The sequence below is a fragment of the Mirounga leonina genome, unplaced genomic scaffold (assembly GCF_011800145.1).
Source record: "Mirounga leonina isolate KUSES-001 unplaced genomic scaffold, KU_Mleo_1.0 Mir_125, whole genome shotgun sequence".
Taxonomy (NCBI): Eukaryota; Metazoa; Chordata; class Mammalia; order Carnivora; family Phocidae; genus Mirounga; species Mirounga leonina.
Window position 1 is genome coordinate 11,115,577 of NW_023270305.1, and position 72,089 is coordinate 11,187,665.

Consider the following 72,089-nt stretch of genomic DNA (forward strand, 5'->3'; position numbering starts at 1 on the left):
ATAATAAGGAAGGTTATGATCCAAGTTAAAACTTTCTAGATTATTTGCATTTTGGGGGACGATGACTGAGCAATTGATCAACTCTGATGTTAGGTAAAGTGTATATGAAATTATGTTTAAAGTGACCATTGGAAAATAGAAAAAGAACATGTAACTTCCAAATAAGTAGCAGGGAAAAGGAATAATAAAGAAAATGCTTTCTATCCCAAGAAGGCAAAAAGGAGAGGAGAAATCAAAGCAAAGAAAAAAATAGAATACATATATCAGTAATCACAAGAAATAAGATGGATGAAACTCAATCTATTAAATCCCAGACTGTTAGATTGGATAAAAAATGAAATACAGTCCTAGGCTATTTATAAGAAACATACTCAAAACAAAAGACAGCTATTGTACGTAAGAAGATGGAAAAATGATATACCAGATACAGATCAACCAAAGGAAGCCTGACAAAATGGAGTTTCAGGGAAAAGCATTATTGGAGACAAAGATATTCACTACCCAATGATAAAAAGAATGATGTCCCAGGAAAAGATCACAGTTCTAACATTGTTCACACCTAAGAATACAATTGCAAAATATATAAAGGTTGTCAAAACTACCATGTGAAGTTGACAAATCAGCAATGACCATGGGAAATTTTAGCACTTTTCTCAATAATTAATACATTAAAGAGAACAAAAATTAGCAAATTATAGAAGATCTGAATAACATAATTCAAAGCTTGATCTAATGAACACCTATAGAGAGAGCTCTCTGGCCACATCCTCTGTCCACACCTCCTCACCTCCCATTCATTCTTCAACCAACTGCTTCCACTCCTAATGCAACAGCCCCAGAAGGCACCTATGACCTCCTAGTTGCCAAATTCTTTTTCTTCTGCTTTTAAAACTATTGGTTCCTCTCTCCTTGAAACTCTCTGATAACCACACTTCAAGACCCTAAGACTCGTTGCTTCTAACTCTATTTCTACTCATTCACCGTTGCCTTTGTGTGCTTAGCTTCATGTGCTGATCTTCCCCAGGGTTCTGTCCTCATCTCTTCTCATTCTATTCCATAAGACCTCCTTAAGAACCTTATTTCATGCCATGGATTTATGTCAGAAATGCAAGTTTAGGAGTCAAGGCTTTAGTTCAGGAGCCAGCAAAGATGCAAGTGCAGCCCACAGGCTCCCTTAGTGAGCACCCTGTTGAATGCCAGGGCTTGGGGATGGACGGGACTAGGAGGCCTGACATGGTGATGGTCTCCCCCCTAAATTCAGAACAGAGTCCATGTGTGTTTTATTCACCTTTACAACTAGCTCAGTGCTGAGCCTATGATCGATATTTAATAAAAGTTACTTGATTCAGCACACACTGAGTTTTGCATTTCTTTAGAGAACTCCAGAAATAGTCTGTTGAGGGCTGGAAATTATCATCAATCTCTGAGCTTCCTCAAGGGCTCTGACTCAGGCCAGGAGCTACAGCCCAAACAATAGCCAAGATTCTGGTCAAGAGGTCAATCGAAGCCATCCCCCAGGGAGGCCACTCCTTGGAACTACTCTTTCTGCTTTGTACAAACCAGAGCACTGCCTTAAATCCATTGTATCCCTGCTATTCCTTCCTGGCCCTCTTTTTCTCCCTCCCTCTTACAGGAACTTCCCTCCCCCCTCCCCCCATCCACACAACTGTGAATATGCCCACAGTCCCTGGGAGAGACAGGACATGGGCACCCTTTGCATCAATGACCGGGGACCAGGGAAAGCAGTCTTCTGGCAAAGCAAAGTGGCCATTTTCACAGACATTTCATAAGCGCAGAAGCCAAACCCCAAGCTGCTGAAAAATCGGTCTCCTGTCCTTTCACATTCCTGCGGCAATAGAAGTTCATTTTCTCATCATATACTGTAAATTACAGGCTGAAAAGGTGGGTCATGTCTGACTTCAGCCTATAAATAGCTGATCTTCCTTTGCTTCCTCGGAGGGGCCATTCTCAACAGTGGCTTAGCTCAATGCATCCCCAGCAGAGGGACAAAAAGGCAGGAACAGAAATCAAATCTCCCTCCAGTGAGCCCAGGGTCAGAACCCAGAGTTTTTCATGCCTCTGAACCAGAGAAGACCCTGCCCAGTGCACACATATTTTTCTATGAGGCAACATCTAGGTAAACCCACTCTCTCTTCATCTCTCTTTCACACCCCTTCTGCAAATAGCTCCCAGCTCTGCCCAGAATCTTATAAAATAAAAAATCAAAGCTAAGCAAATAATTTAAGACTTGTGTTTAAATCCTTCCCAGGTCCCTGAATTCATTGCCTCTTAAAGTGAAAATGACTTTGCCACAGGCTCCCAAAGCCAGTCAAGGGTGACGGCTCCCTTCCACCCCACCAAAGAGGTATTTCACTTAGCATTTAGGGAGCTCCTCACAGGGCACATGGAAGGCAGTTTTTAACCAATCAGCAATAGTATTTATCACCAGCTGCATGCCTGACATGAAATAGAGGCAAAGGTGAATGAAAAACATGAGTTCTGTCCTCAAGGAGCACAGAGTCAAGTTGAATAGACACAACACACTCTATAAAACAACAAAGAACAGAGGAAAATTGGGATGAAGTGTTCAGTCTGGTGGAACAGATGGAAATTTTGACAGATGTGCATGGAGAGCAGTCTGTGAGGACCAAAGGCTCCCTGGTGGACGTGGGGACAGAGCTCAGGTTCTGGAGACAGAGATAAAGGAAGCACCTAGAACCAGGAGAACAGCACGAACAAAGGCAAGAAAGCGAAACAAAAATCATGTTTGAGGAGATATGTCACATGTAGAAAAATGCATCGTTACCACTGTTGGCTGAACTGTGTGTGTCCCCCCTACCGCAAATTCGTATATTGAAATCCTACCGCCAGCACCTCAGAATATTGGCTATATTTGGAGGTAAGGCCTGGAAAAAGGTGATTAAGGTCAAATGAAGTCACATGGGTGGGTTGTAATCCAGTATGACAGATTCTTCATAAGAAGAGATTACAGCCCATAAATAGGCACAGATGGACAACCACGTGAGGACACACAAGGAAGGCAGCCGTCTATGAGACAAGGAGAGAGGCCTCGGAGGGAACCAACTTTGCCAATTCCTTGATCTTAGACTTCCAGCCTCCAGAGAGACCCCAGGCTGCAGTATTTTGTTACGGCGGCCCTAGTAAACTAATATAGTCAGGTTCTCTTGGAAAGAGCTCTCTGAAAGCAGCTGGAGGCTATTCCAAGAGTCCAGGCACAAGACAGAGACTGTGAGAATGGGTGTAAGAGAATCAGAACATAATACAGACCAGTCCTGGCTGCTGGCTGTGTGCAGGGATAAAGGAAGGACTGGAGTTTAGGATGTCTTTGAAACCTGAAGGAAGAGGACTCCAGGGAAGCAGGCTGCCATCTCAGTTGCCACAGTGACCTTCTCCACAGAAGCCTGGTGCCCTCACCTGCCCCTTCCTAACTTCAGTGCCTCTGCAGCAGGAGACACCATTGGGGTACAGAATGTACCCATTGCTGACTTGAGCTTGGAGCATCCCAGGAGGAAAAACCTTAAATCATAACTTAGCACCTGCTCCAGGACTTCCCTGCCCAGCTCTTAGTGGGAGCCAGGTGGATAGTTAGAGGAGAAATCCCTCCTGGGGAACCAGTCATTAAGAGACTCTGGGAAGCAAAGTGTCTGTCTCATCATTCAGTCACCAGGGATCCTGGACTCCTCAATCACTCAGTTCCAAGAAATCGGCTGCAATCACTGACAACTTCAAAGCCCAGACAGCACAGCTCGTGCGGAAAGAGGGGAGTCAGGAAATGTGTACTGTGACTTCTTGAAGGGAGGTGGCGCCTGGGGACATCCCTCACCTCCCAAGACACCTGAGCTTCGACTAACGATGACACATGCTCACTCTGAAGCGCAGACACTAACTGACCTTCAGACATCAATGTAACTAATTATGCAAATGACCTCGTGGTGTGCAAACTGTACCCCCAATGAGTGCCACTCTCCACCCACCAGAAGGGCTACAATGAAAAAGAAAATTGCATGTGTTGATATGGACATGGGGAAGCTGAGAATCTCCCTCACTGCTGGTTGTACAACCTATGCTCGTTGTACAAACTCCAGCATATCGACTAAAGCTGAACATACCTACACCTTATGACCCAGCCATTCCACTCCTGGGTATGTGCCCAACAGAAAGGTGTATGTGTGTGCATCGGAAGACAAGTACCATAGCAGCACTATGGCACTGGAACCTTCTTGTAAGTGGGAATTATTAAATAATTAAATGGAAATGAGTAACTACAATTACATACAACAATATGGAGGAATCTCACAAACATGATGTTGAGGAAAGGACACTAAACACAAAAGACCACCTATCGTATGACTCTATCTGCGTGAAGTTCACAAACAGGCACAACTCATTACCCTATGGAGTTAGAAGTGAGGTTTGTGGTTATCCTTGGGGTGGGGAGTGGTATACCTTCCCCCGACTCTGAGGCATGAGGGAGATTTCTGAGGTGCTGCAGACATTCTGGGTGCTGGTTTTCTGGGTGTGTTCACTCTGAAAATCCAATCAGCCATACACTTATATTTGTGCAATTGTCTATATGTATGTTGAATTTCAATAAAATTTTTTAAAAGCTAAAACCTCATATGGTATGAAAATGACTCTCTGTACTGATGAAGACAAGGCATAGAGGATGCAATCTTCCCAAGGCCAGACGGCCAGCACAGGTCAGAAGCAGGACTTGAACCCAAGCAGTCTGGTTCTTGAGTCTAGACATAACCACTATTCCATGCCTCCTCTTAGGAGAAGAGGGTGTTTTAGCACACGTCCTACATTGACATGTCTTATGCAAACCCTGTAGAACCTTAAGCACAGTGCTTGGTACTTACGGGGTATCCAGTCCAGTGTTGAATAAATGAAAGGGGTTTCCACAAGCCACAGCATGGCCACTCTGGAAGATCCAGACCACAAGGAGAGATGACTAAAAATAACTTCATATCATGATCATGAACATCAGAAATGGTTCTTTAGACCTGGAAGCCATTCCTCACCCCACCCCACTCCTAAAGACCTTGGAGAATGGACAAGTTCAGGCCTGGATTTCCTCTGGGTTGAACACTTTTGTCAACAGTTGATGATGGACTCTCCTTCCAGGGGTTCTGGAAAACCTACTTCATCCTGGCATTTAGAAAGATCTCTCCAGCCCTCAGGGGCCAACTCACAGGTCAAGAGGCTGCTTGAAAGATTCAGAACATAAAATATGAGATGTAAAACCAGTAGAAATCAAGTTGGACAATCTTTTCTCTAGAGAAGGGCTAGTGCCTGACTTCAGTCCACATGCTCACATACTCAATCACTGAACAAGCAAGCAGCTTCATGCCCCAGTATATAAAGGTAAAAAAGACACAGCCCCTGCCTGCCATGGGCTCCTAGTGGTACAGATGAAACAAACATACAAAATAGTGAACCTAACCTCTGTAAGTCTCAGTTCCGACCTCATAGCATGGCTGTGGGAGTTAAATAAGGCAGAAGAGATTGGCATGTAGTAAGCACTTTATGAGCAATTATTATTTACGATAGCATGTTGTAGAAATATTTGTGGGTTTCAGTGAGGATTCAAAGGAGAAAGTGACCAGCTGAACTGATGCAAGGTGACCAGAGAAAGTGTCACAGATGTGGCACTCCAGCAGTCCACTTCTTAGTGGGCATTTCAAGGGGACCTTTTTGCCTTAGGACTTCCCCCCTCCTCCTCTCTACCTGCTCCAGGTCTCACATATACTCATTCCATAGGAAACCAGGGAAACCAGGCCCAGGATATTCAGGACACCCTGTGCAGACAGCCGAGGTTCCAGCCTTAATGTGCAGTTTTGCAGAAGGTGCTGATGCCCCCTGACCTCACTGCCCACCATCAACCTGCTCTTCTCATGTCTCCAACACAGGACCTGCCATGGCCACCCCTCACTCGGCTCATGGATTTCCTCCCCTCCTGGGAGGACTGTGACTTGGATTTCTGCTGAGAGGCTGATGAGACTGACCACCCCATGCCCCAAGAGCCTACCTCTGCCCCCACTTGCTCCCTGCTTGCCCCTTCACAGGAGCTCTGTCCTCATGCCTACGGTTCCCACAGTCTCGGGCCGGCTTCTTGGAAGCTTCCCCGTGACCCCACAAGGCTTCACACATGGACGTCACCCTGAGCCTAAGCAGAGCACCTGAGAAGCCCGTCTCCCCACTCCTGATATCCCAGGGGAGAAAAAAGTAGTGCCTGTCAGAAATGTGATAGAACTGTCAAAAGTACACCAAAACAGCCATATACATTGTGATCTCCAAGTCACAGCTCCATTTGTTCTGTGACAGTGTAAAAATAACAAAATTTCCATCAAGATGGAAAATAAAAACGAAGAAACCACTTCAATGGGACTTGAAAACAATATCAAAACACAAGTCCCTCTTGTCCTCCCTGGCAATCTCTCAGTGGTGGCCTCAGTCACACCTCTCCCCCTCCCGCTGTCTCTCCTTCTCGGCTCAGTCCATTCTTCCTCCTCTACCTGGCCCTTTTCCCACACCTGGCACACACAGCAAGCAAGAGTCCGCAAGCATCTGGATCTGAGGACAGTGCCCCAGAGTTGCCCCCAGCTCAGCTCTGCCAGTGCAAATTCACGAGACACCAATCCAAGAAGACACCCAGACCCTCCAACCATAGGACTGTCACAGTTAGGGTGGCCTCGATGAAGACTGGGGGTGGGAGTACTCTTCCATAAGCCACCAAAAGAAAATTCCCCAGAACTGGGCACTCCATTCTCAGCGCTTGTATATGACACAGCACAGATCATCCCGGGTTGTCCGTTCTCCAATTAAGCCCCAAATTATATGAAGGTGAGAGACCATGATCCTTCACCACTCCATCACCTATATCCAGCCCAATGTCTGGCCCAGAGGAGAAAGGAGCTCAAGAAATATTTTTTGAATGACTGAACAAATGAATAAAGACTGACATGAGTGCATGAGTAAATGATGCCCAGATCACAGGGAAGAGGTGATTATAATATTTGTTTTTAACTAATGCTTACTTGTATCAAAATAATACACACGATTTGAATAAAACTCACACAGAACTAACACTTGAAAGGGAGACAGCAATCTCCTTCTTCATCTCCCCCCATCCACCAGTCCTGATCTCAAGAGACCACACCCCCATCTTTTTTACCTGTTTTTTTCCTGATACATACCTTCGTCTATCTTGATTTACCACTCTGTTAAAGGGAAGGGAAAAGATGCCATGTGACATTTACAGCAAACTCTAACAGGAGAGTCCCAGCATAGTCGCCTGGAGTTCTGGAGCAAGACTGTGCCATCTGCAACAGGGAAGTATACCCCACTCGAAAAGTAGTTTCTGGAGTGACACTGGGCCCTGGCAGAGACAGAAAATCCGCTCCTGTGGCCTCCAGAAGACCACGTGGGCAGATCACCCGCCATGAACTGGTCCTAAGGTCACGTGGGCCCAGCAGCACTCCCCAGTAAGATCTAAGTGGTCCGTCTGGGAAGGGCACAAACAGATCACAAGCACAGGAGGCTGCAGGAGCAGATGGCTCAAGACCCACTGCTCCTGCACTGGCATCTCTCCTTCAGGCACGTCTACAGACGCAAGAGGGGACCCTTATACTCTTCAGACCAAAGCAGAAAAAAACTGAGCTCCGTTAACAGATGGGCCAGCTGCATGTGTGGGTACCAACCCAAAATGGACGGCTTCACTCAAGGTCATCCTCACCCAGAACCCACCTAACCCCCCTCTCTCAGGCTCCACACATGTTTAGAGGGTAGAAAATTAGGGAAATACCTTTTTTAAGTGTGGTAAGATACATATAACATTTACCATTTTAACCATTTTCGAGTGTACACTTCAAAGGGATTGAGGACATTCACATTATTGTGGAATCACCACCACCGGCCATCTCCAGAACTTTCTCATCTTCCCCAACTGAAACCCTATACCCCACTAACACTAACTCTCCATTCCCCCCTCCCACCACCCCGGGCACCCACCATGCTGCTTTCTGTCTGTATGGATTTGACTACTCTTAAGCATCTCATATACTGTATCATAGAGTATTTGTCTTTTTATGACTGGTTTATTTCACTTAGCATAATGTCTTCACAGTTCATCCATGCTATACCCTGTGTCAGAATATCCCTCCTTTTTAAGGCTGAATAACATTGCATTGTGTATAAGCACACATTTTGTTTATCCCTTCAACTGCAATGGATATGTAGGTCACTTCCTCCTCTTAGCTACTGTGAATAATACTGTTATGAACATGGGTGTACAAATATCTGCTCGAGTCCCTGTTTTCATTTCTTTTGTGCCCAAAAGAATATCCCCAGAAGTAGAATTGCTGTATCATGTGGTGATTCTATTTTTAATTTTTTGAGGAACTTTCATACCATTTTCTATAAAGGCTACACCATTTTACATTCCCACCAGCAGTAGATAAGGATTCCAATTTCTCCACATCCTCACCAACACTTGTTGCTTTTGTATATATACATATATATATATATATGTTTTATAACAGCCATCCCAATGTGTGCGACACGGTATCTCATTGTGGTTTTGATTTTCATTTCCCTAATGATTTCCCTAGTGATGTGGTTTTTACATGTGTTTATTGGCTAAATATCCTTTTAGTTACCAGAAGGACTCAGGTTCACCAAGTAATGACCAAATAGCACCATTTCCACTTGAGAGCACTCTGTACAGGCAGTCATGATGCACTCACCTTGGAAAATAAACAGGGATGTATTTAAGGGAAGTGGAGGAAATCTTAACCCCACACATGCTACAGGCAAACCAAGCCCAGCAAACCATTAGAACCTATCTCTACATTCTCATGGCTGTGAGGCCACGACTTGACGGGCTCAAAATGGTGTCAGTGTGTGAAAGACCAATTTCTCACAATGGGAAAAACTAAAACCGGGGTCAGAGGAGAGGCATGAACGAGGGTTCATATGCAACAGACTCTTGTGTCTCCTTCCCACTCCAGTCAAAAGCAGCCCTCTACCTTTCTCTCAGAAGCTCAGCACAAAGTGAGAATTCTCCCATTCCATCATATCCAACATGCAATCACTCCTATGGCCAGTCCATTTGTATGGTCGATTTGTGACATGGACCATCCCCGCTTCATGTCCCTTCGGCCTTGTTCCCTCTCCCCACATCACATTTAGAGGGATGCCATTATGATTCTAAAGCAGAAACCGGCTCAGTGCTCACTAATCTCATTTCCCCTTCCTAGATCCATGGGAAGCCTACATTTTCCAGACTTCCTTGCAGTTGGTGATGTGGGTTGGTGATGTGGGTTATGGGCAGAAATTATATATAAGATTTTCAGTCTTGGCCATTAAACTCCTGAACAATTGTGCATGCCCTCTCCTTCTCCTTCATGGCAGCATGACAAGGAGGAAGAGGTCCAGCTACCTTAGTCACTGCTTGAGACAGAGCTGCCAGAGAAGCCTCTCAACCCACGTCAGACAGTGATGTGAGAAATTACCTTTTCTAGGTCAGCTCACTGAGAGGTGAGGGTAGTGCTCATTGCCATAGCATAGCACAGCCCATCCTGACCAATACAGGTCTCTCCAACTTACCTGGGTAACATGAGTCACTGACAAAAATTGCATCCCAGCAGACTTTGGACATTGGCTGGTTCAACTAAGTGGGACTCCAAAAACATACGAAGTTCTACCATAAAACTAGACTTCACTAAACATCTTCCTGGCCTAACTATAAAATGTGAACACGAAAAGCTGAACTCATAGAAACAGAGAGTAAAACGGTGGTTGCCAGGTATTGGGGGGGTGGAGGAAAAGGGGAGATGTTGGTCAAAGGGTACAAATTTTCACTTATAAGATGACTGAGTTCTGGGGATCTAATGTCCAGTCTGAAGACTATAGTTAATAACACTGTATTGTACATTTGACATTTGTTGAGAAAATAGATCTTAAGTTTCTCACCACACACACACACACACACACACACACGGTAACTAAGCAAGGTGATTGATGTGTTAATTAGCTTAATTGTGGTAATCACTTCACAATGTATATCAAAACATCATGTCGCACACCTCCAATATATACAGCTTACCAAAAAGTGGACCACAATAACCATAAAATATAAACGTTTTATGTTCAGTGGCATTTTATCCATTGAACTGGACATGCTCTAGGTTATTTACCTAGAAAACAATTTTAACACTACTGTGTACTACATGACATAGAAAATGTGTACCACCTGATCTCACTACACCAATGGTGGTTGCAACCTGTCCCCTTAAGCATGTGCCTCCCCTGACTGATGTGAAAATCAAACCATCCCCATGGAAATTCAGCCAGTCAGAACTGGGCCGTCATGAGCTGCCCACACTCAGAGTCTGTCTCCATTCATTTCCAAAATGCAACAGCTTAGCTATAGTGTTAATTAACGACACACTTTGTAAGCAGAAAAGATCAACTGAAAAATTACCCATAATTTGTGACTAATAATCAAATGAAATGCATCACAAAAATGCCAAGAGCGTTTGAAAGACTACAAGGAGCCCCAAAACTTGGGTTCAGACAGAGTGTGGTCTGGAGGGGCCCAAGAGGATGGTGACACAGAGAAGGTGGACTTGGCAGAGCAAGTGATGTACCACAGTAACAAAAATATCAAGGACGTGCTGTCCCCCTAGTGGTGGGGCGGCAGGTGGTAAAGCTCTGGATCCCAGAGGCTGGAAAGATGGAAACCCACACTGTTTAGTGGCAAAACACTCAGGGCTATCACTGCCATTCCTTAGAAGGCAGGCCAAGTGCCTACTAAGCCTATGGCTTAAAGGAAATGGTTGGAAAGAGCCACATTACTGTGCGTGGGTTGCTCCTCCCTGCAAGGGTAACAAAGGGATAAACAAGGGCTAACAAAAAGGTATGAGCTGAGGAAAAACAGCGGCCTGTTTGCAAACAAAAAATGAAAAGGAATAGAAAGAACCCAGAAATCAGGGCCCCCCTGCTACACCCCAAACAGTAAGAGATAAGACTGAAACAAGCTTTAGGTCACAAAGGTCCATTCAGATGTCTCAGTTGGGCAGGAGGCCTCAGTCCTGTGGCAGAGTAAATTAAGGATGCCGTCGCCCCACCCACACCTATTGTTTTGGATGGTCTCAAGGTAGCTGCCCTCATGCTGAGAGACAGAAGCATGAAGGAAAATAAGCAAATAAATAAGGCTGGCTTAACAATTATATCTAGCAAGGAACTTTGGGTGAAGTTATGGGCATATGAAACCATAAATAAGCAAGAAGATCAGAAGCCTGTTAACTTTTTGACAAAATTACATTACCGAGAAAACTATAATCCTGGCCTTAAGAAAAAGCTTGTGATTAATAAGGACTCCTCAAGCCCCCCTCAACTTGCACCAGGAAGAAGCAAGCAAGGAGGGAACACTCCCCAGTGCCCACATCAGCTGTGTTCCAGATAAAGGGTGATGGGCAGAGAGACCTTCCAGAGAATGGAGCGGAGCCATGGGAAGAGTGGACAAGAGAGTCCCTCCCTGAGAGCAGAAGTGGGGCTCATCAAGGAACTTCCCCACAGCTGGCCAGGACTTCCCACAACAGACCAGCGTCTGCTGTGGCTTCCACTCCTCCCTCTTGTGAATGGGAGCGTTTGCTGTGCGTATGCTGTCTCTGCTCCTTACACTGGGTGGGGAGGAAGAGGGGGGAAGATCACCTGTCCTTTGGTTCACTGCTTACTAGGTCACAATGAGCCACACGCAAGCTTAATTGTTCAAATTCCAGGAATCTGGGCTGGATGCACGGGGAGGAGAAGGGAGGGTGGTTAGAGTATGAGAAGGGTGTGCACAGACTTCAGGCATCCCTGGGACAGACTGTGGCAGCAAACACTAGCTGTCCACCAAGTCCTGCTGCCCCTTCTATTGTATGGAGCTGTCACCGGGAGGCAGCTGTCAAGCCAGGGACTGCATTTCCCAGCTCCTCCCTTGCATTTAAATATGCTCCCACTCTTTCCAAAGGAATGTGCATGGGCGAGAAGTATACCACTTTCAGGTTGGGGTTCTTCAGGAGTGGGTATCTCCATCTCCACCCTCCTCTTCCCCTTCTGCTAGCTAGAAGCAGAAGATTCTGAGGTCTTAGGCAATGGTGGAGCCTAAAGATGGCAAATGTCTCATTCCCTGAAGCACCATTTGGAGAAACATCACCTGCCAACTGGGAGCACCCAAAGTGGACTGTAACTTGAGAGAGAAATAAACCTTTACTGTGTTGTTAACCTTTATTGTGTTGAGCCATTACAGTTTGGGACAGTATACGTCAAGGATGAAGTTACCCTAACTCAGGTGTTAACAGACTGTTCGAAGCAGCATTCTCTAATTTTCGCGTTTACAGCATACTTCCAAATGTTAGAATTTTTGCCAGGGCACTTGAAGGGACTACAGTCCCTGCAAGTTGTCACACTACTCATTTCGGCATTGTATCACTGCATGACTAGATCAACTTACCTGCTCCTTTACAAGTAAAGGAAGCAAAGCACTTGCATTTTGCAGCGAACATGTGATCATTCTATGACACACGTGTCCTGATGCTATCTATCACTCTGGCAACAAATTCTACCATCTCTACACTGTGTCACAACACAACATTCCGTTCCTGTCCCACCACAGTGGGTTGTTACAAGTTAATTTTATACCTTATTCACTATTCTGGCTGCTCACCTGTAAGGGTTCACGGCTGTCTCTAGTGTACCAAGGCACACTGATTGAGAACTGCTGGTTCAAAGGCTGGAAATACCCAAGCACAAAATACTCTAGCCCAAGTATCCCTCGTGGGTTTCTCCAAGTTCAGGGAGACAGGGTCTCAATGGGTAATTTCATCTAGAGTACCATACTCTAGCTTTCTCTTGCACAGGGAGGTATTTCTGTGAAGATCAACTTTGAGTTTAAGGCTCAAGGTCAAGAGGGGCTGCAATTCTGTTTCTATTTCAAAGTGTTGAATGTCTCTGGGGTGGGGGAGGGAGAATTCACTGCTATGCTCACAGCTGATATGAAATGGACAGTAGCCTGGCGGCATAAGTACAAAATCAACAAACATCTAAAGATGAGTAAAAATCACTAAATGTAGAAATAACTAAATAACTATACACAGTAAAGTAAAATCAAACCATACACACAATTCACTATCCAGCTTAAGATGACTTCAGTTTTCTAGGACATTCTAACTCAGAAGGTAAAAGTTGTTCAAACCAGGAACTTTCTGGAAGACTCCACTCTTGAATAGAAAGCATCAGTGGCAGTTTATACCCCAAGACCCTTTGAACCCCTCCCCTCAAACTCCTCACCTTGGTGTGCTCACCAATCCTAACCTATTGAATCATGATTCTTACCTAGTCCTAACCGAGCTTCTGCATTAAAAGATCCACCTTAAGCTAGACTTGCAATATTCATTAAATATTCCAACTTTGCTCTTCCCCCAGCGAGATGCGACTAGGCTCTGTGCAGCGGGCACTCTCTTGTGATAAGCAATAAACTCAGCTTTGCTTATCTACAGGTTGTGATGGTGATATTTTGGAATCCAACGCTTGGCAACCCATACATATGTCCATTGTGTCATGTTTCTATAACTAATTCACTGGGTATCTCTGGGCAGGTGTCTTAACCTCTCTGTTCGTTCATAATAAATACAGAGGTACTAAATAAACACATCCCCCTAGTTATTCCAGACAAGGCTAAGCATGATCTACTGTGGCCTGAGGCAAAAAAAAAAAAAAAAACCATCAACAACACTGGCATTTGTATCAGAGATGAATCACTAAGCCCTTTGAGGATTCTTGTAAACATCATTACAAGACAGACACAAGCATTCACCCAGGGCAATTAGGAAACAAAAGTCATTTAAACAGAGAAAGAGTCCAAATCGGGAAGAAGTTTGGAGAAAAGGAAATAAAAAATTAAGAATTATATTAGGATGAGAAATCTAGACTATTAGAACGAGAGCGGAAGAATTTTTTCAACAGCTTTATAAACTGTGCAATCATTTTTCTTCCCCATGGCCAACATACTGAAGCTAATGGTAAAAGCATTAATTTATCATGAGATTTTAAAGATCTCTCTTGTCAGTAATGAAATAAACACGTGATAGGATAGCCAGACAGTTATTGTTTATAGGAAGGTTATTATAATAATTAAGATTAATAGCAATTACTTGTTGTGTTTGTGGATTTTTTTTCCTTGGGAAATAACTATAGCCACATTAAATAACTAATTAGCATATCTCCATGTCAGGCTACGCTTGCATGGATTCACAAGGCCCCCCTTATTCTCCAGTGTGCCACGCTAAATAAATAAATAAATAAATAAGCACTGTACAAAAAACAGCTCCCATTTTGAAAGGAAACTTCAAAACTGAACCAGTCCCTGGATTGTTGTCAGGGTCTGAAATGGAATCGAGGCTTGCTTCTGGTCACCATGCTTTAGAACCTGTTGAGCCCACTGATGGCTGACACAATGTAGATTCTGGACCTCAATGACTTTTTGTGTGTTTCTGTGTATGTATACAAATAAATACATAACTGGAGTGTTATATATTTTATATAATAACTTGAATAATTTTATCTTCACGCAAAATGGGATTTTTTTTATTCAGTCACAGCGCTGTAAGTGAAATGTTAAAGTGTTAAGTATTAAAGCCTTAAAGCTATTTTTATTGAATGTTTTCCAGAGCAGCATGAAAATGGATAGGGAAGTTTCCTCATATTAGAACCTTTTCTTTTTAAGGGGGGGCCCTGGCATTTACACCGCTCAGTGCTGAGGGGGAAGGAGAGGTCCTGGAAGTCACCATCCTTACCTGGAAAATGCAGTCGCTCCCTCCAGGGAACACTTGAGGTCACACCACTGGTGTCTTTATGAGGGACACAAGGAGGAGGGCAGGGCCACGCCTGCGACAGCCGCCTGCCTAGAGCCTGTTGGTAAACAGAAACAAAACGTGCTGGTAAATGAAGATCTGGTGGACATGGGGAGAGGAAGCACCTGCTCCCTCCCAAATGAACCCCTCCTCACAACTGCAGCCTGTCAGCCGGATCAGGATCAGAGGCCAGAAAAGCAGACTCTGGCCAAGGGCTGGGCCGTGCCTGAAGGACAGAGACAAACTGGATGGTGAAGACAGATGGCTGTCATTCACTGTCCGTCCCTGCCTGGCCATTAAACCTGCCCCCTGGCACCTCTTTTCAGGTTTCCCTGCCTCCTACACACCAACACACACACACGTGCATGCTCACACACACATGCACACTCACACACAAGGCACACGGATACATGCTCACACATCAGTACTCACACGCTCACACATCGACACACACACAAACACAGCCATCCACTCCAAAAGTGCACAGACTTCCATTTCTCCCTCCACCCTCACTTGCAAACTGGTCAATTATATTCACCCCACAATAAATGTGTGTTTTGTGGACAGGAGAAGGAGGGGAGGGAGGAAAGATGAGAAGAATATGAAAGGTATTTATTGAGCCAGCTCTGAGAGAGGCTCAGTGCTTGGGCTCTGGGCTCAAATAAGATGACAAAGACACAGCTCCTGATCTTCAAGAAGCCTCATCGATTCTGCTGTAAGGGAATCACCTTTTCAGTAAAACAACACTTAGCCTTTTGCAAGGTCTGCTCTGAGAAGGGATCTTGGGAGGGGGCTGGTGAAGAGACCCGGGCCACCTGCCAACTCTGCCTGCCACGGGGATGCCTCACCCTGCACGCACACACCCCCCCCCCACAAGCCCAGGGGCATCCGGTGTCACCAGAGCAGTAGACACTCCCCGTGGCCTCCCTAAGTTCAGCTGAAATGACTTCTTCACAAAGTCTCTACTGCACGCTGAGAGAACAAAGTGGGTAAACATGGAGGGAGAGTTTGGGAAGTCTGAGGCCACGAAGTTCACACACCCACTCCGGCCAACTCCCTCCCGGGGAATAACGGTCACTCTGAGAGCCACCTAGGGGTCTCATTTGCTCTGAGGGTCTTGCCTCATAGAATCATGATGAGCAGGAGGTATGACCCCCATTTATGGTGAGACCCACCTCTTATATTCAGGGTATTGCCTGGTCCCCTGAAGAGCCACACCGTCACAGAGCCTTAACCCATACCCACCCTGGAAAAATGAGAAGTACATTCTCCCCAACTGAAACTCAGCAAGTGAAAGATCATGGAGATCACAGAGGGGAGCAGCTGACATATGAACCTGTTTGGGGCCCAAGAAGGATTTCTACAGGCAGAGATAAAAGGGAAGGACAGCATGTAAGGGACATAGAAAGACTTTGAACATAGGGATGGGGGTAGAAATGCAAGGGCTGTGAACAAGATTCCAGATCCAAGAAGAAGGGGGAAGTGCAAGCATGCTGGACAGCACACGGGAGGAGCAGGGACCGGCCACCCTCTGAAGCCAGAGGAAGTTTGTCATAGAACTAAGTTCTGAGCCTTCCAGGGTGGTTCACAGGTGCAGACACCACACCTCTGGCTGTTGTGGCTGTGACAGCAGGTAAGGTTGCCAGAGACAAGGTGCAGAGTAAGAAGGCTAGTAACCAGAGGACAGAACCCTAGAACGCTAAGGAGCAGGCTGAGAGTGAAGGAGGAGTCTGGCAGAGGTGGGAAGGAACACAGCACTGGAGGAGCTCAGGGACTAGGGAGGCAGAAAGCTCATGGCAGGAACGTCACCTGGACACGCCTGGTTCCGGGGGGCCCCCCCAACGGATCCTCCAATCTGCTGCCACATTAATCCCGGGAAAGTGCAGTTGTGACCATGCCATCTGCTTGCGCAGAGCGCCTCAAAAGACTCCCCACTTAGACTGGCTTTAGGGTTCTCTGTGAGCGGATCTTGCAAAACGCTCCGCCCTCATCCTGTAATTGCCCCTCTTAACCTTAAAAAAGATAAACCACCACTTAGTCCACAGGCAAAAAAATTATGGGTTTATTCGGGAATAGCAGCGACTCATAACCCGACGTAAGACAACCACCACAAAAACCTCAAGCAGCTATGCCCAACAAAGGCCAGGAGGCCTTTTTTTGTAGCGGCACGGTGGTGGGCGGGCTCTTTATAAACACAAAGCCTATTGGAGTAAACTGGGAGTTCCAAGTATAGTGGCTTTTCATTGGCTGAGCTGTGACAGCCTCTGATTGGCTGAGCTGTTGTTTGGGGGCGGAGGAAGCTTTATTTTTCACCTGCTGTGTTAGTAAAGTAGTAGCTAAAGCAGTACGGACTTGCGAGGTCCTTCTCTTCCGGTTGGATTTGCAATTGAGGTAGAGCGGAAGGGTGTGAGAGTACCCCCGCCAAACCTCCAGGCTCCGCTCCAGTGAGGATTCCCTTTACTAATTTTCACACTCCCGTACAGAAACCCTGTTCTATCGAAATCAGGTTTTCACTACTGCCCCTTTCTTCTCACCTGTACTTTAATCATGCTGGTCCACCTTCTAGAATGCCTTTCCTGCTTTGACTCTCTTGCCTGCCGGAGAAGTTAGTGAACATGCTCCCTAAGCCTAGCGCATAACTCCATTAATTATAATTAACTCCATTAATTATAAATCACCCAGAGGTTAACAGGCGTACCTTAAACCCTGCGGGGGACAGGCATAGCCAGACACACCAGTCGTCCCTCCGGTCACCATGGATGCACATCGGCCCCCTGATCGACAATAGCCAGGACACGCAACAGCACACTCTCCTGGACATCTAGAAATGTGTGTGTGAGAGAGAGAGCGAGAGCTCATGCCTTAGAACTTTGAGAACCTGTGTTCAGCTAAAGCCCCCAAACAGTGTCCCCCAGCAGCTCAAAAATCCCGTTGGTTTTTCTCCCGTTGGTCTTCACTGTCTCTCCGGGGAGGAGAAGGCTAGGTGCCATAGGCTGGCCGGTGGGGCTATCTCCCCGAGAAATCAGAGCACTCCTCTAGAGCTCTTGGAGATCTCCCAAGGTGAGACCCAGCATCAGAATTAATAAAAAGCAAGTACGACTGGGTTGCTCTTGGCTCTGACAACAGGCTGGGAATCCTTATCAAACAAACACCAGCCCGGGAGGAGAGGTCACTGTGGATATTCCAGCGCTAACATTCAAACGTTAATAACTTTACCGCGTAGATTAATTTTAAATGTCAGACCACGTTGCTGTGTAAAGCTAAGGCACTCAGGAAAAACGTACATTCTCAGGCTTCCTGACAGCACCAACACATGCCGTGTTTGATCGCCAGCGGGGTGGGCAGGATCAGAGGAGAAGAGGGTGTTTCTTTAACAGTCGCTGCCCCTGCAATGCAAACAGGACAAATAAACGGCATCTGAGCGTGCCGACCGCCCAGTTTCTCAAGCGGGAAAATGGCCGAACTGACAGTAATGAGATTTCACACAGAACCGCGAGGCAGCGTGAGGGCCGAGACCTCGCCCAGGATGCCGGGTTCCCAGCCCAGACAAATGCGTGCAACTTGGTTAAGAGCCCCTGGAAGATAGCATTTGTAGTAAAGACGGAGGTAATGCATGGCTGCGGGCCCCGCACTGAGGCGGAAGGCAGAGCTGGGTCCGCCGCCGAGGGAAGGTCTGCACTGCCCCGCGAGGAAAATCCAGGGGCAGCCCCAGCCCAGGAAAAGGCTTGAAAGGAAAAGAGAGGGGAGGCAGAGGCTGCAGGAGGAGCACGGAGGAAGGAACAGATGCTGCACACAAAACCCACCCAGGGCTGCCAGGCTTGCAATTAAAAATTCACATATTTTGGACTGAAATTCTCATATTTTAAGAGAACTTGGGCAAAATCCTCCTCCCATCAATATTAGCAATGCAAAACCGGCAGTCAAGACAGACCCAAATTATCATCCATTTTGCAAAAAGGATGAAAATTGTATAGCGCGGAGTCCAAAATTCTTCGGCGAAAACAATCATTAGAGCGCACCTGGCAGCCCTTGGTCCCGCCCCCACCTCTGGGCTCCAGGGGACACAGGACAATGCGCCCACCCTCTCCCTACAGAGCCCCAGGCTGCAGATCTGGGACTGTCACAGCAGCCACCAGTCACCAGGGGCTCTCGGATCCTCTTTCAGTTTGAAAGGGCACCCTTATTTGGATAAATGTGCATACTGAATTCAAGAGGCATTAATACTAGAGCAGGATACAGCAAAAGGGCAAACACAAAGCATACCAGGAATGCCAAACATAAACACTGTCCCAGGCCTGATGCACCTGGTTTGGGCTTCCAGTGTTTAAGCCAACAAATGGGGTGGGAAAGAGGGAAAGAGAAGGCCCTGATAGAAAACGGTAGGCTCCCAGAATCCAAAGTCAAGTGAAATCCTCGACCAGCAAGGTCTGGCACGGGGCTGAGCACACATGACAGTCAATAAGTCTCTGACTAAAATCTTTGAGGTTCTACCTCCAAAATGAATGGCAGACACATCTCCCTGCCTTCTTCTTCATTGCCTCCAAAGTGATGTTCTGCAAACACCGATCTCTCTATGTCACGCAGCCAGCACTGCAAACAGGACCAATTCTTGGCTCCAGCCAGGCTCTCTGGGGCTGGTTGAAGGCAGCGGCCACTGCTGGGCCGGCTAGAATGCAGAAGGTAGGGAGGCAAGAAGCATAACGAGGGGGAACTGGTCTCACCAAAAAATAAATATGTTTCTACATGTAAATATTATCTTTATTAAAGGTCTGTAAATGCAAATATAATGTAAATGGATTCTGAATTCCAGCAGCACATCGCAGGGGCTAGCTGGAGTCCTAATTACAGGACCCAGGATGGGACGTATCTTTCCAACGTTCATGGACCTCATGTAGAAGCAGGAGCTATAGGGTTAGCATTAGGATTTGCAGCAAGTGCTATCTCTCTTACCAGGTTAGCAGGGCTCTCAAAGAGCAGCTGAAGAGGCAGGAGAGTGGAGGGCTTCAGAGGGTGGCTCTAAACTCATACGTCTTAGGTTCAAACCCAGCGTCTGGCTTCATAGCAGTAAGAACTCAAGCGAGTCACATAATCTCTCTGACTCCCAATGTCCTCTCCTTGGTATAATAACAGTATGTACTTCATAGGTTTGTGGGGAGATTTCAATGAGATAATTCACATAATGCATTTAGCCCACTGCCCCATGCCTCCATAAATGTTCTTTATTGTTTTTAGAATTAGGAGACTGGGCGCCTGGGTGGCTCAGTTGGTTAAGCGACTGCCTTCGGCTCAGGTCATGATCCTGGAGTCCCGGGATCGAGTCCTACATCAGGCTCCCTGCTCAGCAGGGAATCTGCTTCTCCCTCTGACCCTTCTCTCTCTCATGCTCTCTGTCTCTCATTCTCTCTCACAAATAAATAAAATCTTTTAAAAAAAAATTTAAAAAAAAAAGAATTAGGAGACTAAGATCAATGAGGAGGAAAATCTCACCCAAGGTCATGTGGTAAGCTGGCAGCAAAGCTAAGAGCCACAGCTCTGGTCCCCAGGTTCCCCATTCTGACTCCTTCCCCCCAGCAGCCTCCTTTCCCTTGCTGCAGTCTGCAGCAGAAACATTACATCAGGAGCCAGAAGATAATAAACCTAATTGGGCCATTAGGACCAGTCACTTCCCTCTACATCGAGCCTTTGGGGATGTTATGGGTGATCAATATAATAAATAATGTTGCATAGTCTGGGGCACCTCTCAAGGGAGCATCCTGGAAACCAAGAGAAGGAGATTGAAATCATAGCAAGAGATTCAGAAAGAAAGCAAAATCTCCCTTGTGTCCTCCCTTGCTTACCTTGCCTTGCTCTGTGCCAGACACAGTGGGGGAAGGAGGGATGGAATGCCAAAGGTGGGCAGGTGACCCAAATGCTTCGAATTTTGTAGTTTGGGTTTTTGTCATTCAAGGTGTATCTCCCAGTCATGCCACCAATGCACAGATGCAGTTCACAGATAATAACGGTAAGGCTTGGGTGATCTCAGCCACAAGCAAAGGCTTCCTTCTTTCTAAGCAGAACCTTAAATGCCTGAGGAAATCTCATGGTGCCCGGCTGCACCTTCAGTGGCAGCCCTCCATCTCAAGAGCATTCACTGGCTCGCTGATTCAGAATCATGCAGACACCTCTGTCCTGTATAAATGTTTCCCTGGCTCCCTAGAATAACTTTGGATTCAAAGGGCATCATTTGGACTTACAGAACCAGTTTGGAGGGAGAAGAATGTCCTCTGGGAATCCCTAGCAAATCATTAGGAGCTAACCAATGTCCCAGAAAACCAGAGATTTCCACACGTTGCCCTGGATTTCACTGCAAGTCGTGGCCCTGACCTAAGGGCACGTAATGAAGGTTCCAAGAAGCTGGGGTCACATATCCACAAGTAACCCCAGTGGACATGCAGTCCAGATATTATTGGAAATAAAATGGTTGAACTGGAACCCTTTGAGTGTTTCATGCTAATGAAGATATCCAGTGGTGTGCACAAGAATTGATACCACGACCATGTCTGCTGGATGAGGAATATATTGTAAGCTTGGACTTCAGTCAGAATGGAGTCATTCATCCAGGGACCACAGAGCCTGCAGGTGTGAGGCATTGCAATATCGAGCCAACGGGCAGTGAAGCCACCATCTGGTACCAAAGAGGGCAGGTCATAGCCATGTGCAGAGGGGACTCAAGGAATGCACAGCCCCTCGGCAATATAACAGCAAAGATTTCATTCATAAAGGACCTCTGAGCAAGTGCAGAAGCAGGAACAGAGAACTTTCTCCAGGTCAGAACTCTAAAATCCAGAGCTGATGGGATGCGAACAGCACAAAAAACCCAGGAGGAATGAAGAATTTATTTTTTATTTTATTTTTATTCTTATGTTAATCCCCATACAGGAATGAAGAATTTTTTTTTATTTTATTTTTATTCTTATGTTAATCCCCATACAGGAATGAAGAATTTTAACTGGATCAGAGCAGAGGTTATTACCTAAGAAAGCAAGAATTAGAAAAATTAGTAACCAAACCCAATATGTCATCACTTGTTGTATCAGTCATGCTTGTATTTCCTGTCTGGTAACCATTTTTCTGGATCTTTTAATTACCCTCATCTCGAGTCCTCTCTGTTAATACCTTCATTGAAAGAACTCCTCCACATACTGCTGTTGACAAACAGGTGGCTTGGGTGAGCCCTGACATCACTTTGGGACACTGTTCCCAGACCGGGCAAAGCCAGGGACGGGGCTTCCTTAGAGAAAGCCACTTAAGCGTGGTGGCTCTCTGTCTGAGAGCTCTCCACCACCCACTCACCAGAGCCTGCTCACACATCCATGAGGGATGACACCCACAGACTGAAGTCCTCTCCCACATCTTATCTTGGCTCCCTGCCCCTCCACAGAGCACCTACTACCCATGCCCACGTGTCTGTGAAATCTCCAGGCCATACTTACTAGAGTAAACATGATGGCCTCCCGGTGAAGGGATGAACCCAGGGAGCCAGGAAAAAAGGCAGATCTTTGAAGTGCTGAGGTTCCTTTATTTCCCAGAATATAAAAAGACTCATTCCTCTGAAATATCATCTCCCAAAAGCATCAGGCAGAGAAGGTCTAGGGCATTTGGTTCCTGTGTCTGAGACAGTCTATGACTGTGTGGGTTTTTATTTGAGGTTTGGTTCGTGCTGTTCTTCCATGACTGTGGGACCTGTCTGTGCACCCTGTCCACGCCCCATTCTGTGCCCTGGTCCTGCCCAGAAGCCTTTCTACTTCACATCTCTGGGTCTGAGCCAAAACTGTCCAAGACTGACCGAATCTGTGATCCTTCCCATGGCTTTCCAGGTCCAGAGATGTGCCTGGGCCTAATTATTGCCTATTCCTAAAATTATGATTGTTTAATTATACCTGTGGTCATTTCTGATTGTTAACTGTCTTGGTCAATGTCTCCTGCCATTGTGATTATACCTGTCTATGGGGGTGATATTCAGAATATTTAACTACTGGTCCAGAAGCAGCCGATGAGAACAGATGCCCACTGTGAACAACCAAGGCATTCCAGCTGGGTCGTCCATAGTTCATCGAGCAATCTCAGTTTGGTGACATAAAACCCTGAAAGTGCTGTATTTTTTTCCACTGCTGCCTTCAACCATGCTCTTTCAGAATCCTTCCCTGTCATTTAATGACATCTCGAGTGGATCCTGCGGGTCTCTGGTCACTCTGTTATTGGAAGTCTCGTCCAGCCCACAGGATATACCTGATTTCAACCCAGAGCAGGCAGGCTGCCTGGATGGGGAGAGAGGGCACTGGCCTATTTCCCTCCTCCTCTCTGCTCTCTTCTGGAAACAGAAGCCAGGGTGGGGGATGAGAGAGATGTCAGGTGTCCTCTGCCATGACTGGTCACCTGTAGCAGTGGGGAGGTGTCCCTGATCTTACCCCGGCTCCATCTGGCTTCATTGGCTATTGGTTGTGGCTTTAACGTGTGTTGGGTGGATGGTGCCTGTGGCTTTCTTGGAGGCTGCTTCCTCCATCACTGAGGACGGCTCCCTTGGGCCCCATCAGCAGTCCACAGCCCAACTTCTCCTCAGGGGGCATCACTGAGCCACAGCAGCAGGCACGTGGGCAGCCCTGGGGCCTCTGGGTTCTAATCCCTGTGCTCCTGCCCAGAGAGTCACAGGAACCTCCTTTCCTGTCCTCAGAGGGCCCCAAGCAACAACCCCCTGTTCTCATCCTCTTCCACCAAGATGCTCCCCTAGCCCCCTCCTTTTAATCCCTGACTTCAGAAATCTCAAGGAGATAGGCAGGCACCAACCCCTATGGCCAGGTAGACCCTGAAACTCCAAGAGTCATGGGTCAAACTCTCCCTAGATCTCTTACTCCCACTGCAGTCCTGACCACGGGGGACCAACACAGCAGCACCAGCCAGCCACCCTCTGGAGACCTCTCTCCTCTCTCAGGGCTCTGGGAGAAGGAGTGGGCAGTAGAAACGAAGCCAGCTCTCCACAAACCCTGCACTGCTGTCAACGTGAACAAGTCCCTTCTCTCCCTAACTGGCTCTTTTTATGGAAAAAGGAAGCTGGAGACGGGGTTAGGGGAGGGTGCTGACTGTCAGGATCACGGTTTGTTGGAGAGATACCTGGCCCCTGTGGTTACCAAACTCCATCTTTAGAATGTGGGGTGCTCAGCACCCCATTCCTCAGCTTTGGGCTGATGTGACAGTTCAGAGGTAACTGAGAAAACCCTGTTCCCCATCCAGTTCCCCACCATTGTCTTTGTCTGCTCCTCGGCCTGTACCAGTTCTCATAGTTGTGTCTCTGGCCTGTTGCTGTTCCAAGCTCTCTGTGATCAGGCATCTGGGATTTCTTCTCCGTCCCCATGCCACGGGTTTATGATGATGTCTGTCTGTCTGATGAGGGACTCTCTTTGTGCCTACAACCATGGCTCAGGGCCCACCTTGGGATATCTGCGACCATGTCTCTGGGACAGTGTTTCTATGCCCAAGCCTGCACCTAGCCCGACTGGGAGGCTAAGATGACTCTATACCAGTGGCCCTGCTCAGTTCAGGCCTTTTGGCGGGGACAGTTCACGTGAACAGGAAGGACAGAGATGGACTATCACACAGAGTATCAGTGACCAGGCCAGGATGGGGGTAAAAGGCAGCCCTCTGGCCCCCCAGCACAGGAGGTGCTGCTTCTCTCCCACTTACCTCTCTTGTCTCTAACTGCATGGACCAAAGGGAAAGCTTTGGAAAAATCATCTCAACAAGTAGATTTCCTCTCCTCTGTCCATGTTCTTCTTCTTTTTTTTTTAAGAACAGGTAGTATGGCCCTTCCCTTCCTTTAGTTTACAAAGATTTTATTCCTAAATGAATTATGAATAATTAAAACTCCACTCCATTTGTTCTCTATTGTTGTTAATTGAAAAAATTAAAGATGCATGGGCTGCAGCCCCTGGGGTGGCCCTGGGAGAAGCTGATGGGCAGCGCAGGGGGGAGATGTGCCAGCACCTCGGCGGCCTGCAGCCAATGCATCCTCTGCGCGGGCACCTGGTCGACCACTGGAAACACTCCCCTGGCCTGTCCTCACCACTTCCAGCAGAACGTGCAGAAGGTATAATGTTATCTCTTTCCTTAATGCACATTTCCCTCTGCCTGTGTAAAGCCAGGGTGCATTTATCATTCAAAAAATGGGGAAAGCTGCACTCATTTCTCTTGACTGGCTCTCAGGTTGATCCAGGCCCCGGGTGCCATGGTGACCTGCTGGTTGTGGGATGTGACATCTTCCAAAGACACCAGGTAAAAACTGAAGTCTGATCAGGCAGGTTGGTGCCTGCTTGTCTCCTGGAGATTTCTGAAGACTAATCACACTGCCCAGCCCTTGCTACGCAGAGCAGATAGGTACAGACCTGGAGCTGAACAAACCAAGGTCAACGTCTTTCACCTGGAACCTGGGCCCGGCATGGGCTCACCCAACTTGGTGGGACTTTGCCCTTATCCTCGTGACCCTCCCCTGTTACTCTGAAGTCCTCTCTACCACAGTTTGCTTGGGCTCATCAGGCCACCCCCACTGCCTGCTTAGCACATGCTTGGTACTCACAAGTGCTTGTTGAATGAAAGAGTCATGTCTATAGTGCTGGGCTAACACTCCTAAGTCTGAAGCAGAGTCAACATTATGTTAGCCATTACACACTAACTAGGGTAACAAACAACCCTGAATTCCAGTGGTTGAACACAATAAGCATTTGATTCTAATGACCTCTTATGCACAGTCTGATGCTCTCCCGAGTGGCTCTCCTGAAACACCAAAACTCAGAGCCCCAGGGCCCTTCCCCTTGCAGCCTACCCTACTGTCTGAGAGCTCCTTGTAATATTCTGCATTCGGTGGTGGATAAAGAGTGGAAAACGCCCTGCCATGCATTATAATCGTTCCTGCCCTCTCCTCCCTCATTGAGACTCCAGAGGCTCTGTCCTCCAGGTCTTCCCCACCTGGTGCATACAGCATGAGCTCTTGCAATGTCTAGTCTCCTTATCCTTAAGAATGACCTCCCATTGCCTCAGGCCCTCTCCAAGGAGGGCTTCCCCAGCACACTCTATCGTTATAAGCTTCCCTTGACACAAGATAAACTACGGGGCTGAAGCAATGCAGCTGGGGGCAGAAACTGGCTGGGGTCCAGGTTGCCCCTCTGGCTGGGGTTCTCACCCCATTAGCAGGTGCACTTTATTTGGTGGGCAAAAGGGCCTTCCCCAGCCTCCCCCCACAAAGGCTAGGCTAAGATGTCACTGCCCAGGGGAACAAGCCCTCCCCAGGCAGGCAGATAACAGGTGAGGCCAGTGACCACGTCTGGTTCCCCGGGACCACTGCCCAATTTGAGCTCTGTTTCCCTTTCCTTTTAGGCAGTCCTGTGAGAGGGATGGAGACTTTGCATCCAGGAACCCAGGGCGAGCCACATTCTAATGAGCGGCTTCCCTCCTTGGGTTGTGAGCAGCGTTTGCTCGAAGGTGTGCCTTGCTGAGAGTTCTGCTTTCTGCATTTCGCTTCCCACTTTTAATGTTCCCCTGATCCAATTTCCTTTGCAATAAATAAAAAAATAAAACAAAATGTTTTCCTTGAATACAAACCTACTCACTGCAAGAGGCCTGGGTGGCACATAAACTAGGAAAGATCCGTTCTCTTCATTAAAGCAGTCAGTCCTTAAGCCCCACACTTTCTTCCTCCCCACCGTCTGCCTTGATCTCATGGAAGTGAAACCACAGCCTCCACTCCCTCGGGAAGCTCACTCCCAGAGGCTCAGATTCTAATAAACCTCAGGCCAAAGGATCCCACAGGCATCACAAGTGTTAGAGCCAGTCCAGAGCCCGGAGAAAAACGGGCAGCAGCAGAACTAGGCGGCAGGACCAGCGGCGGAGGCAGCTTCCCCCCGGAGTTTGGATTTCTGTGTGTCTCAACAGCCCAGGAAGGTACCTTTGAGATGCTCCACAGTGATCATGGTGCCATAGAAGGGGAGCTGGAGGCAAGTACCCTCTAACCACTGATCAGGCCCTCGGCTTCCTGCACCTGCTTCTGATACGAGCCCGCCGGGCCCGGTGGGGCTGCAGTGAGCAAGGCTCTCCACTGACCCTGCCCCCAGCATTACCCCCACAGAGCTCCCTGTGCCTGCCACTCCCACTTCAGGGAGGGGCTGGTTGCATCCCCAAATCCTCCCCTGGCTCTCGGCCTGGCAGCGCCTGATGGCTAACTCATGGATGGATGCCTCAGTTTTGGATGCAGTGCTCTTTCAGACAGTACTTGGAATGTCTCCACCTCCTTCAGGGCACTGAAGCCTACTTTTACACAACTGTTTCTTTTTAAGTAAGCTCTACGCCCAACGTGGGGCTCCAACTCATGACCCTGAGATCAAGAGTCACAAGCTCTTACTGACTGAGCTAGCCAGGCGCCCCTTGAGCTCTACTTTTAGGCCTTTTCAGAGCCATGTAGAGAGAGAAGAGGTGATTTGGGGAATAATCACTGTCCCATTCGGTGCAAACCCACCAGACTTGGTTGGTCAATGTTGAATCTGAACTATTTACAAGTTTTCTTTAATTCAAATACCTACAGAGGAAATGTTTTCTTACTGCTTTGGACTAGTCAACCACCGACTGACGAGCATGTATGGTGCACCCATGCACCCACCCCTGCTAAAACGGTGGGGTGGAGATAGAGATAAAGATGTTGCCCTACCCTCCAAGAGCTTAGTCCAATTGAGTGGATCAGACACACACCTGAAAAATGAGATGAAATCAGAGCAATTTAAGGCCAAACGAGACATTTAAGGGAAGCAGAAAGTAAAATTGTAACAAGAGCTACTATTCCTGGAATGCACACCCACTCTGTGTCTCAAAGATCTTTAATCTTCACAACTACTCCTGAAATAGGTATTATTATTATTAGCCCCGTTCACAATGAGAAAACTCATGCTTAGGGAGAGGAAGTGATTTTCCTGAGGTCACACAGCCAGTAAATAAGGCAACTGAAATTCAAAGTCCACTCTATTGATTCCAAAGCCTGGGCTTCTACCCACCAGGCAGCCTCAGAAGACACGTGCCCATGGAGAGAAGCCTCTGAGGCAGACCTCAATTCAACATGAAGAGACTTGCTAATCGCCTAGTTACGGAATAGGCTGTGTCGAGTAAATGAGTCCCCTCCCACAGAGAGCTTCAGAGGCTGGAAGGTCCTCAAGCAAGTGAAAGAAGAATCCGGGCCTGACAGGAGATTGGGCAAATACATCCTAGGTGGTAAATGCTATCTCATTGCTGAGGAAGTGGGATTTGGAAGGGCTAGAATTTGAGGAGAAAGGTCAGGAAGGTGGCAGATGTGTTGGCCAAGATGCAGACATAGGGATCATAGGTGTGCCAGAGGGTAGTAAGTAAACCTGATGGGCTGAAGCAAAGACTCTGTGTTGGCCAAGTCTCCCCTTGCAATGGGCAAGGCCTAGCAAGGCACTGGGGTTGGGTTAAGAGGGCTGGGTAAGTGGCCAGGAAGATTTGAAGAGGTGGGAAAGGTGGGGAGAAATGAGTGCCACATTCTCAGGAGAGCCATGCCACAAATATAGAAAACTCAATTCTGCCTTCAAGAGCAAGGAGCCAGCCATTTGCATCCAAAAATTGCTCAGTGGCTCAGTCAGTTAGGTGTCCAACTCTCGATTTTGGCTCAGGTCATGATCTCAGGATCATGAGATTGAGCCCCACGTCGGGCTCAGCACTCATGGGGGAGTCTGCTGGAGATTATCTCCCTCTCCCTTTGCCCCTCCCCCTGCTCGTGCTCTCTCTCTCTCTCTCTAATAAATAAATAAATCTTTAAAAAAAAGAGGCCAGCCACCACAGAGTCAGGAACTGGGAAGTAAGAACCAGGCTGGGAGTCCTTGGAAGTGCTTCTGGCTAGAGAGTCAATGTCAGAAGTGCCCTTCCTTGCAGCCATATGGATTAAAGGAGCAGGGGGTTTGGGATCAAACAGGGTTGAGAATGGTGGGCTCACATCTCCCCAGGGGGGCTGACCTCACAGCCACAGGGGGCAGATTTACCCCAGAAGTGTCCCCTACCCATAGCACAGCAAAGCCCTTGGAGGATGAAGAGAAAATCAGACCCTGACACCAGAATGCCCAAACCAGTCCAGAGCACAGTGACATGGCGCCCATCCCAGAACATCCATCTGGGCAGAGATGAGGAAATTGCAGGCCTGAATCTGCTCTTTGCCATTTTCTGGAAATGGCTTCACTGGTTCACTTGTTTAAAAAAAAAAAAAAAGGAAGGAAAGGAAGGAATATGGGCCAATTCTGAGGGCTAATTGCCTTTGCTCTCAACTAGAGCCCATGCTTTTTCCAGCAAACATGCTCTCCTGGTGCTGCGCAGCCAGACCCACTCTCCATTTCCAATCAGCCCTGAAAATAGCCCTTGATAGAGAGAATAGGAAGAACAAAGGGAAATTTAGAGGAGCAGAGAGAGGGAAGAAAAGTCATGCCTAACTGACAGCACAGACGTTGTTTTCATAAAGAGCCCTTCAGTTGGTCCCTGATTTGTCTCCAACAGCAAGGTGTTAAATAAATCCCAAGAAACACACTTGGACCGAGACCAAGGGTTCTTTGACATTTTTAGGTCATAGAATCTGGAAAAACATGGACCCTCTCTCACAAGGAAAATGCACATCAACACATATTCCATATATTAACTCAGGGGCTCATAGACCCCACTGGAAACCCCAACCACAGACCCTGGTTAAGAACCATCATATATAGTCTCTTTTTTAAAGACTTTCCTACTTGTTTCTCTCTCTCTCTCTCTCTCTCTGTGTGTGTGTGTGTGTGTGTGTTTAAGGGAAAGGTTGAACTGAATTTCTTCAGGCATAGTCTAAGGGATTTTTTTAATTTGTTCATTTCGAAATCTTGGAAGCCTTTCTGCAAATAAGTGAGTGTGAGGGTCCAAAGAGGGGGGTCGTTCTGTGTGAGCCATTCTCCACAAAGACAGATGCTAAGGGAGTCAATGCTCAGTCCCGGAATTCTCAGAAGAGCCAGAGACATGAGTCCCTCACCTCCAGGCCTCAGTAAGAACATGGGTACCACCTAAAAAGCTAATAATGGCTACGGGCTATGCAGGGACTATTGGAGCCCTGAGCCTCAGGCCTGTGGAGAATGGTCTATGCCAAGGCATCCCAAACTTTACTGTGGATCCAAATCCCCTGAGGTCTTGTTAAAATTCAGATTCTGATCCAGTAGGTCTGCAATGGGTGTGGAGAGCCTGCGTTTCTAGTAAGCTCCCAGGTAATGCTGATGCTGCTTTAAGTAACAGGAGTCCATGCAATTACCTCCTCCTGGCTGAAGCCCTAGAAAAGACCTTGAATGCATGCTCTGGAAGATGGAGCACTGTTGGGATACCCCAGACATAAATGTCTCCTGAACGGAGTGTGATGTTACTGGAGTTGATGACAAGGGTGCCTACAATACCAAGGGCTGGAACTTCCTCCTGGGCTGTCCAGGGATAGCAAATGGTGGGGTGCCCCTTCCATCCCTGAATCCATCGCCCAACCAGCCCAGGGCCATGAACACAATAGGCATCCTTAAGTGAGTGACTAATTGAGAGCCCCATAAACAGGCATGGTCCATTTTCTAGCAGGGCAGGGGGTGTAGCCTATAGTCTGGGATCTCCAGGAGGCAGAAAATAAGGCTGAGGGACCATTGCACTCAGAGATCTGGTCTACAGTGCCTCATGTGGGCCAGTGAGCCTATAGGTGGCAGGGAGCATCTCTGATATGGCCCAGGAAGGCAGAGAGAGGCCTACCTGGGAGCAACGCTAACTCGGGGCCTCTCCCAGCACATTACAGACTGTCAGCCTAATAGACCTGCACTGAGTGCCTGGGGGAAAGTCAATTCCAATCAGGCCGTGATCTGTGGCCAGCAGACAAACACAGGGCGATGGCAGATCTGGCCTCTGAAGGAAGCAAGTCTGGCCCTCCTGCTCCCTCAAACAAGCTTGCTCCTAAAGAAGAGGGGAAAAATCAGGCCTGGGCTTTCCCCACAGCCAGTGAAGGGGCCTCTCTTCTGCCTTTTTCGTCCAAAAACAACATTAAGAAGATACTGCCGCTCTGGCTCTCTTGAGACCCTGAACTACAGATGCTCGGAGCAGGAGCAAATCCTGAGGCAATGTGGACCAGTCTCAAATCCTGGCCTGTCCCCAGTGCTCGAGGGCCTCAGATCTGTGGTCATAGCCTCTGAGTAAATTGGACAGGTCACTTCTGAAGATAGCTGCCAGCTGATCCCGGGTCACAAACGCCCACCTCGCAGGAATACGTGAGATTTGGCACGCAGCAAGCACGCATGAGGTCATGGGAGAGCTACCACCACCCTCAGAAACACACACATGAGGGCAAGGGTGCAGCCCTAACTAGGGACTTGAATTAATTCCACAAATACCTAAGCACCTACTATGTGTTGCTCTGTGTTCTCTGCCGCTACAGGGCCGAGACAGCTTGCCTGAGCTGGTCTCCTCTCACATGAACTGAAACAGAAGCTTCTCTGTCCCACTTTCTACATCCAAAACACACTGCAGGGATTTGGGGATGATGTGGCTAAATTTAAAAGCAAGTGCCTTCATCAGCCTTTAAAAAAAAATGTGCAAGAAACATTTGGAGCTCTTCGGTTTGTCCTCTCCCCCCTGGAAACTGTCCTCCCCACCTCCTCCGGCTCCCAACTTTGAAGCTATGGAAAAAATCGGCATCCAGCCCACAGTTCACAGAATCAGACCTCTGGGCTCCTGGCTCTGACACGCATGCAGGAGTGACTAATTCCCGTCTGAGTCCTGGAGCAGCGTTCCTCTGGTGTAAATAGTACGTCCTGCTGAGGACATGAGATCACCAGGATAAAGCACTCAGCGCAGGGCTGACACAGAGTGGGCCCTCAATGAATGGCAGCTATTACAACCATGACCCCGATGGAGACAGAGAAGGTGGACACGGATGCCCAGTTTCCCCATCTGTGCTCCCCTCTACGCTTTCCCTCCCCAGGCACAGGAGAGGGTCATGATCAACCCCAACCTGGAGGCCACCCGGTTCCCTTGCTCTGTGCTGAACCAAAGTCACCCTTCTTTCTGGACTCTACCATCCTAAAGATGGCCCACAGAGATGGGATATGTCCATGGGCCATCCCGGGGAGGAGGCCTTGGGACGGGCCCTGAGTGATTTCATCAGGCTGCAGAGGCTGCTGGTGTGCATGGTATGCTCTAGTTGAGTAAAGCACAGCGGAAAATTACTTTGTCAATCACCTCTGAGGGAAGGGGGTCTGGCAGAAGCTTAGGATTTCATTGGTGCCTGCCATGGGAGCCTCATCTTTTGTACAGACTATTTTTAGCATAAATAATGTACACTCTGTTATATTGTCAAAACTGACAGATGAGCATTCTTGTGGCACCCACAGACCACTTATTCACTTGGGAAAATGTTAGAAAATGTTAAATGAGCTTCTCCCAACCATGGCGCAAAAAGCCGTGTACCATGACCTGCATGACAGGGGCTTCTGCCCCCTGACTTCTGTCATAATTGTCCTGGCCTCTGAACCCTGCAGCCGGGATTCAGACTCAACTCCGCGGCAGATGCCATCTTCATCAAAGACTCAGCCAGGGGTAGCTGAGTCCAGGGAGCGCAGTTTGACAGAGCATTTGCAAAACTGTATATTGTAGGGTACGAGGTGATGGGATGAGAACTCCATCATCACTGGGGGCCTAGAAAACCACCTGTGATTCTCTATCATCCTGGCTCACAGCATTGGCCCCCTCCTTGGTCTCACCCCCAGGGGAGCCACTGCTTGGGTCCAGCTAAAGGGACAAGAAATGCAGTATGCCTATCACACAGGGAGACCTCGATCAGCCCATTTCTCAGGTCCTCCTGAGACTAAGGAATTCTTTGTTTTGTGAGTTGGTTTGACGTTTTGTTTTTGCTTTGTTGCCTCCTCCACTGACTAGGCTCTTCTGACCACATCCCTGCATGATAGCGCCCGGCACACTATATGCGGCCCAGCATGCTTTCTCCCTCTCATCACCCAGCTAGTTCTGCTCGCTCTTTAGGTCTCTGCAGGGATGTCACTTCCATAGCCAGGCCATCTCTGGCCACCTGACTTCAGGCAAACCGTCTTATTTCTTTGCTCTCAGAGCACCCTGCATTTTTCCTGCAGAACATCATAACAGTTTGCATGGATTACTGATTTGTCTCCCTCATTTGCTTGCAAGTTCTCCAAGAGTGGGGACATGCCAATTTTGTTTGCCACTATTTACTAGCACCCAGCACAAGGCCTGGCCTGGAGTCCAGCACAGAGTAGGGATTCATTAAGTAATATTCGGAGGCAATTGAATGAATGAACAAATGAATGAATGAGTGGATGGAGGGATGGATGAAGGAAAGGTTAAATGAGTGAATACTAAGAGGGATGCAAGAATAGTCTAGACGGAAAGCCTCCAGAATTCTTTATATTCCTTAATCCACTCCATTCATCCATTAAAGAGGGAGGATCTTTTATCACCTAAAACAAGTGAAATGCATGACTCCTTGTGGGAAAAAAAAAAGAAAAAGAAAACTAAGCAAATGCAATTGTGTGTCCTTTGGGATGACTGAGGAAGGGCTCAGGGGAGGGGAAGACCCAAAAATATCTTTCTGGACACTGAAAAAGGTGCAAGCAGATCTATGCAAAACCACTGTAAGTCTTGCTTCCCTAAAGAAGTAAATATGGTGCCAAATTCTGGGATTCCCAGCCTGCTACAGACAAATGCTGAGGGCTGGATGCATCGAGCCTCCTTCTCCTGGGAAGCCTTTCCTGCCCTCCCCAGCCTGCTAAGCTCTCTGCAGTACTCCCCTTGAACCTCACTGAGTCACTGTGTTTGGCTCCTTGCACTTGCTCCCCTGGCATCCCAAAGAGGTGGACTCTGAGCTCTATGTAGCATGATCATGACCAGACCCATGGCTGGGCATGCTCCCCAAGGCTAGTTGGTCTATTGCTTGATCACAATCATAGGAGTAGTAAATTTCAACAGCAAGAGCAGATTAAGAAAGGTACTATAGCACGACACAGCTTGAAGAATGAAGATGTAGGGTACAAATAGAGAAGAAATAGTGAGAGACAGTGCCACCTGCCTATTAGAGAACAGCTTTGAATCGGGTTCAATTTCAGCTGTTCAGCTGAGCCACTGTGCATCCCCCCTGGATGCTAGACACAGACGTAGGTACCAGGTGGCAGAGGGGGAGGGCCAGATGGGAGTGCACAGAAAAGCAGACCCAGGCCCTGCCCAGCAGAGGCTCCCAGCAGTTGACCCCAAAGACAGGCACTCAAGTTTCTGCCGCCCAAGGCAAACTATGAAGAGCCCAGGGAGGACTGTGGACACGCCTCACCCAAGTTTCTCCAGCAAGTCTGCCCTCCAAGCTGGCAGAGCATTCTTCTCTCCCCGACAGTGGGAAAATTACCCAACGAGAGGTGTTGCCAGACGTGTGGTCAAGTGGACCATGGAGGACTGGATTAGAAGGTGAAGAGGCACCAGGATACACCTGCAGGAGAAAGGGGAGGGCGGCAGTAGAGTGGGAGGGGGCAGAAGTCAAGCCAGAAGCCTCGACATGGATGGGTCCTTGCAGAGCTTGCTAGAACCCAGAGATCTCTCCCCAGGGAGAGAGGGAAAGATAAAACCTGCAGCCATCTCCCCAGGTACAGAGATGCAAAATATCCTAATGGGGGAGGTTCAGGGGAGGCCAGGAGAAAGAGGGAGAAAGAGAGAGAAAGAGAGAGCACAAGAGCTGTCTGAGAAAGTTGCTGTCCAGACTGTTATCAGGCATGGCACTGGCCTCCTATGAGTGGACACAGCCTTGCTCCCAGCCCTGGACAGACACTAGTCTGCTGTGACAAATTCACTAGCAAGAGCTGTGGAGGGTCCCAGGTTGTACCCTGCTTACATGCTAACAAGTTAGCCCATCCCAGTTTCCTGGATGGAGGTAGAAGGCATGAGACTACGAGCCAGAAAAAAAGCACTCTGTTCCTCAGGGTTCAGCAAGCAGCATGAGCATCAGATTTGCTTTGGCTGTTCTTGCCTGCCCAAACTCCAGGGGTAGGGGGTGGTGGGGGGGGGCCCAGGCAGATACTGCACGCAGAGCGGGTTTGCCTCACTGCTGAGGGGATCCAAGCTTAGGAAACCAAACCTTTTAAAATGGGCATAAGCCTGCCTGAATTTTGTCTCCTGGAGGGAGACATTATCTTCACTATACTGGACAGTAAAAATACCTGCTACTGTACTTTACCCACAGAGGGAGACCCGGTCTGTATCTTCCAAGGCTATTTGCTACACAAATATCCCAGAAGATAGAGTCAGAAACAAAGGCCATCCATGCCTCTGCTCCCAAGATGTGCAAAAATGCAAGGAATGGGGGGATAATTGTCCTGCAACACTCAAACACTACAGAGAGATAGAGTCCTACCCTCCCACCAGAGCTCCCGCCTCACCTCTGGATGGAGCACAGGATGATGCAGGCAAGGGATGCTTCGTGAAGGGACAGTCCTTGAGCCTGATCTGGAAGGATGGCAGACACAACCTCACATTACACTCCTCTTTCTGAGGAATGCCTCCTCCAAATTCCACTCTAAAACATGGGGCAACCAGGGTACAGAGAAGCAAGGAACTATGCATGAGCAAACAGAATTCCCTCTGCCCTCCCCGAGGGAAAAAGATGGTGTAGGGATTTTTTAGGATTGCCTAGAACCTGAATCACATTGGAGGCCATTCCCTGGCCACAGAATGAGCATTCCCTATTGACCCCAATCTCTCTTTTCATTTGTCTGTGGCACATCCCACTCCTCCCTCCTGGTAATGGCATTCCCTAAAGTTATCCAAATAAAACCTCAAGGATCCTGCCCCACCCCCACTCACCCCCCACCTCCAGCCCCAGTTCACACTTCAAAACAGCCAGAGGGGAAGGGTGCCTGCAAACACGCCTCCCTCCTCACAGCAGACAAGTGGTGAGAAATTTCAGTCGGGTCAAATCTGGTTTACCTTCTACACTCATTGTGGAGATAACTAATTCACAAATCTTGCACTTAGAAGACAGGTCAGATGGCCATTTCTGTGACTCCTCTGATCATTTTGCTTTTACCTACGGGGGGCAAGAAGGACCACTCAGGGTCACTCTCTGACCTATAAACTGTCAACCATAAGTCACAGCCCTGAAGCCCACCCTGTCCTTTCTCACAGAATTTATAGTAGTGAGAGCCCATGCCATGTACCGGACCCCCATCTGAGCAGCCCTCTCCTCAGGTCTGTCTAGAGGTTTCCATGAACCCCTAATTTTCTCCCCCTCTCCCCAGGATCTCTTAAATAAATGTTACATGATCAATTATCTCATTGCCCTATTTAATTGATTTATATGCACTTTAAAAAGCTTTACACTGAACAGGAAACACATCTATCATAATTCTTGATTGAATTGGAGAAAGGAGAATGGAGAAGGGGAATTAAAATTTATTGAGAACTTACTATGTGCCAGGTAATGCACAAGGTACTTTCCATACATTACTGAGTTTAACCCTCACAGCTGCCATGTGAGGGAGGGATTTTCCCCTCTTTAATGAGGAAACAGACCTACAGAGGTTAGGGGACTTGCCCAATGTACCAAAGCTTCTGGAAGAAGCAGAATTCAACTGTAGCTCTGAATCCTGTACTTCAAGATTTAAATATCAAGTGCTTCTATAAAAATTATGAATAAGGAATATAACCCTTATGGTGGCATTGTCTCATTGAGAAAATCAGAGTCTACTTGCATTCCTTCCTCGTACCATATTGTGTGCTAGAACCAAAAGTGCCCTGTGCACCATCTCACATTAAAGGGTACTAAGGAGTGTGGGGGCAGGTGAGGAAGGGTGCTGGAGGGTAAGGTAAGCATGTTTGGAAAGCCTGAGAGTTTTCTCTCTAAACATTAGCACTTTAAGAAAAAAAAAAAAACTTAGCCATTAAAAAACTCTTCAGCTATTTCTATTCAATACCATTGTGGGAGGGTATAGAGAACATTCATTTATTCCACAGTGTTCATGGGAGACAACTCACTGCGTGTGGGCCAGGCAGGCAGCAAGAAAAGCAAGCTGCTCAGAGTCCCTTGGAGCTTGTATTCTGGAGGTATACAAGTGACACTCAAATCTGCAACTACCCATTAGCCATGACCTTGAGCAGACAGAATAGACATGGGTCCCAGTGCTGGGCAGAGTCCAGTGGAGGGGACGGCTGATCTGAGACTTGTGTGGCAAGGAGGACATAAGCCCTGTACCTTCCCTTGATGACACAGGGTGGGCATTGTCAGTGCAATCACAGGGAGCCCCAAGACCCAAGCAAGGCTTGGCTTGTTAGCCTGGATTCTCCAGACAGAACCAGGATGATAGAAAGAGAGAAAGATAAGGATAGAGACAGAGGTATTACAAGGAATATTAAGGAACTGGCTCATGAAGTTATAGAGGCTAATTCCCAAGATCTGTAAATTGATAAGCTGGGGACCCAGGAGAGCCAATGGTGTAGTTCTACTCCAAGCCCAAAAGCCAGAGAAACAGGAGGGCAGATGGTATAAGTCCCAGTCTGAGTCCAAGTCCAAAGGGAGGAGAAGGTCAATGTCCCAGTTCAAAGCCAGTCAGGAAGAAAAGAGTTCCTCCTTCTTCAAGGGAAGGTCGGGCTTTTTGTCCTATTCGGGCCTTCAACTGATTGGATGAGACCCACCAATGTTGAAGAAGGCAATCTGCTTTACTCAGTCTACTGATCCATATGTTAATCTCGTCCCCAAACCTTCACATGCCCAGAACACATCCAGAATAATGTCTGACCACATACATGAGCACCCCACAGTTCATCAAGTTGACACACAAAATTAACCATCATACTTGGGAAAGTATTTACCCCTTTTCTATATCGAGCCAAACTGCTGGGTTCTGTGGGCTTGTGTCTGTTTTGCAATATTTCTGTCTCTTATTACCAGACAGTCTACTATCATCTCGGGTAGTCACAATCCCTGCCCGTAGAAGGACCTCTCTTCACTTCTAATTCACTCTGGGTTTTAAAACCAGCCTGCTGCTCTTGCCGCAATTTAAGAATCTTGAATGAGTCCAGAGACCTATGGGTAAAATGCCCGAGATGGGGAGCAACCACTGTGACATCTCTTTTATCTTCTCAGGGGAACTTTATGCTTCTCTTCTGATTCTTAGAACAGTGATCCAGACAAGGAAGTTGCTAGATAATACAAAGACTCTCTGGATCAGGATGAATCAAAAACAAAATGGAAATAATTATGTGAGGGCAAGTCCTAGATCCCATAACCTCAGGAGGTCATTTGGTATTCAGGAATTACAAAACACAACAAATGTGAAAAGGTAGCTAAGCAGAAGTGATGCCCCCAACTTTTTGGTCTCTGTAAAGTAGCCTAGGAAGAAATAATTTCCTCTAAGACCAACAGAATGAGTCTTCACTGTGATTTTCCACAAAATAAGTTAGGTCCCACTAAAGAGTTTCCAAACACAATGGGTTTTTACTTTTAAAAGTGATCAGAACATTCAGTACTTAACACAAAAAAAGTAGCAACCATTCTGCTTGGCACTATTATACCAAGTGTGAGGGTCAAATTTTTTATACCTCAAATTAACAACAAAGAGCTGTAATTTTTGTGTTTGTTTGTTTAAAAGACCAGCAGAGATTTTTCTCTTTGCTGTTTAAGCTTCATTTAATTCAAGCTCCAATCTGCCCTTCTTTGATTGCATTTCCAAATCCTAAATAAAAGTGATAACTCTTTCTGCCAATTGTAACAAACTGCTGGTGCCTGTTATTGCTTTTAGGGGAAAAAAAACAAAAGACAAAAAGAAAAAAAAATCTTTTAATACTTAGCTGACAGCTTTATCCAAAAGCGGGGAGAAAATCCTGGCCTTTCAAAACCACCCAATATATTTGTAACAACCTCTTTACTGAGTTCATGTATCTTCTTTATTGTTCTTCATAAACAGGCTATTGGATCTCTCCAGCTTGCAATGTGAAAAATGAAAGAATTTCCTCCCATCCATGCCTCTCTTATCTCATAATTGTTTTGTTCTGAGAGGTAGGGGAGACCCGTATAAATGTCTCTGCTATTTTATTTGTCTTCTCCAAGCCCATTCATGAGTTTTTGACTCCTGTTCTGTTTCTGCCTGAACCTCTATCTGCTTACAGTTCTCTGCATCAAACCCCACTAAAGTGTTTGAGATTTCATTTCAGAGCATGATGCAAGAGAGATAAGAGTCAAAGGCATTTTAAAAGCCACTTTCAGCGTGTCTGTGCTGGGTATGTTGGAGGTAGAGGCACTTAAGTCGCTGCTCACCTGACATCACGGAGAACAGCCTGGTTTGTGTCTGCGACATCCTCGTGTTGTGTGAGCACTCAGCTGCATGCCTCCTCCGATCTTTCCAGTGGGCCCTGCTGGTGGCTCCTTCTCCTGCTGCTGCAGCTTTAGACACCCCTCTGTCTCTCTGAGCTCCATCCTCTCCATCCTCCCCATAAAGCTGAGGTCCTCCCACAACAGAAATAGCCCTTGTCAGAGACAGGCAGTTCTGAGAGCCTGCAGAGGTGGCTGGTAGAGGAGGACAAGGAGGTGGAATTTTGTAAATGTGGTTAATCGTCCTGTATATGTGGGACATACACACTTGAAGAAGAGGCCAGGGAAAGGAGCCTAAAGGAGGGAGAGAAGTGTTTATGAAGCCCTAGGTCCTCAGTAACATGCCATTGATCAGGCCTCTCAGACCTGAAGCCCTCTGTGAAAAGGCCTGAGGATTGGAGCAGTTCTCTGTAAAGAACACCACAAACACTTGTTAGTCCGGTTTTCTGTGATAATGCTGTGTAACAAATAACCCCCAAATCTCAGTGGCTTACAGCAGACATTTATTGCTTCTCAGTCAAGGGTCTGCAGGTTGGCTGGACTCAACTGCGCTTGGGTCAGGTCTGCTCTCCACATGTCTCTTCATTCTGGAGCTGTGGCTACCCAGGGTACACTCATGTCATGGAGGAGGCAGGAGTGCCAGAGGGCAGTCAGACATTCAAGGCCTTGGCATACTCCCACTTCTGTGCACTGGTTCCATGGCCATGCCCAAGGAGAGTGAGGCAATTAAGTATGTGCCAGCCTATGGAGGAAGCGAGAGAGAAGATCGAGTGAATATTTGTCCAACAAGAATCCAATCCACCACAAATACACACACACACACACACACACACACACACCCTTACAGGGCCAGAAACTACCTCAGGAATCAAGAAGAAATAGGAATAGCCTGTTCTTCTGACCTGCCCCAGGCCAGTTAGAGCAGCCTAACAAAAACATTTCAAAATCATGACAGATATGTGGGCACTTCAGACTAAAAACAACTTTAAATGTCATCTCGTCCTACATGATCACCAAGGGAAGCTTCTAGTAACACCTCCAGTGATGGAGAGATCACTGCCTCCAAGGCAGCCCCCTTGAAGCGCAGAGGATGAGTCCCATCCTTCTAAGTATGGCAATGCCTCGGACACCTGTGGCAAGCTTGCAGGTATCCCTAAGCCTTCCCTTCCCCAGTGAAAGGCTCAGAGTTTATCTTCCTCAAAGCCTAGGGTTCCAAGTCAGAGTCTCTTCCGGGCATGTGCCATTTTTGTTAACATGCTACGTATGCTCTAAACCCAGCACCGCGTTCAGAACTCCAGAACAACAACATTTGAGGAGGCAGAGTGGGGCAGTCCACTCCCTCATTCTGAGCAAGCATCAACCAGAGAATGACAGGTCATATGTCTTACTCAGATTGAGCTTAGAGTCACCTAGAGTCAAGACTTTCTTACATATGTTGCTAAACTGTTCATCAATCAACTATTTATGGCACACTTATTATATGCCTTGCATCCGACTAGGTGCTGGGGACACAGTGATAAACAAAATTGACCTACATGGTCCTGGCTCTCCTGGAAGCTACTTGGAGAGACAGATAGCAAGTGTGCATGGAACCGTGCAGTCCTCTGAGGAGGCAAGGCCTAACTGGAGAACTTCACATTTGTCCCAACTGAGTTTCTCTTCATTAATTTAGGCCCCTTGCCCCAGCCTTTTAGCCAACAAGCCAGCTTTCCCTCGCAGCTCCCTGCCACCAACATGGGCCAAGCCAGGAGGAAACGTGACGATAACGGGGTGGACAACACAGGCCTCAGGCACCTCACCTGAGGTAGAAAAAGCATAGGATCTCACAGAAGAACTTTAAGAGCAGAGCCTTCAGGAGGCATGATTTTCAGGAACAAACAGTTCATCTTCCTACAGAGCCAGCTGAATGGCTGCGAAGAGACCCTGGGTGATGAACAACAGGTGTGCCAAGTCACCTGTTTCCAGGGGGAAATGCCAGGCATGCATCCTAATGGGAGCCTGGAGCCTGTCTGCAATCAGTCAGACACCCCTGGAGTCCCGTCTGACCCGGGAGGAAAAGGTCAGTGCATCCTGCTTCTGTGCTCATGTCACTGTGACCGGCTGCTTGACAGGCTGGCGTTCTGCCGGGAGAGCCCTGCTTCTTCCTTCTCCGAAGCCATCAGCCTGAGCCAATGTGTGGGTCTGGACCATACAGATAGGATGCGTGAGACCAGAGGCCTAGTGCGGAAGTAGAGAGCCCTTCAAGCACAGCCCTGTGGTCAAGGAGCTTTGGGATCCACACCCTCAGAGATAAAGGAGAAGCTGTCAGCACAGATAAGACGGGCAGAGAAAGCACTGTGGACAAGTAGAGACTTAAGAGTTATTGGGACTCTCTCCTGAGCCCACATGCAGGGGCATCCTCAGACAAACGAGGGGACACCTGCTGATTTGCTAGGAATGCAGTAAGCCCTGGGAAGGCTCGCCTGACCAACAAATACACATATATATCTACCCCAACAGAGTCTTTCTTTTTTTTTCAGCGAGTGACCTCCCTCAGGGAGCAAGGAGCTCTGGAGAAGGAAGTCATGACTAAGAAGCACCCTGGGGGCCGGCACAGCTTTTGTGGAGGGTGGTGGTAAGGACTGCACCGTGTCACCGAAGGACATTCTGTCCCACCACTCACTCCCCTTCTTGGGCCTCCTCTCCCACCCAGTCTTCGAGGGACTCTGTCCTTCCTCAGGTCCTGTCCTTCTCCTTCCTTCCTTCAGCCTCGTGACCTGGTCTGAGTAACACAGAGACTTCAGCAGTCAAGTCCAAATTATCAAGAAGGGGGTGTTTCACACTTATCATCCCCATCTCATTTTTCAGAGGGGAAACAAGTTTCACAGCAGTGTATATGGTATAATCCTCTCTTGAAAAAACATATATATTAATACCGGGGGGGAGGGGGGGTTTTCGATGTGCATATATCCGGAGAAGGAAATGTCTGATGGATGCAGTACAGAGAATTTTCAGGGCAGTGAAAATACTCTGATACTCTCATGGTGGATGCATGTCATTATACGTTTGTCCAAATCCACAGAATGTACATCAGCAGAGGGAATGCTACTGGAATCTGTGGGCTTTGGGTGATAATGATGTGTCAGTGGAGGCTCATTGAGGTACAAAGGTGCCACTCTAGTGGGGGATGTTGATAACAGGGGAAGCTGTGCACATGTAGGCGCAGTAGGTATACTGGACCCCTCTGTACCTTCCACTCAATATTGCTGTGAACCTAAAACTTCTCTGAAAAAAAAAATCTTTATTTTTAAAAACTCTGGGAGATATCTATCAGACACTTTACAGTCATCTGAGTTCATTCATTCCCTTAGACACTTGCAGAGACCTTCGATGTTATACACTTTACCAGAACTGAGTATCAGAATTTAATTAATTTAACATAAGTGATTTAATTTTCTTTCTTCGTTCTGGCTCTTTCTTTTTACATATCTATATTTTCTCATTTTTAAAATGAACATATAATGATAATGAACCAAAGAAGAAGAACTTCAAAGCAGGCCTCCTCCACCCACCAATTCCCGCTTCCTTCTCCCCAGCTCACAGCCCAGGCTAGGCACTCTGCTTGAGAACCTTCAAGACTGCTGCTGTAGCAGGTGGACCTGGAGTTCGTGCTCTGCTCCCGGGCCTAATATCCCCTCCGAGCTCAGAGGAAGCCCTGCCTGGCCTGCCCCGGCCCCCAGAAATCCCCAGGGCTAGGACTTGGGCCACTGTGCAGGCCCCACCATCTCACTGAGGTGATACGGTTCTCCGTTCAGGTGGCACTGGAGAGGTAGCAAAGAGGATAAATGGAATTTCTGCTCAATGAGTCTTTGATAATAATAAATAAGGTCTTTTCTCCAAAGACTTGAGTCTCATTTCAATGCACAAAAGTATTCATTTAAAAAATCCTCCCCACGGACTTGGAGTAGGTGGGGATTAGTAACCATTAACCCCGTTTTGCAGATGGGGAAGCAGGACCCAGCAGGAGCCGGCACTCCCAACCACCCGCAGAGCAGGTGACCTGCCTCCCCAGCAGGCGCCCTGGCTGGAGAGCCTGTGAGCACAGCCTCGGGCTGGCACGGGAAGCACAGGCCCAGAGAGTCCCCGCATGATCCTTGAGAGTCTGTGCTGAACTCTCCACCCGTCCCCCTAACTGCTTCCTTCCTCTGACTCTGAGCTCCCCGAGCATCTGTCCTCCTAAGACTGAGCAAACTGAGGACACCTCCTTTGCCTCCCTCCCACCGAATGTGCTCGGGACAGGGCCACCCCCAGAGGCCCCAGTGCTCGGTGATTGATGCTATATGAATCAGCTGAACCCTGGCAATATAACTTCTTTGGTTCAGGCTCTTATATTTGCCAGGAGACTCCTTCCCAGGGAGGCAGACGCAACCATGTGGCTCAGAGCAGGGAGAGGACATCCTTCTCCTGCTCTGCCTTTGACTGTCAGAGCTTCCAGCCTCGGGTAACCATGGTAATCACCAGCATTACCCACAGCACTGACAGGAGCCTCAGCAGGCCAGCTCCCACTGCAGATGGTACACCAGCTTCCTGCAGCACACGGCCCCCCACTTTGTCCTCTTGCACCCCTGCTGCCTATGCCCAGGGACTATCTATGAGACCCAGGAGTCAACGCTGGAGGGAGAAAATGGACTCCAAGCCTCCCGCTCCCTTAGCAGCGCCTGGGTCAGAAGAGGTTTAGGATGCGGTCCAAAAGCTTAGTGACGATGTCAGTGGTGGCCAAGGATGAAGGTTTATGACACCCTGTTCATTCAGTCCTAGCCTGGCCTCTTAAGGTAGCAGCCATCAGCCGGTCACTGCAGGAAGCCAGCCCAGCCTGGACCTATAGGAGTCTCTCATGCCAGGGTTTAGGGGCATCCACAAGCCATCATGTGCTGCCCTTTACCTAAGGGCCATGCCAAGAAAGCCACAGCAGGGCTGTTCTTGCCCAAATTGGGGGTCTAACCACTCCACGGTGCCCATCCGCTCCACTAGTCCCATGTTTGAGATACTGGGAGCCAGCTCTCCTGTCTCCAGGTCTCAGACAGCAGCGACACGTCCTGCCAGCCTGGCCTCACCTCATTCCCCATCCTTTTTCCTCCCACCAGGCACTAAACTACTTTTCCAGGTGGCACAGAGCTGAGCCACTGCCCAGAACCCATGGGCCTCCCCTTTGCAGCTCTGAGGGCCAGACCAGACTCCCTACAGGGAAACTGAACTGAGGCCCCCTGCTTTTCGCAGGTCCTCAAGTGCTGAGAGCAAAGGACAGCTTCTCCTGGGACCAGAATCCCTGCCAAAGCCACCCAAGGTTTGCAAGAGGCCTGAGGCTGCATCCCCAGTTGAAGGGTTCTGCAAACTCCTGCCAAACAATGCTAAGGATTCTTGAGTCCAGCTGCTTTTGAGAAATCTTTAAGAGGAAAAGAGCAAATGAGTTTCCCAGGAACCCCCAAGCCCTGGCAGTCACCCAGGCCGGTTTGCGGCCCTGGGAGCCCAGTGCCAGGGAAGGAAAACGACGTGGCACTCCCTCTAGTGGCAAACGTCCCGCACAGAGCCCGGCAGCTCGCCAGCCAGACTTCCCTGCAGAGCGGACTCTCCCGCTGGACCCGTGGCCATCCCTTGGGAGGGGAGCGGGCACCCGCCCGCTCGGCTGTGGGGAGCAGGGGCATCTCACCGGTGCCTGAGGAAAGACCGTGCTGCAGCCAGGGAGCCCGTCCAGCCTCAAAGCCACTCCCGCCGGGGGTTCACAGCCCCATCCCCTGACCTGCCTCTGTTAGGCCAGTGCCAGTTCAGGGAGGCCGTGTGACCTGCCCCAATCTGAGCTCTCTGCAAAACACCTGCCTCTGAGCTGCTTTGCCAAGCCAAGCAGTCTCATCCTTCCAGCACTCATTAACCGCTCAGGAAGCTCCCCCTGAACAGCCCCCTGGGGGTCTCCCTCGGCCTCCAGCCCTACCCTGCTGCCGGGCCACCAGACTTGGTCCAGACGCCCCACCTACCCCTTGGGGACACTCTCTGATTCATCTCTGTGTCCCCAGCACCGCGCACAGTGACTGTCTGTGAAATTCATACAAGAATGAAGAAATAAGGGGCGCCTCTGTGGCTCCCTGCTCCAGGTCTGCTTCTCCCTCTCCCACTCCCCCTGCTTGTGTTCCCTCTCTTGCTGTGTCTCTGTCAAATAAATAAAATCTTAAAAAAAAAAAATGAAGACATAAAATCGTATTTGCTGCGGCAAAAGGTTTCTCCACACAGAGATGATTTTTCCTGCCAGAATCCCCACAATACCCTCTCTGTGCCCAGTGAGTTATGCTGGGTCTTGACCGTGTGCAACCTTTACATATTCCTTTCCACCCTGCTCTGTTCCCAACAAAACCTAGCTCCTTGAGGATAAAGGCCATGTCCAATTTGTCTCTTGGTCAAGGTCCCCAGAAGAATCCTGAGAAAGTATTTAAGGGCGGGGGGGCGGGGAGGGAGGGAGGGGGAAGGAGAGGGGGAGGAGCTATTATCCGGGTCCAATCAAAGCTGCCGTTTGATAGAAACCCACTCTGATTGGCCTGCTCGGTCATGCGCTCATCAAAGAGCCAGGGGTGCTCTTACAGGAATTTAATCAATCTTAACAGCTTTGTTGACATATAATTCATATACTAGCACAAAGTCTGCTTCTCTCTCTCCCCCTCTCCGTCTCCCCCACCCCCTGCTCAAGCTCTCTCTCTCTCTAAAATAAATAAATAAATCTTTAATAAAAAGATAAGGAGCTCAGATTTTATTCTCAGTGCAACAGGGTTCAGTGAAAAGTTTTGGAGAAGAGGGTAATGGGATCCCACTCAAGTTTTTTAAACAGTGCGGCGTGCACAATGATTGGCGAGCAAGAGAAGAAGCACTAAGCCCTGGTAGGAGGCATCGGTGAACGTCCGGGGAAGGGATGCCTGCCACGGACAGGGTGAGGCAAGTCACACTGGAGAGATGGGAGGAGATTCACTTAAATTCTGGAAGTAGAATCAACCCGCCTCGCTGATGAAAGCATAAAGAGGAGGAATCACAGACGGCTCCCAGATTTGGTTTGTGGAACTAGGTAAATGATAGAGCCATCTTCTGATATGGGGAAGAGTGGAGAAGAAAAAGACTGTGGGGTAACATCAAGAGCTCGGTTAGAGACACCGATGGTTTAACACCCCCCCCCCCCCCCCCCCCGGAGAGGTTGTTGGATAGAGGAGACAGTCCTTCCTAGAGAAGCAAATTAGGGACTGTCACAATAGAGGTGGCATTTAAAGGCACTGGGTATGGATGAGATCACCTGGGGAGATCTCTGAAGCTTCTGAAGCATTTCCTTATCCCTGTGCCTCTGGGTGCCAAAACAATAGGCCAATTCTGCCAGTTTAGAGAAGGAAAAAACTTCGCAGATGTTTCTGGACATTTGGTGCCATGTAAATAAAATGGTTTGACTGAGCAACTTTTTCTCCAGGCAATCATGGATTTGTTTCCACCTGGCACATAGAGAAACACAAACCATTCCTGTCCCCCTGACCAGAGGAGAGCAAAGGGGCAGCCAGCCAGACCCAGGGTAGCAAGTGGGCTAGCCCCCAACATGGGGAAAATGTTCCTACCAAGCGGTCAGGTTGCATGTCGATCAATTACCACTGCAGCAGAAATGGTGTGACAACTCAACCATGACCAACCAGCAAGGCAGACAGGACTGACACTCTCTGGACTTTAGGAAAGTGGGGAGACTGGAGCTCCATGGGTCCATACTGAGTGACAAAGGGAAGGAAGACGCTTGGCCAGTTCTGACCATCCACATTTCACCCCCAACAGCCACCACCACCACCACCATCATCCTCACTCTGTTAATGGGAGACACTGGTTTTGCCCAATAAAAATCTGCAGAAACATTCCCAAGGTTTACTTTTCTAAAAACTCAGCATTGACTAAAGAATTTGCCCATTGAGGAAAGATGGTATATTTCTAGATTTCTGGGGCATAATCACACTGTTTTCATGATTTTACCAGAAAACCTAGGTGAAAAGGGAAAGCTTCTCAAGACTCCCATTCCAGAGGCAAAGATAATTTCAACTTTCACTGTTTACAAACGCAATGACTCAGCCTCTTCTCTCAGCCTTGGGGAAGTGTGGGTGGCAGGCACAGGCTAGAGAGGAGGAATTAGCAGAGTTTGTTCACATGTGGCTTTGTCCAATCATTTCTGAATGATGGGGGTGACGCGGATATAAACAAACTAGTTAGTGTCAGTTGGGGTTTAACTTACGGTGGAAAAGAAAGACACCATCATTACCCAGTTATCATGACTTATCATGACGATGAGCCAAGACCCAAAGTGGACAACACCAGAACCAAAGAGAGGAATAACCAGTCCTCATTTTCAGGGACACCAAAGAGCAAAGAAGGCTACGACTAAGGCAGGTGCAAAGTTGACAGCAAAGCATGCCCACACACATCAAAGGCCAAGTAATTCAGAATCTGACGTTGCTGGGACTCATGGGGAGATGGTGCTGGGAGGGCAAGCCACAGAGGGCAAGCTGAGAGGGTCCTGGAAGATTCAGAAGAGGAACAGATGATACACCACCAGCAGGGAATGGGCCCGAGCAAAACTCCAGCAGGGGCAGTGGGGAGACCAGTGTAGACATGACGTAGAATGCAGGGGTGGGGCTCGGGCAGGCAGAGCAATAAGGTGAGTACCAGGGGGATCCAATCTGACCTGAAGCCATATGTACACATGTTACCACCCTGTGATCCCACCTGAAACCCCTCAATAGGCCCAAGTGAACTCTGTCCTGACTCCACATCCACTCTGCAAACACATGGACAAGCTGGCTTAAAGTTGTAGTGTGTTTTGTTAGAACTCAAACCTCGTCCTCCTTTGCTAAGCTTGGAATCATATAGATATTTTGGGGGAAAGAGAGAGCAGGTTAACAAATTGTGTCATTCTATCCCAAAATAAAGCCCCCCAAACCCCCCTCCCCACTCCAATTTCCCAAGATAACTGACTCTCATAAAGCCATGGCATTTATAGCCCACTATTCATTTTTATTTTAAAAGATTACAAGAGGTGCACAAATTGCAGGGTGCAGACCACCTCTGGCTCTATCTGTTTGGTGAAAGGTTTGCCCCCCAAATAACCAAAATATGTTATTTTACTTAAAAAAAAATATCTGAAGGGTGCATGTTCCAGATTCCCAGTTTGAGCGCATGTAAAAGAGAGACTCAGAAATTTAGTAAATGTGAAACCTTATCCACTTGCCAAAATTCTATTCAGAGTACTCACCAGCCCAATTTTTGGCAGACTTCTGTGTGAGGTGGGCGGGGCCCATAAGGAAAGCTGAGGGTGGAAAAGTGCCCCAAGGCCTGCGGGATGCTCCCAGGGCTGGTGGCCACATGCAGAGGGGAGGAGGCCTGGCTGTGCAGGGCTGGGGCTGTAGGGGCCTGACCCAAAGAAGGTGACCAAATTACTCTGTCCAAGGGGTTCATCAATCCATGTCGACACTGATGTTAAAAAGCACCATGATTTTTTGGAAGTGGCTTCCAATGTGATTTTGTGAATTCAGGTTTTTTTCTTTTCCCTGCATCCCTCCTGCCTGGCTAAACAATGAGGCTTGGTGCCCAGTGAAGGTGGGAAAAGGTCTCAAAGAAGTTCACAGGGGGCGCCTGGGTGGCTCAGTCGTTAAGCGTCTGCCTTTGGCTCAGGTCATGATCTCCAGGTCCTGGGATCGAGCCCCGCATCGGGCTCCCTGCTCGGCGGGGAGTCTGCTTCTCCCTCTCCCTCTGCCTCTCCGCACTGCTCCTACTCTCTCTCTCTCTATCTCTCTGTCTCAAATGAATAAATTAAAAAAAAAAAAAGTTCACAGAGCAGAGAAGCAAGGTACATCATAAAGAAGCTCCCAACTACCTGAAAAATGAAGTAGAACATCCTCCAATGCCAGTGGAGGGGCTGGAAAAGAGAGGGCAAAGTGTGGTGAGGAGGGTAGACATGAATTTCTGGCTCTCTTCAGAGGTTGAAACTTCTGCGGGCAGAAGAGAGACTGGTAGGGTCAGCCTGACAGGGGTGCAGGGAAATCCCCCCGCACACAGCAGCTTACTCCTGACTTCCCAGGGCTGATCTCAGGAAAACCAGTGTGCCCACAGAAAAACTGTCTCTTGCACAAGGTGTTCAGCACGGCACACGGTGGTAAATTAGGTGGTAAATTAGGCTGCGGATGTGTCCAGGTGGCCCAAGATGGCACTCCCTCCTTATCTCCTGTGGTCCAAAGAGTGTTGCGTCAGGAACTGAGAAGCTTCCTCCCGCCAAGCCCCAGGGTCCATGGCCGAGCTCTGCCTGAGCCAACAACACAGGAGACAAGTCCCTCCCCCTCCCCCACCCAGCAGTGGGCACCTCATCGGTGGAGCTGGTGAGGCCAGAGGCTGCCCCCAGGACAAGTGGACAAGCATGTCAACAGGTGGACCAGCAAGCCCATCAAAGCTGGAGAAGTGAAGACATCCTGTGCCTGGGCACCCTCCTAAGAAAGTGGGCAGGAGGAGGAAGGGGAGAAGAGCCCATTGGGGGGGAGTCACAGATCTGAAGGAGAGTATATACTTTAATTGGTTTATTTACTGGGGTGTGGGGAGGGGCACCCTTCAGGCCAGAAGAAATCATGCTACCTTCGGTTGTCAAGGTTAAAGACTGCTCGTGCTGGTGGTAGTGTTTGTGTTTTTGTTACCATTGCTGTTTTTCCTGCCGCCAGAAGGAAAGCAAGATGAGACTAGTTCTGGAAAAATGTTTTACAGCGACATTTTCCTGCACGTGCTCCTATTTGGCAATAGCATTTCAGCGCCTTCGCCACCCACAGTGTCTAAAGGACCTATTACGGATGGGCACGCATGGCAGCAGAAATCTCAGGACTGTGCCACCTGGCAAAGTCCCATCTGTGGCAGCACCTTCGTCCTAGCCTGGGCCCAGCTGTGTTGAAGGAGGACTCTACCAGCAGCCGAGGGCACAAGCACGGAGCCCAGCCCTTCCCAGAGCAGCCTGCAGGGGCCAGGAAGGACGTCCAGCACCAGCCAAGCATTCGGCTCAAGGAGAAGTGGGGTTCCAGGCAGGGAAACTAGAACTGACTCCAGTTTATAATCTGGAGAGACTTGCTAAAGTTTCTGTGGGACAACAGCAACTCAGGGGGTCATTTCCGAGGGGACGTTCACAGCAAGATAACTTCAGCAGTAGCGCCCACCCACTGAGCCAGGCTGGACTCCCAGGAACAGAGGCTGCTGATTCCCCAGAGGTGACAGCCCCCTCTGCTCTCCCCTTCCCCAATCTCCCACTGATGTGATGAGATAACATAATGCATTCAAAAGCACGTCGTCAACTGCAAAGTGCTATACAAAAGCTGGCATAATTATTCATATTAGCCCTGGGTTTTTTTCTTTTTCCAGTATTTGTGCACTGATAAATCATAAAAGACTTCCTGCCTGAGCCTTTTCCCTTCTTTCTTTGCCTGTGAACTCCTCAATCCTACAAAGTGAGTCCTTTTATTGGAGATGTTTTTCGTTAAAATGGACAAACAGCTCCTGCCTGTCTCAGTACTGGGGCCATGGGAGGCCTCTGTCAGTACCTGCCTTGTGGGACGGAACAGGACTGGAAGGAATGCCACCCCATACTGATGTGGAAAAGAGGGGGTGAGCAGTGTGACCACAAGCCAGCATTTAAGGAGGCTACAGCTCATTGTTTGCATGTGAACCTCATCCCTGGAGGGTTTTCAGTCTTCCAGAGGGCAGCAGTCACTTCTTCTGTATCTCTTAAATCTACCGGTGTCCTTCCCAAGGCTCCAGCCTTGTTCAGGAAAAGAGTGCTTGGCTGATGCATTAGTCATTGCTCAATAGCCGAAATGCTCATTAAATCCATAAATCAGTGCCTGGGCTCCAAGCCCAGATCTTGTAGGGGAGACGCTAGAGTAAAGGGCAGGAGGCCTGAGTTCTGGTTCTTAACGGCCACACGTTTCAGGTGGGACTTTGGAAAAGTCCCCTCCCTGTTTGGACTATAGTTTCTTCATCTGTAAACACAAGAAAGTGGATAAAAGAGTTTTTGAGTGTGTGAACCCACATTTTATGATTCCATCTATCCCCCTGCTCTCCTGGACAACACAAACAAGACAAAACTGGATAAAATAATCTCCGACAATTTAGCAAAAGGAATAGCCCTATTCTTAATGAGATTCAAATGAGGTTAAGACTGATTTTTATTAGATTTTGCAGTTATTTAATGCTATTAGAATATTGTTGATAGGATGGTTAAAAATTGTGAGTGAAATGTAAGTAAATGATTCATTTAAATCTGGATCTAAAAATATAATAGAGCCAACAGAAGGACCCAGAGTGTGGTCAAGCAGGGGAGCCAGGGGGTGGCAGGAAAATGGGTCCAGAGCTGCGGAGAGTGCACCGTGAGCTTGCCACATGCAGCCTCAAGAATGAGAACGGGGAGGGGGGTGGGAGGATGGGTTAGCCTGGTGGTGGGTATGGAGGAGGGCACATTCTGCATGGAGCACTGGGTGTTATGCACAAACAATGAATCATGGAACACTTCATCTAAAACTAATGATGTAATGTATGGAGATTAACATAAGAATAAAAAAAAATACCTAAAAAAAAAAAAAGAATGAGAACAAAGAACAAGTGATGAATCCGAGCCCTTGAACTCTGACGATAACCGGTACATGTGTACCTCTAAGTTACATGGAATCAGAATTTTCAAAAACTTGCCACAAAGTTAATACCAAAATCATAATCTGCCTAGCTTAACTTTGAATCTTTGATGATGTGAAATGTTCTGTTTTGACTTTAAATTATTGTGGCACATGCAGATTTACACATACACACACACACACACACACGCACATTCCTGAATAACAAGAGCACAGGACTGAGCTACTTCCCAGACTCTGCCATGAGAAGTCATAGCATAACATTTGGAACATGGTGGGGGGGGGGGTGCTCAGTTCCACAAGCATTAGCAATGATGTGATGATGATGATGATGATGATGATGATGATGTGATGATGATGATGATGATGATGGTGATGATGTGATGATGATGATGATGTGATGATGATGATGATGTAATGATGATGATGATGATGTGATGATGATGATATGATGATGATGATGTGATGATGATGATGATGTGATGATGGTGATGATGATGATGATGTGATGATGATATGATGATGATGATGGCTATGATCACAACAATAACAAGAAAAATACAGAGGCCATGTAACAGGGAGATCTCGCCTGGGCTAGAAGTTAGTAGTCCCTCCTGGAGGGAGTGATGTCTCAGCAAGCAAAGAGGAAAGAAGGACCCCCACTTCCACCTGCAGGCAGACCAGTGTGGCTACCAATTAGCTGCCAGCAGAAACTGCCATGGGTGTGATTCTGTTTGTTGGGTGCTCCTCCCAGCAACTGTCTCTATCCAAGCTTTGGACTTCACCCCATCTTGTAGCATTTCTAGCCTCACCTCACCTCTCCGGACCTGAATCTCAACAATGCTGAATATGTGCTCCCCTAGAAGCTGCTTTTAAAAATAAGTCTTTGAGGTAAGTTTGTCTCTTTCTCTAATAGCAACACATTTAACCATGAGCAGTCCTATGAAGTTAGCAGAATTAGCATCCTCACTGAACATGGAAAGAGGCTGGGGCAGGCAAGAACTGGATACTGCGTGCTCTTTTAAAGAAGAGGAAACTGAGGCATAGGAAGGAAAGTACCTTGCCCGCATTCATATAACCTGAAGCAAGTGGCAGGGCTGTGGTAAATCCAATTCTGTCTGTCCCCTGAGACTATGTGTGACAATAGTGTCTCATTCTCAACACACTTTATTTTGAGGGTTTGAGGCTCGCCCACGAAGCTGTGAGCTCTACAAAGTCAGACACATCACCTGTGTTGTTCACTGCTCTAGGCCTTAGCACAGTACTTGGCGAGGGGATTGAGTAGGGCCTCACCTCACCGTTGACTGAACAAATAAAAGAGCGAATGAATTCTGTCTACTTCAGGAGGTGCTAAAGGAAATGAAGGCGAATGTGTTTCGGTGGTGCTTATATTATACATATAGGAAGGGAAAAGACGTTTGAAGTATGGTTTTTAGCAACTCAGTTAGTTGGGATGTAAACAAGAAACAGCAAGCCCTCCAAGTATGCGTACACAGGGTATTTCATAACACTGAGTGGTGTTCCACGTGACAGAGAGGCTGGGAAGGCAACGGCAGATGGTAAGGTGCCCTAAAGATGAGTGCAACAGGAAACGACTGTCATCCTTCAGCTGGAGGGACAGAGAAGAGCCATGGAATTAGCTGAGCTGGGGGTGGGGGTCACTCAGCAGAGGCTGAGAACCACAGTAAGTCAGTCACTGAGAAGGTGGGGCCATGGAACTTGCAGGCTCTGCCAAGGACTCAGTCAACTCAAGACAAAGGGGAAGGGAGAGAAATGCACTGGCTTCTCCCTTCTTCTTGCCTTCAATCTTCCTCCAGTGCCTCTCTTTGACCAAATGCAAGAAGAGCCCTCTGACAGGGGAGCCTGGAAAAGTAGCCAACATGGGTCAGCATCCCCTGATACAGAGCTGGGCAGGGGAGGGAGGAAACAGGCTCTGGGGCAGCACAGGGACTAATCCTACACGGAAGATGGTAAAACTATCTCTGGGCAAAGGAGGGGTTATTTATTTATTTCTTACAAGATGGAAGATTCAGGAGGAACAGGAGGGAGACATTTGGAACAAGCCTGAGAAACAACCACCTCTCGATGTGGAATTCCTGGCTGAGATAGTTGAATGGTGCAGGTTTTGGGGGCTGGGTGTAGTGGAAGATGTTTGCTTTCATTTGGTCATTCACACAAGGGTGCGGCTCCCTGGGAAGCCAGCTACCCAGGGCCCCAGCTTGTCCATTCAGCCCCCAGGCCCCAGAGAAAATGGCCCCTCAACCAAGAGACTAGCTGACTTAGGAGAGTGAGTTCTATGGTCTAAGGATCCATTGTTCAGATCAGTCTAAGTGTCCGATCATTCCAAAAAGGATTCCCCAATCAAAGCATAGAAGACAGACTGACCACCAGAGCTGCAAGGACCCTATGAGCCTGCCTGGTCCTATGCTACTCCCCACCCCTACCTCATATTCTAAATAAAGTAATTGAGGGCCAGGGATTGAAAGAGGCTTCAACCATGGTCATATTGCAACATAACAACAGAGTCAGAATATCACCTCAGGTCAGGATTTCCAGAGGGGCCAAAGGAGGCATGATGTATAGTGAGTGTGTGTGTGTCTCTGTGTGTGTGTGTGTGTGTGTGTAAGTTTGAAAAGGAATGCCTCACAACAATATAAAATGAAAGATGGTAAACTATTTCATAGAGAATCAGTGTTGAAGTAAACTGAGTGATCTGATTGAGAATGATCATACTTGGCACATTAATCCCAATTTTAAAATACAAAATAGTTTGGGGCACCTGGGTGGTTCAGTTGGTTAAGCGTCCGGCTCTTGATTTTGGCTCAAGTTGTGGTCTCAAGGTCATGAGATCGAGCCTCACTTCAGGCTCCATGCCCACCTTGGGCTCCACACTCAGCTGGGAGTCTGCTGGTCCCTCTCCTTCTGCTCCTCTCTCTCTCTCAAATAAATAAATAAATAAAATCTTTTCAAAAATACAAAATCATTAATACTTACAAATTACATTCAATAGAGTTTAATAATTTGTTGTTGAAGGTGTTGAAGAAACCAAAAGACCTTGCCAGCCCTCAGTTGGGGATGTCTCAAAAAGATGCAGGAGATAGAGCTAAATGTGCAATGGCCCTGGGACATGTCCTGGAAACCACTTTTAAAAATAAATCTCTAGAAGCATTTCCAGCAGAGCTCGGCTGCTGAGAGCCAGGACAGACATGCTGTTCCTGGTCCAGGTTCCTGTCCGGGTCCTGCCCAGGCAGCGACTGCAGTAGAAGGAAGGAGGTGTTGGATGTGCTGGCCCACTGCTGAGAAAATGGCCCCTCAACCAAGAGACTAGCTGACTTAGGAGAGTGAGTTCTCTCCTAAGCCCTATCTCAGCTCAGAATGAACTCTATGCCTGGCACCACCAGCCTCATCGAGGACATTGACAAGAAGCACTTGGTCCTAATTCAAGATGGAAGGACGCTTATCGGTTTTATAAGAAGCATTGATCAATTTGCTAATTTGGTGCTACATCAGACTGTGGAGCCTACTCATGCGGTCAAAAAATACAGTGATATACCTCAAGGGATTTTTGTGGTCAGAGGAGGAAATGTGGTCCTACTAGGGGAGATAGTTTTGGAAAGGAGAGTGACACACCCCACCAGCAAGCATCTGTTGAAGAAATCCTAGAAGAACAAAGGGCAGAACAGCAGACCAAGCTGGAAGTTCAAGCTCTGTAGGATCGGGGTCTCTCCACTCCTCAAGCAGATACCTTTGATGAGGATTAGGTCAATTGCTGAGAGGCCATTGCTCTTGGGGAGCAGGGGTTATCACTGAACGAAAGTGACATCCTGGTCACCTCACACATTTGACTAGAGACTGTAGAGTTTTGAAAAGTCATTTTTATTTTGAATTCTTTCACACGTGCAACATGAAAAATCACGTGTCCTTTTTTTCCCCCTTATTAATGGCAAAATCATTGTTCGGAAAGAACAGTGGCATAGTCTCCTTTCACACATCGCTGTGGAGCCAGCAACTACTTTAGATTGCTCTTCTTGTGCCAAATTAGTGTTTACAGGAGACATTCTTCATTTACTTGTAAATAAAATATGAATCTCAAAACTCAAAAATGAATAAACAAACAAATCAATCTCTGGAGACTTTGGCCAAGAGCAACTATAAAAGCTAAATATGGTACATAAAATAACTGTTAAAAGTCACCAGAGAGTAAAAGCAGCCAGGACTTTAGAGCCCAAGGTTCTGGAGAAAAGGGAAATGCAATGAGTAAAACCCAAATTTCTTTCATGTTTTCCCTTCTAGGCATTTGCCAGTTCTCAGGGGGTATCAATGAGATAGAGGAGAAACATTGGCCTAGAACCGTAGCAGCCTAGGTGGTCTGAGAAGCCAAAAATTGAAGTGCAAATCTACCAAAGCAGCGAGAACATAGGGAACTCTTATCCTGGAGAAAGAGCCTAAATAGATATAAGCCAGGCATTCTGCATTTGATTTCCCCTAAAGGAATTGTTTCATTCCTAAGCTTTCCACATGATAGGCAAACGGCCAAGAAACTAAGCAGTAAACAGCTTCTAAAAGGTTGAAAAACCAGCCAGAGTTTGAGCAGCCTCAAAGTGCTAAGGAGAAAAAATATTGATGTCCAGGGGCCACCAAGGAGGAGAAATTTCAGTAAATAACCTAGGTTCTTATTGAGACAGATGAAGAGGATATTATCCTAAGAGATGAGACAAACCAGGCAAAGACCAGCCCTCACAAAGCCTAAAATCCAACCTCAAAAATCTCAATTTCTGACAGGATTGAGGTGTTCTGTCTGCTAGGAAAAAAAAAAAAAATCCTCTCCAATGGAAGGCAAAATTATTCAGAGCCTCAACAATTCTTCATTCCCAATATCCAGTATTCAATCAAAACTTATGCAGCATGCTAGGAAATAAAAAGAAAAGATAAAAGAAATTTAAAAAGAGAGATAGAGGGAGAGACTATAGAAAAACATATAGATGACCTAGATACTGTAGTTATCAAAGACTATAAACCTAGGATTAATGTTCAAACAAATAGATGGAAAGATAGAAACCTGGAATCTATTCTAAAAGAAGCAAACAAAAATTCTAGGACTGAGAAATATGATAACTAAAATTAAGGATTCAATAAACAGGTAATAGGTAGGTTTAACAGCAAATTAGACACAACAGAAAAGAGGATTAGTAAGTTGGAAAATAGGTCAGTAGAAAAATAATCAAACTGAAAGAGAAGAAAAAAGATTAAACACATGTACACATAAAGAGAGACAGAGAAAGAAAAAGAAACAGGGAAAAGAGCATAAGAGACACAGTGAAAAGAACCAACATATGTGGAATTTGAAACCCAGAAGAGAGGAAACGGACCAGAATCAGTATTCGAAGAGATAAAAAGCAAGAATATACATTCAAGTAGCACCGACAAACTCAAACATATAAAATCAAAGAAAAGTACACAAAGGCACATTATGCTAAAGCTTCAAAAAAAAAAAGATAAAAAGAAAAATCTTAAGGTAGCCAGAGGAGGAAAAAAATTCAAAAGGTGCAATAAAAAGACCCACTCTACACAAACAATAGAAGCTGGAAGCCTATAAAATGACAGAGCTAAAAGGCTGACAGTCTGTCAGTCTAGAATTCTACATCCACTGGAAATACCCTTAAAAACGAGTATGAAAAAAATTTCAAGCAAATAAAAAATTAGAAAATGTATTATCAACAGACACATATTAAAAAACATACTAAAGGAAGTTATTCTGATAACATGATCCTACTTGGGAGAATAGTAATGCAGAAAGCAATAGATAGCACCAGAAATGGTAAATAGAAGAGCAAATCAAAATGAGTATTAACTCTTTAAAACTGTAGATAATGTCTTGTGGGATTTCAAATACATAGAGAAGTAAAATACACGACCAAAATAGCATAAAACGAAGAATGGAACTGGGTAAATGGAATTAAGTTGTTGTAAGGTCCATGTATTGTCTAGGAAGTAGTAAAATTATTAATTGAAGAATAGATTCTGTGAAGGCATATGGTATATCTTTAGCAGAGTTTGGCAAACTATCACCCACATCCAAATCCAGCCTACAGCCTATTTTATACAGCTTGGGAGCTAAGAATTGTTTTGCATTTTTAGAGAATAGTTGAAGGAGGAGGAGGGAGATGAGAGAGGGGGAAGAGGGAGTCAGTATCCCTCTACACCTAAAATATTTACTGTCTGTCTCTCCACAGAAAAAGTATGCCAACCCCTGCCCTAGGGTAACACTAAATAAATAATAATAGAATTTATAACTAACACACTAGTAGAAGAAGGAATTAGAATAATGAAAAGCACTTTATTAAAAGAAGGCAGTGGAAATAAAAGAAGAACAAAAACCAGATCGAGCAAATTTAAAACAAATAAGATGATAAAATTAACAACAAAAAATCAGGAATTTGATAAATGTAAGTGGGATCAATTATCCAATTAAAATTAAAAGACTATCAGACTGGTAAAAACAACACAAAACAGCAAGACCCAACTATATGCTGCTTACATCAGATGGACACATAAATGTTGAAAGTCAATATGCCACAGAAAGACTAACCAAAAGAAAGCTGGCTTATCTATATTGTTATCAGACAAAGCAAGACTTTAAGGCAAGAAGTATTTCCAAAGATAAAGTGGAGCATTTCACAATAACAAAAATTTGATTCAGCAGCAAGATTTAATAATCTGAAATGTGTATGCATCTAAAAACAAAACTTAAAACATGCAGAGCCCAAACAGAACTAAAAGGAAAAACAAGTAAATCCAATAGCATAGTTGAAGATTTCAAATCCATTTTCAGCAACTGATAGACTAATCAGACAATGAATCAGTAACGATAAAGGGGACTTCAACAACATGAGAAACAAATTTGACCTTGCCAGCATAGGTAGAACGCTGAACCCAACAAAAACAGGATGACATTATTTTCAAGTGTGCATGGGATATTTAACAAAATAGACCATATTCCGAATCATAATGCAGATTTCAATAAATTGCAAAGGGTTGAAATTTAAACAGAGTATGTCCTTTTAATCTAATCAAGTGTGAAAAAAAAATCCTAAATATGAAACACTTTAAAAATCCTCAAATGTTTGGAAATTACTAAATAACACTTCTAAATAACCTATGATTCAACAACTAAATCAGAAATTAGAAATTTCCATGGAAATTAGAAAATGCTCTGAACTGGATAATAATGATGAAGCAACACGTCAAAAATTTGTAGCACAGCACTTCAACTAGGCTTAAGGGAACAATTCATATCCTTAAATGTATATTTTAGAAAAAAAAAGAATAGCAGAAAATCAGTGATCTAATGACTACCTCAAGGAGTTAGAAAAGAACACCAAATTTAAGGCAAATAAACTAGAAGGAAAGAAATAATAAAGATATAAGCAACAGATGAAATAGAAAAAATATAGAATAGAGAAAAACCAACTAAGCCCAAAACAGAGTCTTTGAAAAGACTAATAAAATTTACAAATCCCGGGCGCCTGGGTGGCTCAGTCGTTAAGCGTCTGCCTTCGGCTCAGGTCATGATCCCAGGGTCCTGTGATCGAGTCCCACATCGGGCTCCCTGCTCGGCAGGAAGCCTGCTTCTCCCTCTCCCGCTCCCCCTGCTTGTGTTCCTGCTCTCGCTATCTCTCTCTCTGTCAAATAAATAAATAAAAATCTAAAAAAAAAAAAAAAAAAAATTTACAAATCCCTAGAAAGATTGATCAAGGAAAAAATGGAACACATTATTAATACCACTAATGAGAAAAGGTGTCATCACTAGAAATTCATACAAATATCAAAGAGACAATGAGAAGATGTTATGAATAACTTTGTGCCAATAAATTTTATAATTTAGATGAAATGGACAAATTCTGTTTTAAAAAATCATAACCTGAAAGTATTGACTCTAGAAGAATTATAAAGTCTTAATTATCCTATTTACTAAAACCAAACACTGCATTCCCATGACCTAGCAATTCTACTTTAATAGATATGCCTACCTAGATGCATGGAAAGATGTGTGAAAAATGTTCACAGGGACACTTTCCCTAGTAGATAAAAACTAGAAACTACCCAAATGTCCCTCAATAGTAGAAAGGCTAACTATATCATGGTTACAATGGAATATTATATACAAGAGTGTAAAAACTGAATAGGCAACAACATGGATGAATTTCACAGACACTAATGTTGAGTGAAAAAAGTTAGATACAAAAAGATACATACAGTAGTTCTCCTTTATCTGCAGGGGATATGTTCCAAGACCCCCAGTGGATGCCTAAAACCATGGATAGTACCAAACCTACATATAGTATGTTTCTTTTCCTATACATACATAATGAAAAGTTATGTGAATGTGGTCTCTCTCTCTCTCACACACACACACATACACACACGCAATACAAAATAGCTTATTGTATTGTACTCACCCTTCTTCTTGTGATGATTGATATGAGATAATAAAATGATACATAATAAGATGAAGTGAGGTGGGATGCCAGCATTGTGATGCAGCATTCAGCTATTATTGACCTTCTAAGACTATGTCAGAGGGATTATCTGCTTCCAGACCCCAGGTGAGCATGGGCAACTGAAACCACAGAAAGCAAAGCCTCAGAAAGCAAAACCATGGATAAGAGGGTGGGGGGTGGGGCATCTCCTGAACTGTGTCATTCCATTTATATGGCAACACGGATCTATTTTCGATAGAACACAGATGTTGACTACTCTATGGAGATAATGTTGGGCAGGGCATACAGGAGGCTTTAGGAGTGTGTGCAGTGTTCTCTATCTTGATCAGAGTATGTTCACTAGGTAAAAATGTATCAGGAAGCATCCTCCATATTGTGTACTTCTCTGAATGTGTAATGACTTCACTTTTTAAACTTACAAATAAATACTAAGTAAGCCTCTGATGCAATTTTGTTTCTGGGACTTTGTCTCTTTCTAACAAAAAGCAGACAGCAGTATAATATTTAACCCCCAATATACTCTCACAAATAGAACTTGAGAGCATTTTAAGAGCTTCCAACCTAAGATCATGCTTTTCCTATACCTTTATTGGAAGAATGATTTCTCTTCTGCTTGGGAATAAACAATTCTCTATATTTGATGGGTCTACAGCATAACAAGGACAGAATGTAAGATTAGAAGAAAAGGGGTTTACCCTATCCTATAAGTCTATCAGAGGGATCAGCCCATGAAAGGAAAGGCATGCCTAATGGAGGGGCCAGTGACCGATTCTGAACTTTCTAACTATTGGGCTTGCAAAAATGGGTATTTACAATGGAACCATCCAAGCATTCAATATTCAGTGTACTCTTCACCCCTAGAGGATTGGATGACTGAAGGGTGCCTTTCACACCAGAGGGGTGGACAATTTTGCAGAACGATGGGATTCACCAGACAAGTCCTCCCACAAAATAGGGATTTCTGGAGAGGAAAGAAAATCTCACTGGAAACAAATTAAAAAGGTAAAAAGATAAAGCTGTTTTTGCCATGGTAACTAAGGTTTGCCCATACCTAGATTTATTTCCTTGACTGAAGTGGCTTTGTGGGTGTAAGTGATTTTTGAAGAGCAAATTAAAAAGACTTTTTATAAGTCCCAGTAGACAACAACATAGTATTAGCTAATGGCACTTGCCATCTCTAAAATAATTACTTTTGTAATAATCTGTTTATTAATGAGGTGATCTACAAAGTGGATAATAGTTTCTTAAGATTTCAGGCACAGGATTCTTCTTTCCAGTTCATTTTGCTTTTTTTGCAAAAGTACACCATGAAGTAACTCAAAATTTGCTGACAGATTTTAAGTACAATAATTTCAGAAATGCATGTTCAAGCAGGTTGAATAAACCCATATTTCTTGTATTGTGCCCTTAAATTATTCCCTCTGGTGATGGAAATGTTCTAAAATTGCTTGTGGTTGATGGTTGCACATCTCTGTAAATTTACCAAAATTGATTGAATTGCACACTTAAAATGGGTAAATGTTATGGTCTATAAATTATAACTCAATAAAGCTGTTTTGGGGGAAAAAAGCAATTGGACATTTAAAAAATTATTTCCTGTTTCCACTCTTTTGTCAGAGGAATGTTGAGCGTTGAGAAGGGAACATTCTGGGGAAAGATGGCAACTATACAAAAGGTAGATGCAAGACGGAGAAAAGAAGATCCAAGAGTCCTAGTGGCCACAAGCTAAACAAAGAACACAAGTGAGCAGCAGAATGTTACTTTTAAGAAATCAAGCCTCCTATTGGGAAATGTTCTAAAAGCAGCACTTTCTTGTCCTAAGGCCAGAGTTCTGGCAGAAAAACAGGGTCCTGGGTACTCCCAAACGCAGCACTTCTTCACTTGCTACTCCTGCTAATTCCTTTTATCTTTGTTAATTACCACTCTGTTTAGTCCTTGGGTTACTGTTCCTGCTACTTCCTTTTATCTTCATTAATTACCACCTTGTTTATTCCTTATGTTGTCTGGTAAAGCCTAGCACCCACAGGCATGTGGACTGGACCTCTATGAGGGCAGGAACTGTGTTGTATTCCTCCTTGGATCCAGGGTCAGTGAAAACCCCAGCCAGTGCCAGGCACAAAATAGGTATTTAGTAAGAACAGTTTCTGCCTTTCCAGCCCAGTGTACAAACAAGTTGTCCAAAACCTTTCCTTCTAGACTCTAAGGTGCTCAATCAATACCACCCTTATAGTATAAACTTGATGAAAGTTGCCATGGCACTGCCACATGGACGATCTAGAAACAACCTGCCCGGAGGGCCAGCTGGATCCCAGCAGTTGAACTGGAGCTGAACTCCACCGACTGGAGGCCCTTCCCCCCTCTGCAGCCATCCAGCCCCTGCTCAGCATCCCAGTCAGTTCACGGCCTCTGCCCCCAGCCAAGCCTTTCCTGCACCCAGTGGACTCTCTTACTGGAAAACAGTTCCAGGTGTCATTGGGGACCCCCTCCCCAACAGGTGCCCAAGCCTCTCTCCAACGAGGCTGGGCTCAGTTCCCACCCAGGGCCCAGGCCAGCCCAGCTGAGCACAGTGAGAACTGGGCTACAAGTGGAGTTCCTGATGGTCAACAGGGAGCATATGAGAAGGATGACCAGAGAAAGACATCACAGGCTCATTGTCACACTCATTGTCCCAGAGCAGCAGCCAGTCACAGAGCCGGGACGAGAACCCAGGGCCCTCGACTTTGGGCCCAGTCTCTGCCATGGGTTGGTCAGGCTCTGAGCCTCAGGGTCTCATCTGTAAACAGAGCACTGGCTTGTCTCTCTCTCAGTTTTGCCATGGGAGACAAGGCTGTGGATATTCAGATGCTGGAAGAAACATCCCAGCACAGAAGGCCTGCGCAGGAGATGCCTCCAGTGCTCACCTCTGCAGGGCCTGAGCGCCAGTTTCGGGGGCAGCAGATTTCAGCCAAACGCAGCCGCGTTTGCACCTGTCCTGGGACCTAAATGCCTCCGTCGCAGAGGTGCTCCTGATGCCTTGCTGAATCACGAGGTTTCTAACCTGAGTTTTGGGGAATCTCTTTACACTCTCCCTGACAACGCTGTTACTTTGGGTTAAAAACAAACTTTTGCAGCTGTGTAACCTTTAGTCGACAAAGATTGTCAGATCTGAATTCAGAAAATAACACTGTTCCAAACTCCTGTAGCTGAGAAAGCCCAAGGTGACAAAATCCAGGAGGGGGAATTGCTGTGAGCGGGGGATGCTGAAGGGAAAGCAAGGGAAGCTAGTTACATTTCATACTAGCTGGAAATGTCTGACTTCTGTGACATTTTGGAAAAACAAGCTGCAATAATGTCACCACTAAATTAACACCATTAAAGAAAAGTAATTATTAGTGTTGAGAATTATGGGCTCTAAGAATAATACTACATACAGTACAGCATCAGAGTGGTTAAAATCCCAGCTTCTAGAGTCAGCCCCTAGTTCGAATCTCCGCCGCCCTGTTTTACCCTGGCACGGTGTATCACTCAACCTTCCCGCAGTTCTGATTCTCCATCTGTTAAGTGGAAATAATGCCCAAACCATCAAGATAGTGAGGGAACAAATTAAATGAGACCATATACAAAGGGCTTGTAGTCGACAGAATAATAACCCCCCCACACAAGATGTCATTGTTCCATTCCCCCAAACCCATGAATATGGTAGCTTACATGGCAAAAGGAACTCTACAGATGTGATTAAGCTAAGGACCCAGAGATGGGGAGTTGAATTTAGATTATCTGGGTGAGCCCAATATAATATAACCACAAGAGTCCTTCAGAGAGGGAGGTAAGAGGATCAAGATCAGAAGAGATACGTTACCAGAAGCAGAGAGAAAGATAGATAGAAGAGTAGACAGAGATTTGCAGATTCTACACTAACTTTAAAGATGCAGGAAGGGGCCAAAAGCCGAGCAAGCCAGATGGGCTCCTGAAGCCAACAAAGGCAAGAGAAAGGATCCTCCCCTAGAGCCTCCAGAAGGAATGCAGCCCAACAGACAACTTGATTCTGGACTTCTGACCTCCAGAACTGAGAGATAATACATTTGTATTGTTTTAAGCCTCTAATTTTGTAGTAATTTGTTACGTCAGCAAAAGGGACCTAACACAAGGCTTTTGAGCCCACTTAGCACTGGGCCTGGCACATTTTAAGTTCTCAAAAAATGACAGCTGGTAATAGTAGTTATTAATATGTGGAGGGACTTCATGATTTTTCTGTGGCGAAACACCTTTCATCCCTCCCATGATGTCCCACTGAGGGACTTTCTCTCTCCACTCGGTCATGGTCTATCGACAGGCACTCCTACCTCCCAAGCAGCCCATCCCTTGGGGCTGCTCTGAGATGGCTGTAGGGAGTTCCTTCTCACACGGACCTGAAATCTGCGCATCAGACCCCTATGAAATCTGCCTGGGCCTCTCTGCTCCTGACACCCTTCAGATAACCACAGACAGGTCTCAGCTAAGCCCACAGGCCTCATGGCTAAACTCTGAGTCCATTCTGGGCTGTGCTGCTTGGTGCCATGTTCCTGTATCTTTCTCTCAAACTGCAGCTACTGCATCTATTAGCCCCGAACTTGTGCAGGGGACTGTTTGAACCCACATGCTCAATCCTACCATTGGTCTGGTTCATCTCCTATCTGGGTACTCAAGCCCATTTTTGGGCCTTGTTGGGCCAAATATATTCCCTACATGTCATCTAAAGATTGGTTAAGTATTCACTAAGTTATCTATGTCTGCACCACTAGTAAAAATATCAGATGGAACCACGACTGCGGCCTTTCACTAGAAATTTACTTTCGCACTGACGTAGCTCAGCATCTTCGGGTATGGCCATAATACAATTTTAAATTCACCTACTATACATACCAGGCTGAAGTTACAATTACTTTGTCTTGTGCACAGATTTCTCATGAGATTCCTTGACAAATACTGAGCTGAGGTATGCTTTGCTTCTACCATAACTAACACAATTCCCTGACATGATAATCTAGCAAGCCTATCACAAAACTGGGAATATAGTTACCTTGTTGTGACTTGCTCTTAAAGAAGCCACACGGGCTTCTAGAGAATTCCCCATTTTTCACATGCTCACAAATCAACTTTAAGTAACCAACTGAAAGAGGTGGATAGGATAGCCCCACTTTTGGAATTTGTAGAATCATTCTCCCTCCCCATTAAGAAAAGCTACATTTTCCTATCTCAAGTGTTCCATTTTCTCTCCCAGTCTCCATGTTTCTTAAAGATTATCAGCAGAGACTCTACAGCGTCAGTGGTGAGTTCTCTACTCCCTGGAGTGTAATTTGTCCTGGCCAAGAGACTTGAGCTCATTTACAGCAGGTTGGTGCTTGTTATAATCTCTTTACTCATCTTGAACTTCAATTTTCTCTTACCACAGTTTTCTTTTTCTTTTTCATCAGTAGATTGCTCGCCTTGGCAAAGAAGGAGGAGGTAAAATTCTGCTTTCTCACTGCCATTCTAAAATGCAAATAACATCATGTTACTTGGTCTGCCACTCATGAGTGGTAGGTTCCTCTTTGCCCTACAGCAGTGACTCTCAAACTTCTCTGGGGTACTTGTTAAAAGGGCAGATTCTCCAAAGAATTCCTCTCTCAGAAGCCGAGTCAATTGCTGTATTAGTAAGGGTAACACTAGCTACAAAAACAAACAAACCCCCAAATTTACAACTGCTCAGAAATGATAGACTTTTGTTTCTTATTCTCTTGAAACTCAAATATTGGTGTTTCAGATCAGTGGGTGGCCCTCTCTAAACAATAATGCAGAGACTCAGGGCTTCCTCAATGTTGTTGACCTGCCATCCTCAACATGTGGCTTCCAAGGTCTCTGTGCTCACCTGCATCAACATGGAGAAAAGGACAAGGTAATGGAGAACATTCAGGGTATATCTTAATGGGTCAGGTCTGGAAATGGCACATGTTACTTCCATTCATATTCCATTGACATAAGTGCCCTTAACTGTAAAGACTGAGAAATAGAGTCTAAATGCAAAGGAAGCTGGGAAATGTAGTCCAACTGCAAAGGAGGCTGGGAAATATAGTCTGACTGCATATGAAGCTGGGAAATGTAGTCTAGCCCAGGAAGAAGGGAAAATGGGTAAGGTCAACAATCTGCTGGTGTGGACATAGGATTGGGCTGGGGCGGGAGGGCGGCGGGGCGGGGGGGGGGGGGAGTGGTGTCTGCATTCTCACAAGCTTCCCAACTGATCCTGATGTAGGACCCCACTTAGAGCAACACTGCCCTGTGCACCCACAGTGTAGAGCCTCTCTAACCCCATGTGCACTCTCCACCCTTCTCTAATTTTATGAAGCACCAGCAGCTTCCTCAGCCTGCTCTGCTCCCACACCTCTGTGCTTGGCAATTCTTTTTCTCCTGCCCTTCCTCCTATTGTTCATTTGGCAAAATCCTGCTCATCCTTCAGGACTCAGCTCAAGTGTAATCTCTTCTGTACAGCCTTCCCTGACCCGCCTGCCCCCGAGTAGTACTGGCAGTATCTCTTCTAATGTCCCTGCTCTACCTGCACTAAATCTCATTATGGTACTGATCCTGCTGAATGGCACTTGTTTATATGTGTGTGTGTCTTCCTGTTAGACTGGGAGACCCTTGAAGGCAGCAACCTTTTCTTAATTATCTTTGTATCCTCAGCACCTGGCACTTTGCCTGGTACATAAGCTCAGTAAGAGTTTGCTTTACAGAAATTTTTAGTATTAGACAACTTCCCACCATCACCAGTCAGGTCCTTTCTTGATTTTCTGCTCATGTCAAATAAGAAAAGCTTTTTGGGGGGCGCCTGGGTGGCTCAGTCGTTGAGCATCTGCCTACGGCTCAGGTCATGATCCCAGGGTCCTTGGATCGAGCCCCACATCAGGCTCCCTGTTCCGCGGGAAGCCTGCTTCTCCCTCTCCCACTCCCCCTGCTTGTGTTCCCTCTCTCGCTGTCTCTCTGTCAAATAAATAAAATCTTTAAAAAAAAAGAAAAAGAAAAGCTTTTTTTGTTATCCATACAATTTTGCTGACCTCAGTAATTAGATTTAATTAGGTCTGTATGACTTCTACACTGAGGCCCCCCCTCTCTCCTTTGCCAGCAAGGTGAGCTCTATCCAATAGCCACTCTGCTTTCATCAACACCTCTCACCTTACCATTTTTCTTCAAGAACACTGGCAATTATACATTAAAAATTCTATCAATAAGAGTTCTTGAGCCATCTTCCCTTTAGGGGTCTCATGTCATATCCTCTGAAGCCTGAATTCCTGAAATCCAGTAAAATACATCCTACTGTGCCCACTCATCCCCTCTCTGCAAATCACGGAAGCTGAGATGACTGCTGTGGTAGTCAGCCTCCAAGATGGCTCCCAGTGATCCTACCTCCTAGTATTCACAGCCTTGGTCCCTTCTCACATTAAACTTCTATTGGTCTAGATTGTTCATCCGAGAAAAAAAAAAAAAAAAAAGACATTGCAGTTTCTGCCTTGTGCTCTCTCATGCTCTCTCTTGCTCTCTCTCTCTCACACACATCACTCGCCATTCAAGGAGAAACTGGCTGCCATGTCTTGAGGTGTCCCTATAAAGAGATCCACAGGGCCAGGAGCTGAGGCCCCCAGCCAACAGCCATGCAAGTGAACTTGGAAGCAAATCCTCCAGCCTTAGCAGAGCCTTGAGATAAGTGTAGCCCCAGATGGTGTCTTCCTGTAGCCTCATGAGAAATCCTGAGCCAGAACCACCCAGTTATACAGCTCCTGGATTCCTGACCCTCAGACACTGGGCAAGATAACGGATGTTGTTTAAGCCGCTCAGTTGGGGGGAAATTTGTATTTCCATAGCTAACTAATACACTTGGGCTTCTCTCTCTCATTCTAATTGAGCTTCTGGTCTCCTTTAGGTCAGACTTCACTGGCATGAGAGGTACAACCATCAGCTGGGGATGTCCAGAGCTTACCAGGGTATATGATTAGGTCGCAAAAAGGCACCACACAACATCCAACTTCAATTCTGGTTTTGAGATGTGTGTCCAGAATGAGCCAGCTATATCTGCCATCTAGCCATAGGTTGTGTCAGATTCCACACTGAGGACACAGCACCTGCCCCTCTCTCTATGCGTCTGCATTAAAATTTTTAGCCTCGGGATTCACCAATTTTTACATCCTTTGTTGTTAGGAATATAAAAAACAATTTTAAAAGGAAAGTTAATGGCTTAGAACAGTGTCTGGCACACAGTGAGTGCTAAGCTAATACCAGATATTGTTGATATGTTCACCAGTAGTATGTCATTATTTTATAGACTGTCGCCCCAACTAACATTTCTGTTGCTTTTGAACACATACACATCTACAACCATATGTCGCTCTTGATTCCCAGGAAAAAGAGCCTTGATTATCAGGGTGAGGTCATATCTGCAACCCTTTTAAAACCCTAAGTTCAGTTTAATAGGATTCGTCTGCAGACTGGTATGAAAATATGTCAGGTCCCAGATATTGTTCTGACTCTCTCCAAGCCCTCCTAGGTTTCCCTAACCCACTTCTTCTAATGTTTAAGTTCTAGCTGTTTTTAGTGAAATTTTACATTAGCCAGAACTCTCTGGCTAATTTTGAAATTGACCTAAAGCTACATTGACATTATCAAGGGTTTAGACGTTAGCCAGAAGATACTTTTGCTTTCTAGGAAAATTCACAGCCACCTAAAGAAAACATGTCTGATTGGCAGCCCTTTTCCTGAATTGGCAATAAGTAAATCTATAAAGGATTGAAATGTTTTTTTAATGAAATCGTCGGGTAAATATTTTTCAAAGGTTTAGAAGTAGTGAAAAATGTTAACATAACAGGCCTGTAGTGTTATACTTTTCCACGTTTGTCTCCAAAGTCTAGAGGAGAAACCTTTTATCTCAACAATACTACATTCTTCAATTTATAACAGTCTCTGATTTTTAAGTACTTTCTATTCAAAACATCTTTTATTACCTAATACAAATGTGCCTTCCTTTATACAATCAGGTAACCTAACTCATGTGCCCTTTTTTCCCTTAGAGAGCCTAACTGTAGAACCCATTCATCTTGTATGCTTGATGCCTCTAACCCCACCTCCTCCCTTTGGGTTCTGTCTGTTCTATTTCCTTCCTAAATGTCTCCTTTTGCCCCACGTTTTAACCTGTAAGTTGCTCAAGACCTCTTGAAAGTAAGCAGATGACAAGTCTTAAATAAATAAAAATAAATGAATGTGTTTCTGACCAGTTGGATATGAACGGAATTTCTAATAAATCAGCCACACATTAAATATCAAAGGGAAAAGTTCACTTAGGGAAGTCCATGCATCCTTTTTGTAATGCAAACTGGCAAGTTCTTCTGTTATATCATTTTGAATTTTCAAATATCATATTTTCTTACAGCAAGATGCACCTGGACCAGATGGTGATTTTTATCACAGACTTTGGGCTATATTTAAGGCCCTTAGTAAATATTCAATAGGTACCCTGAGTTCAGGCCCTGTTGCCTCTGGTTCCCTGAGGACAGAGCCTCTGGGACCAATGTGTTGGCAATCATGTTTCCAGTGGGCATGACCTCACAAATTCCTCCTCCCAGACCCACTGCACAGGAAGAGTATGCAGCTTCACAAATTCTAGTAGGGATAAGCACAAAGATGAAACACACAGTCACATATCCCAAAGTAGCTGAAACCATTAAGTACTTCAAATATCTCAGACGCCAAGAGCGTGTGGAGCTTCGTTCCCGACACCTCTGTCTTTGGGGAGAATAGTGAATTTGTCCCCTGGAGAAAGGGCTGCCTTTTGCTTGCGAACATGACAGGTAGCCTCAGCTTTGGGGATATGGAGATAAACGGCAACTCCTCAGACAGAGCTCTGGACCTGACCATGTTCATTAATTAGCTGATGAAAATGGGTTTTGCTGCCAAAGGCTTAGCACTGTGGTCCCTCTGCCTCCAGCTGTGCTCCCCCCACAGCCCATGTGGACCGTGACACCCTCTTGGGCAGCCTGAGTCCTGGCAGAGGGCAGAGAGCATGAGGGTCTCCATCCTGGAGACAGTCAAAGCAGGGCAGTCACCTGCCCTGGATGGTCAATGTCCTGCCTCTGGCCCAATTCAGAGCTTCAAAGTGACCACACTAATGACATGGTCCTGGTCCTAAGTTCTCCTGAAAACTCAGAGGGAGATAAAAGACAGTGGCACCAGTGGATTCTGTAGTCAAACAGGGAGCAGGCAGGCCCTTTACCTCTTTATTCCCAAAAACAGCTCAAAAATATGTGTACGCAAAGAACTATCAGAATTCTACCTTCGCTCAAAAGTCTCCTGAATTTTCCCTTTAGTGAACCTGCTTCAGGGAGTGAAAGAAGCCTCTAACACTCAAAAAAAAATAAATGCTCCTTACAACCTATCCTACCAATCATTTAGGTTTTCTTTTTGTACTCTCTCACGGGGGAAACATTGGTCCCCTCTTAAATATGGAAAAAGTAAAGTGAACAATTCGCCACCCAATACATATGTATGGAGCAACTATTAAATCCATTTCTTTGACCATCGTGTTTGAAGAATCACTTTATCAATGGGAAGAGTAGAATGTGCTCTCTCTAAAACGCCCAAGCAGTGTTTCCTGTCAGTTTGGGAGTCAGAACCACCCAGGAAAACTGTGAGTGGCTCTGTCTAATTAGTACTTCTGCCACCTGCAAAAAAAGTGGTACTAAAAAAAGGTGCTGAATTCCTGCCATTGAGAATGAAAAAAGAGAGAGAGAGATACCACTGGTTTTATTCTGAATCTTAGACTCTAATCATCCATTGATTTGGGCAGAGAAGGAAAACACACTTTCATTTCCACCCAAAGGAAATGATTGCTAACAACGAGTTATGTTTCAGAAGCTATCATACTATGAGTCCCCCAGTCTGGGGATCCTACCTCCTCTGCCCTCCTGGCCCCTGCCTTCTGCTCTGGCTAGTCTGGGCTCCTCAGCCTCCCATGAAAACCTCCTCACTCCTCAGGTCCAATCTGAAACTGGTCTCCTCCAGGAAGCCATCCTGACCAGCCCAGTTCTTCCAAATCATCCCCTGGACCCTACAACACTTAGAGTCTTTCCCCCGCAACTAAGCGCTAAGTTATGTTTCTTGGTAACAACCACTGTTACCTTTAACCTCTATCAAGAACCAGAACCAAGTATTATTGTTTGGCTGCCTTGAACCCTTTTGTGAAACGAACTACCTTATACCTTCCCTGTATTCTGGAGCACCCAGCACAGAGCTGTACCCAGCGGCAGGAGGTCCTCAGCAAATGGCTGACTGAATGATGAGCATGTGCCTTTGTGATGCATCAAAGGGCAGGGTGGCTACAGTGAAAATTCAGCAGCTGTGACTTCTTGCTTCCCACTTTAATCAACACCATGGGGTTGAAATGCTGGACACATAGTAGGTACTAAATATATTTTTATGGATTGATTAACCACTGGGGTGATGACTTGCCTAGGATTTTTTTTTAATGCTTTTGATGTTAAATGGGGGTTTTAGTGGAGAATCATGTTAGAAA

At 46.4% G+C, this 72,089-nt stretch overlaps 2 long non-coding RNA genes and 1 pseudogene across 4 annotated transcripts in view; 1 reads left to right on the top strand and 2 right to left on the bottom strand.

Annotated features, from left to right (window-relative positions):
- Positions 1–34,015: 34,015 nt before the first annotated feature.
- Positions 34,016–39,838, bottom strand: LOC118007635. Of its 2 annotated transcripts, none has more exons than XR_004678449.1 (3): positions 39,298–39,838; positions 35,426–35,492; positions 34,016–34,482 (listed from the first exon to the last, which is right to left on the bottom strand). It is a non-coding gene; the product is annotated as an uncharacterized LOC118007635 (long non-coding RNA). The 2 variants fall into 2 exon arrangements; XR_004678448.1 differs by lacking the exon at positions 39,298–39,838 and adding an exon at positions 35,973–36,041.
- Positions 39,839–55,330: 15,492 nt separating this feature from the next.
- Positions 55,331–55,801, top strand: LOC118007503 (annotated as a pseudogene).
- Positions 55,802–63,890: 8,089 nt separating this feature from the next.
- Positions 63,891–72,089, bottom strand: part of LOC118007634 — an 11,876-nt gene continuing 3,677 nt past the window's right edge. Inside the window, exons 4-5 of one of the 2 annotated variants that reach the window (XR_004678447.1) lie at positions 65,947–66,031; positions 63,891–64,074 (exon numbers count right to left, since the gene is read on the bottom strand). This is a non-coding gene — a long non-coding RNA (uncharacterized LOC118007634). Of the gene's footprint in view, positions 64,075–65,326; positions 66,032–72,089 lie in introns of those variants that run through there. The other variant, XR_004678446.1, reaches the window with a different exon arrangement.